The sequence below is a fragment of the Dicentrarchus labrax genome, unplaced genomic scaffold (assembly GCF_905237075.1).
Source record: "Dicentrarchus labrax unplaced genomic scaffold, dlabrax2021, whole genome shotgun sequence".
NCBI lineage: Eukaryota > Metazoa > Chordata > Actinopteri > Moronidae > Dicentrarchus > Dicentrarchus labrax.
The window spans coordinates 5,737,283-5,803,899 of NW_026136719.1; the positions used below are offsets into that span (position 1 = coordinate 5,737,283).

General features: G+C 40.5%; 4 protein-coding genes across 8 annotated transcripts in view; 1 reads left to right on the forward strand and 3 right to left on the reverse strand.

The window, feature by feature from the left end:
- The window catches only part of samd4a (sterile alpha motif domain containing 4A), a 63,662-nt gene extending 53,586 nt beyond the window's left edge, over positions 1 to 10,076 (forward strand). For all 3 annotated transcript variants that reach the window (XM_051379223.1, XM_051379224.1, XM_051379225.1), the window contains one exon: positions 2,767 to 10,076. In XM_051379223.1, the coding sequence (XP_051235183.1) occupies positions 2,767 to 2,795 (29 nt within the window). In that variant the 3' untranslated portion in view covers positions 2,796 to 10,076. The remainder of the gene's footprint in view (positions 1 to 2,766) is intronic.
- Positions 10,077 to 13,310: 3,234 nt separating this feature from the next.
- On the reverse strand, positions 13,311 to 33,034 carry gch1 (GTP cyclohydrolase 1). Its single transcript, XM_051379874.1, has 6 exons — positions 32,545 to 33,034; positions 24,328 to 24,437; positions 18,800 to 18,855; positions 15,948 to 15,979; positions 15,776 to 15,860; positions 13,311 to 15,250 (listed from the first exon to the last, which is right to left on the reverse strand). Exons 1-6 carry the CDS (start codon positions 32,921 to 32,923, stop codon positions 15,124 to 15,126), a joined length of 789 nt encoding a protein of 262 aa, XP_051235834.1. The 5' UTR covers positions 32,924 to 33,034; the 3' UTR covers positions 13,311 to 15,123.
- A 1,736-nt stretch (positions 33,035 to 34,770) lies between these two features.
- Positions 34,771 to 53,370, reverse strand: wdhd1 (WD repeat and HMG-box DNA binding protein 1). 3 transcript variants are annotated; one of them, XM_051379946.1, is made up of 26 exons: positions 53,281 to 53,370; positions 52,922 to 53,017; positions 51,855 to 51,966; positions 51,529 to 51,680; positions 49,938 to 50,049; positions 48,703 to 48,753; positions 48,496 to 48,591; positions 48,282 to 48,374; positions 47,680 to 47,786; positions 47,144 to 47,285; positions 45,759 to 45,966; positions 44,098 to 44,285; positions 43,773 to 43,957; positions 43,445 to 43,686; positions 42,951 to 43,088; positions 42,693 to 42,849; positions 42,148 to 42,262; positions 41,750 to 41,881; positions 41,457 to 41,674; positions 40,978 to 41,117; positions 40,823 to 40,879; positions 40,680 to 40,711; positions 40,309 to 40,470; positions 40,046 to 40,188; positions 39,821 to 39,956; positions 34,771 to 35,175 (listed from the first exon to the last, which is right to left on the reverse strand). In XM_051379946.1, exons 2-26 carry the CDS (start codon positions 52,996 to 52,998, stop codon positions 34,972 to 34,974), a joined length of 3,399 nt encoding a protein of 1,132 aa, XP_051235906.1. In that variant the 5' UTR covers positions 52,999 to 53,017; positions 53,281 to 53,370; the 3' UTR covers positions 34,771 to 34,971. The 3 variants fall into 3 exon arrangements, with proteins under 3 accessions (XP_051235906.1, XP_051235904.1, XP_051235905.1); XM_051379944.1 differs by having other exon boundaries at positions 45,759 to 45,969; XM_051379945.1 differs by having other exon boundaries at positions 45,759 to 45,969; positions 52,922 to 53,025; positions 53,280 to 53,356.
- Positions 53,371 to 56,755: 3,385 nt separating this feature from the next.
- On the reverse strand, positions 56,756 to 60,213 carry socs4 (suppressor of cytokine signaling 4). Its single transcript, XM_051379241.1, has 2 exons — positions 60,119 to 60,213; positions 56,756 to 59,298 (listed from the first exon to the last, which is right to left on the reverse strand). Exon 2 carries the CDS (start codon positions 59,276 to 59,278, stop codon positions 58,100 to 58,102), a length of 1,179 nt encoding a protein of 392 aa, XP_051235201.1. The 5' UTR covers positions 59,279 to 59,298; positions 60,119 to 60,213; the 3' UTR covers positions 56,756 to 58,099.
- Between the last annotated feature and the right edge of the window lie 6,404 nt (positions 60,214 to 66,617).

Genomic DNA, 66,617 nt, shown 5'->3' on the forward strand with positions numbered 1-66,617 from the left:
CAAGCTCTGGCTCAATTGTAATTCACGTAAACAAAAGACAACATAGATGCATCAATCCAATTTGATGAAGGACAAACAGCGTTATAATGAAGTTATATAATGTATGTAGTTCTCCATAGATGCTCTGGACTACAAATCGTGTTCTCCAGATGTAAGAAAACATATTAGCTTGGTGAAGACCCCAACAAATCTAATTTTCAATAGATGTGTTTTTATAAGTGTACAATCACCTTAATATAAGAATAGTTTCTGTTAACTTAAAAAGAAACATTATTATCTACAGCCGCTGCAGGTCGCCTTCCATGGAGACTGTCATGTTGAACCACCATGTTTCTACAGTAGCTCAGAACGGACAAACCAAACACTGGCTGTGCTTGTTTGTTTTTCTTCACAGCCACCATAGTTTCTCCTCCACACGGCCCGTTCTCATCCCTAAGTCTTCAAATACAGACGCGATCCCACACACTGGTCCTTTAAAATTGTGACTCAAAAGTGATGATTCCCATTATTTGTGATCGATGTCACAATATCTGTCAGAATAATGATTGCAATATTCTTTGCAATTCTTTGTGGACACTAAAGAAGTGGCCACACTCAAAGATGTAAGGTTCAGAGTATCTTAGTCCTCTTGTATTACCATCATCTGGAACTAAGTTGTTTTTTGTGTTTGTGTTATCCTCCAAATTTTCAATGAATATGTATTTGTCACAGCGTCTGACATGTTTTATAGTTAAATAGTTGCTTCATCAATGTTTCCAGCCTGAGTTACATTCAGATCCACACAGTCAGGGCTCCCACGCGTCCTGGAAAAAGTGGAAAACCTGAACATTTTAAAGACTAGTCTTCCAGTCATGGAAACACCTACAAACAGATAAAAATGCCTGGATATAATCTATGTTGTCCTGGAAAAGTTTAGTTGTATTTTAGCCTGTGCTGTGGCCAAATTAATGTTAACGTTAGAGGAAATGTAGTCAGTAGACCTTTTTCACAGCAGCCATTTTGACATGAAATAAAAGGGTAAATAAAAGGTGTTACCTATGATACCAGTTAAGGTTACGTTTAGGAAGTCAGTACTTCATACAAAAAGTACAAAAGATCAAAACAAACCACTGAGTTTCTTTTGAGTTACACAGTAAGTGTATTAAATTGAAATTCAATGTGAATTAATCACCAGGAAGGTGTCAGGACATCAAACTGCACAAAAAAGAACAGGCAGATCTTTTTGTTAATGTGCCAGGAGACTCTTTTGGGAGAATGACCAATCAAACCAATCAATTTTACCATCAAACTAAAACACATTCAGCTACTCTAAACAGCTTTACAACAGTCTGATTGCACTTGATGTTATTGTGTGCATTGCTACCCTATTCAACAACAGCTCACAATGACATTAACCTGCCCTTTCAGTATCTTGATAGAGGCTTTATTTTTGTGGAATCAAAATGTCCACCAGTGCGTAGCTTGATAACATTTTCCTCTTCAGCCACACCAGAGGCAACAGCTGTCAGACTGTTGTTTTCCTCTGAAAGGCTCTATCAGTATTTTGACAGATGTGTTGTTCTCTCACTATGACAGTGTGGGCTCGGGGCCCCTCACTGTTCACCATGTCAGAAAAGCTTCAGGCCTTCACTGAAAGTTCATGGCAATCAGATTAAATTTTATTCATACGCCTCTCGTAATAAATACTCCAGGGTTACAAACATGGTTAGGAAGAATGAGTCATTACAAAGAAAGCCTGGAACAGGACGACCGGCATCATAAAGGGACCCAAGAATGGGAGAGAATTACATTTAATAATGTACGAGGTAAAATAAATGAGAACTGTGGGTGAAATTAGTTTTTATCAAATTCTGGAGAACTGTTCCAAAGGCAGAAAGCCAGAACAGGGTCTGAAGCATCTGTTTGACTCACAAGGGACAAATAAATCCAAGATTAAGTTGGTGCTTGACTTCTACAAGATCTGAAATCCATCTTCTTCTTCTTTTAAAGCCTTTTTTGGGGCTTTTTATAGACTTTATTAGATAGTAGCAGCTGGAGAAAGGCAGGAAAGTGGGGAGAGAGAGAGAGAGATTGGGGATGACATGCAGCAAGGATCCAGCCTCCACATGTGGGGCGCACGCTCCACAAGGCGAGTCACCGGGGCGCCACTCTATACCTGTGCTCTCCAACCTGGGTGCTTCATGGGGTGTCACAAGGCCTTCTTGATTTTTAAGGCGATATGTTCAACTTCTGTGAAGAAAAGTGAACGTAAAGTGTTAAAGAAATTGTCTAATAGAGCAATGGTCAAGCATCAGGGATAGGAAAACACTGAATTTGACAAGATTAAGTCTGTTAAAAATACATAATACAGACAGAGAATTGTATAAAAAGTTCCCTAAACAGCAAATAATCTGCTCAAAATTCATCCAAGTCTCTCGTTTTACACAAACTTCCTGCAGTTACTGAGTTCACTGTTTGGGTTCATTGTACAGTTTTGAATTTAATATGAAATATCCATAAAATATGTCACTGAATCAGTTTACTAAATGATAGAAAAGGGGTCCATTAAAGGAAAAGGTTAGGCACCAGTGCTCTGTACCATCTTTCACCTATTCAGGAAGGCTGGAGCCTGTCCCAGCACGCTCTGGGAGGAAGACGAGGAAACAGGGAGGGTGTTAGGAGCCCAAGGACTCATGGCTGCCAGTTTTATCTTTGTGTGATAACACTAACAACTTCTCACTCAGTTTAACTCTAACGCCGTTTCTTCTCTCTGCTGTTCCTCCTCAGACGGTGCTGATCGCACATCAACAATATGAAACGAGGACCTGAGTGAGAGCAGTAGGACAGCGCAGGTTCACGAGGCTCTCTCACGATAAGTCACCTCGAGGTCACCAGCCCTCCTGTCCCCCTCTTCCTGTAGCCAATGGTAGAGCTCAACCAAAGGATCGGGCGGGATCCAAGAAACACAAGAGCGCCGATCATCACACGGCTGACACAAGCTATCACATTGGCACCGTCCATCTGGTCGGAAAAAACACACTTCCTGCTCCGCCAGCACGCTCACAGTCACCTGCGTCTGGGTGAGGAGAGAGAAAAGCATTGAACACGGCCTGGACAGTGCGTAAACAGCGCCCCCCTTCACTGGGGATGCCAGAAGCAGTACTGCAGTCCAGTCAGCCCCAGCAGAAGGGAGACGCTGGCCTGTGGATCAGGGCCCAGTGAGACTAAAGGCCCCTAAACGCTCTCCGACACCCTCTGGTCCCCGCACATCGACCGCAGCTCGTGGCATCTTTCAAATCCATAACAGTACCTCAGACCCGAAAACCAGACGAGACAAGCAGAGCTAGAAGGACCGCAGAAGGAGGTTTGGGATTTCCTTGACTGTTTTCACTGAGGACCGAGTGTCCGGCGAGGACGCTTGTAGAGCTCGGGAAAGCCTTTTGCTCAGCATTGGGTTGGCATAAAAAAAACATCATTTATTTGTGTTTGTATGTATTTATTGTTTACATAATGATGCTACTTTCAAAGGGTACAGAAACATGTATGAATTTCAGGTATGAATCGTGTAATATTCTGTAAAGCCTTGGCTGTCTACCAGCTTTACGTCCCACGAGTAGCCATCACGCTAGTTTACAACCAACGTGCTTATTCTTTATTTTTAGCAGCCAACGACAAAGACGTGTAGGCTAGAGCATTTACCAAGAGAGAACATAGTGAGAGAGAGAGAGAGAGCAGAAGTGTGAAGAGGGCGATAAGAGGAAGAAGGAGATGAGGAGAAAAGACACAGAAAGTAGTAGAAGAAAGAATGAAGCTGAAGTGATACTGGAATGGGAAGCGGATGTTTAAAGGAGAAAGAGATCCGAGGCAGGACCTTTGATCGGCTGAAGACCGAGGAAGATGATGTCATGTCTAATCGTGTTGTGAGTAAGTGTAGGAGGAAGTGAATTTGGCACCGGTTAGTTACATATTGTTTATCTATAGCATGTACTGTATGAACTCTTTGAATTCAGAGCCTCCGTAGGCACAAAACATTGAACATCTTTACACGTAAATGGGAGATTTAATGCGGCCGTTAATCGTCAGTGGGATCTGTCTGCGTGTTCAGATACCGGGTTTAAGTTGTTTTTCTAAAGCAGGGTGATATGCTTAAGCTGCATGTTACAACTAAAATATCTTTTTCTTGGAGGAAAGGAGGATTGTGAAATGTGGAGTGGCCGAAAAAGAAAAACAGGAGGTCGATTCGGTTTCCACTCGGACCGTGTTGCTGAGAGGATTGCGACATCGGAGAGATCACACACTGTCAATCCATGAAGGGTAGTTTTCCCCGAGATTGTCTCATTAGTGCTTACCTCCACCTGCTGGCCAAACGCAGTCACGACGAGGCAGACGTCTGAAGTCCGTGCACACACACAGGCACTCTGCACAGCGTTGTAAAGTCACTGAAGAGCAACGTGTGGGGAGTCAGTTACTGCAGGGGGGATGTGTAACGTTGGTCTTCTGTCTGCTCTGTCAGCTCAGGCCTACATGGAATTTATTTTCTTTTGTTCATTCTGAATCTCATGGTTATTCTGTGTCTTAATATTTATCCTCAGTTTATTGCGTCTGGAATACAGACTTTATAAGAATAGGTTTATATCGAGAATAAGCTGGTTAGGAAGCTCCCCTCTGTGCCGCTTTCAACTGAGCGTGTGTGCTGACCCTGAATGGTCATCATTGAGGGTCACTGATTATTATTATTATTATTATTATTATTATTATTGTTTAGTTTCTTCATTAGTTTGTTGCAATTCTTTAGTACTTTCCTTTGTATCCTGCACTTGATATGATAATGTGATACACTAAAAAATCCAAATGTTCAAGGCTCAAAAGCAGCAGTTTGGTGTTTTGGAGTCGGATTGGAGCAGATTGAGGAGATGAGATTGAAGCTCCTGACGCGCCCTCGTTGACTTTAAAGGATTTCTGTTTGTCTGATGGTGGATGTTGGAGGTGAAAATACTCATCAGCCACACAGTTAAAGGACCATACCAGTGTTTGTGCATGTTTTAGCCCATTTATTTGACTTTACTATCAACTATTTTTAGGTTTTTTTATGTTCGTCCACAGTTTCCACTCATTTTATTATGGTATTCAATAGGTATGCACCGATTGGGAAATTCTGGGCCGATAGCTGATGTTTTTTTTGTTATTTATTCGCCCTGTTGTTCAGAGCATTTAGGCCTTGTTGCAGCTCAGACTATTTCTCTGTGAGACGCAGACACTCTCTGTCTCATCGGTATCTGTGTGCAATCTGTATCAGTGCTGGAGAAACACAGGAGATTATTTCTCCAATATCAAAGTTTCGAATTAACCAACACAACAGTTAACCAGCGCAAAACTGAGGCAACACAACACATAAACATCGGTGAAAGCCATATTATTTTGCCCATAAGGCCGGATGTCAGTCAACAAGGTACCTGTAGTATCAACTCACATACGTTCACACTGCAAGCCTTAGTGCTCAATTCTGATTGAGTGCTCAGATCAGAGTCTAGACTGAGGTCCTGAAGTGAGCTGCATGTTGAATGTTGATCTAGAGTGACGTGAAAAGCTCTGATTCAGATGTGAGTTGTGCCAGATTTGGTCCTGCAGTGTGAACGGAGCTCATGCTTCCCTGAGAGAGTGAATCCATCACAGGAAACGTCCTTGTTTACTTTTAGAAGTTCTTCCTGTTTGATGGCTTGTTTTTTTTTTTAAAAGATCTGCACCTAAAATAAATGCCGCTACGATGTCTGCTGTGATGAACGACCCTCTCAAGCAAGCTTCAGGACTATGAGTAGAAACCACTGGCGACCTAAAACGTAGAAAAACACTACAGTACAGCAGTGATACACGCAGTCAGTGTGTGAGCTGTATTAAAGGGGACGAAAACATGCAGAAATCCTGTTACGGTTCCTTATTCTGCCTCTGACAGGCCCGTTGAATCTGTACACACACACACACACACACACACACACACACACACACACACAAGATAGAAGTGTGTGTTGTTAGTTTTACTGCTGCACACTCAGTGTTTCAAGTGTGCGTGTGTGTTTTCTGCTCTTATACTTTGAGTCTATAAGAGCCAATCAGACGTCATCCGTGCGTTTGTGAACGAAGATGAAGACTCCACCAAAGCATGAATGTGACATGAATTGATCCTGAATGGAGAATCTGATGTTACACCTTTTTTTTTTGTTTTTTATTTCTGCAGCTCCTCACTGAGAGTCGGACTGTGTCACTGCCATATGAATCAGTACTTAAAGTAGATACAATTATTTATTCTTTTTTTTTTTTTTTTCAGAGGTGATACTTTTACTCATTTAGGTGTATTATTATTTAAAGTACCATATGTATTAACATGTTATGGCTGGTGACCATACGTACATCTCAAATATTAACATAGTTATTGTTGACTTTGACTTATTTTTCTTTTCTTTTCTTTTTGTTGTTGTTTTTTTTTTTTTTTGTTGAACTATAATCTTGTTTGTATCTATCGGTGTCTTGTCGAGGTTTTTTTCATGTGAAGCTTCGCTGTCGGAGCGCAGCCGAGAGCCGGTCCATCACAGACGCAATCCCTTTTTTCACGCTTCGGTTACAAAATTCACGCCGGACGAGCTGTCGGCAAAACGAGGAAGAGGTGTGTTGTAGTAGTTGTTAGGCGGGGGCCAGGAAGTAGACTGGTCCATTCTGATCTGGAGTCTGAATTTGGTGCTGTGGGCGCGTAACTCGATGGTCCTGAGTGGGAGAGGTTTATACTGTAGTTTGTTTTTATAGGTATGTCGCTGTTGTTGTTCTGTATTTTTCTTTTTGTCAACAAAACCCATGAAAAGACCAACAACAACAACAACAACAACGTGTCCCTACGTCTCTCAGTACTGCCCCACTTCCCTACCAACATTGTTCCTGCTGAAGATGTAAACCTTTAAAAAAGGCTGGACATTGTAGTTTTTAGCAAACGTTACTCAAACAGGAAATAGTGCATTTATTTGGGACTATTTTCAGCTGCGGATGAATCCACGTTCTGCGCTGTGGTGAGTGTTTGTGGCAGGGGGACAGTGTGTGTGTTTGTTTTGGTCTTTTTCTTTAATGGGATTGGTTTATTTTAAGAAAAGTAGAGAATATCACCAGACGTATGCTTTGTTAGAATAACCTGCAGTCAGTAATGTAATCAAAGGGATTATTGAAACTAGTATTTTTACAGTATTTTTTATTTACTTTCATATCACGTTGCCATGTTTGAGTTATAAAGGTGTTGATACAAAGTTCAGGAGATTTATTTTACAGTTTTCTCGTCTGTGCCATGTCTTTTTTCTAGAAGTACAGACTGCCTGGCGTTTAAATAACACGAGTTCATGTGATTTGTTGTTTCTAGGCGACATTAACAGAGTAAAGTTACACGTTTTTTTGGATTTAAAGAGTTCAAAGCAGCAGCACAGGCCTCCAGTTTCTACTCAACCCCTGGTTTCCTGCAGCATCTCTGGGTCAAAGAGACGTCTGCGTGAACTCAGAACCAACCTGTGACGGGACACTGGAGGGTTTCAGCTCTGAGGTCTGGATCATTACACATCTCTTCAAACCAAATGCTCTATTCTTTTTTTGTTTTGTTTTTTTTCTAAATGCATATCAGCTCTGTGGGTGTTCAGGAGTGCTTCTAACGCTGTGCACACTGCAGTATTAACAGTTAGATAACGCCTTGATATTCCAAAAAAAAAAACATTTAATGTACTTTTAAGACATATATGCTGTTTTGTATCTTTTATTTTTGTCATAGATTCTGCAGTTTAGTCAGTTTATGTTGTTTATGGGATGCCAAGACTTCTTTTTTTTTGTTTTTATTTTGTAAATTCAGCAGCATCCATACTGTAACAAAGTGTTGCCGCTTGACTGTGCTCCTTTATTGCATTTAGTTTTATTTTATCAAAGAGCCGATGTCCTGTATTGACTGCAGGCTTACGTATATATTTGACAAAAGAATATTGTATGTTTAATAATAAAAAAACACAAAAAAGACAAAAAATTGAAGAAAATGCAGAAAAAAGAAAAGGAGAAGATTGAAAAAAGTGTAATTTATATTTTAAAAACTGCATGCACAGGGCTGGGAAAGTCATATTTAGAATAACAAATGGCAGTGCCTTTTTTGTACTCGAGACATTCACCACAAATGTAAATGGTTTTTATATAGACTTTAAAAACTGTAAAGTTACAGGATGAAACTAGCGACAGCTGCGTCGGGTCGCGTTCACACTGCGGCTACAAGCGTCCCAGTTCAGGATGTTCCCCTCCGTTCCTGCATTATGTAACATAGACACAGTCCCAGGTAGGAAAAGACTGAATAATTCATCTGTTTTTCTAACTTTATAAATCAGAAATCTGATCCATATCTGACCCGTGGTCCTGTGATCATATCATTGATGCTTGTTTTATGTCTCATATCCACAGAACTGATCACTGTAAGGATCATTAATCAGTCATGCCTTTTATTTGAGATTGCTGCAGCCTAAAATGCCTGATTTCGTTGCAGCATTTATAAAAAGTTGCAATGTATTTAGGCTTTTTTTTGTGCAATAAAATTGCAGGAGAAAGTGAAAAGTTTGTTCCAGTGGGAATGAAACAGCTCGTAGTTCGGTGGCGTACGGCTCAACTGGCTGCAGATTTCACAGAGATTGGTTAAATTTATGTCGAGTGTTGCCATCGTGACTTTCCGGAGGGACTGATTTAGTTTCTGGATTTAGTTTGTATTTTACGGAGACTCCTCAAATTTGGCTGCAGCACCTTCAGAGTCCTCCAGAGTGATAATTAAAAGTCCTTGTCTGGGCTGATCAGCAACCAGTATCAAACTCTAACTAATGGTTAGTTTCAATGACAGGTAATATAGATGATTGCTTCGGCCTTTAAAAGGTCAGAAAATGGTGGAAAATGTCCATCAAGTGACTTCTTCAAACTGCCCCAACAGGCTGAAACCCAAAAAGATTTTTTTATCTGATTCACTGATTTCCAAACAACAACGTCACAAACATCTTCCTCCTTTTGAGCTGTAATTTAACTAATGCAGCTGTGAGGTGCATCAATTCTCCAAATTCTGACTGATTGATCGATTGATGCATTGATGATCAGTGTAACGTGTAAAAATAGTGACAACATGATACAGTAGCTCGACACTGGCGTCGATACTGACGTTATAAAGGCGATGGGGCGTCGGTCGGACATGAGAAACAGTTGATTTGTCACTATTGTTACAGCACTGAGTGGTTCCACCTTCATTCAGCAGAAATCCCTCACACACAACGTTTCCTTAATCACAGTTTTCTGTTCTGCTGCGATGAGCTGATGTCATAAATATTAACTCAGTTTCCACTTATAGTGACGGATTATTCGCAGTTAGACTCTCATGTACACATTACATATTAAATAGTTTGAATCAGTTCGGTGCTGTTGAGGTGTACAGATTTTGAACTGGCACTGGTGTTAGATCAGTGATCTGTTTGGACTTTATCACTGAATCTCTGTTTTTTTATCAAAATCTCATCAAATGAACTTATTTAGCAGCGACATAAATCAACATTAAATTCAATCGGTGATATTTGGTTTATCAGATGCATTTTACAACCTCACGGCCAAGTTTAAACATTAAAAATAAACTTGTGTAATGTATTTTTTGGTGTTAAAACGCCACTTTAGAGCAGCTTCATGTCGGATTGGTTCTGCTCTCAGAAGCTAAACGTGAGGACTGAAACAAACTCTGAGGCGAGCAGTGTGAACGCGTCCTGCGGCGGTGAGCTCGGTCTGTTGTGTCTGTACTCTGTAGGTACTTCTTAATGCTGATATGAAGTTATGAATTATTCTGGTCTGTACAAAAAAAATATGTGTGAATGGTTGTGTGACAGTGAGGATGTGTGTGTGTGTGTGTGTGTGTGTGTGTGTGTGTGTGTGTGTGTGTGTGTGTGTGTGTGTGTGTGTGTGTGTGTGAATACATTCAAGTGTTTTTCATTGTGTCTTGCTGTAATTTTGTCGCGACGTACCAGAATGCTGTGACTTGGCATGCCCCCGTTATACATAAAAACAAAAGTTGTAACTCCTCCAGTGTGTCTTTGTATGTGTGTATTTGTGTGTCTGTGTGTGACTGAGTCTGGACTGTAGGTTTTTATTTTAATTTTGTAGGTTTTTATTTTAATTTTACTCCTTTGAATGAAGTCCAGATATGCTGGATCTGCTCTCTTAAAGGGAAACTCCACTGATTTATACATAAAACTACTTACTTACTAAAGACAGTGGTTACCAACCTGGGGATCGGGACCCCCACTAGGGGTCGCCAAAGACACAATATAATAAAACGTATCCATAAAATAATATGTAATTGAGGCAGAGAGTTTAATAAATGATAGAAAAGTGGTCCCTGAAGGATAAAGTTAGGGAACCACTGACTTAAGAAACAAGTTTGAGATAGTTGAGGAAGATTTTTACATACAAAACAAAACAAAAATAATAATCAAGACAGAGAAAGAGATTGAAGTTTGCTGTTGTTCAGATTTATCGTGAGAATAAAATAAATGAGTTACTATGATAAAAGTATTAAGATAGAGCAGAGCCAGTTTTCCCCTTTAAAAATGTACTCAGATGTTCCCAAAAGTACTTATTTCTCCTCTTTGTTTTCTCTTCAGTTATAAATCTTTGCACACACTTGAATTCCTCACACAGACCACAGACTTTATATCTGAACATCATTTCACAAGATCAGAAAGTTTTTGACATTATTTGTGCAGAGTATAAAAAGCTTAAGGAAGGAAGTGCTGAGGATGGATATGCAGTATAATATACGACCACTGGGGGGCGCCAGAGCGACTCTAATGGTAAAAAAGAACTATTTTTGTTCTAACTGATCAAAATCTAACAAGGAACCATCCCTGTTAATCAGTGTGGGGTTTGATGGGGGGACTTTTCTCCCCTTTTCAGTGCGATCTGTAACGTTTTACAGGTTCAAACTGCAGTTAAGGTGACGCAGCAGGATGTGATCAGCTGACAAAGTAACACGAGTGCAGATATTTAACTGAAGCGTGTCGGGCAAACGGCGGAGAACACAAACTGTATGTTTATTGTGGAGAGCTGTGAACAGTCCAGAGCCCCTCGCTGCTGTGAGGTTTAAATTAAATGCATCAATGTGATGTTATAAAACTCTGAAGCTGCTGAGTCATTCCTCTCTGTCAGACATCCAGATCAGCTCCATGTCTCTGCTGTTCACTCTGGGCTCGGGGCCAGATTAACCCTCCAAGTGGCCCCGGGGCTCAAAAATGAGCTGTGGGCCCCCCCTTTTTTTTTTTTTTTAATTCTTGGGTCTAGTTCCACTTTATTTCATAATTTTCTACATTTTATGAGCTTATTGCATTCAGCTGTGGAGGTTCGAGCAGCGGTGTAGTTCCAGAGATATACACAGATATATGGAGTATACCCACTCCTACTGAATGATGTTCTTGGAGCTGAGTTTTTCCTCCTAGGATGGCAGATATCATATGAAACAAGATGACCTGACGCATCCATCGGTACCAACCACTTCATGCTGACATGTCGGGAAGGAGGCTAAATGACGCTCTAAACTTAGGCTACGTTTTGGCAATGGACCTTGACCTCGGACCTCAATATATCTGAATGAAAATGGGCTCTATGGGTAACAGCAAGACTCCCCTTTACAAACATGCCCACTTTATGCTGAGCACATACAGTTTGGGGCAAAAAACATGCTTTTTTGTAATGTTATTTTAGTGTATTTGAATGTTTCTGCAGACTTTGGTTCATAAACAGTGTTGTATAAAATGGGAATAACTGGAAACTTTCTGACCCCACTGCATAAGTCAGTGCTCCAAAAGTCTCTAATTTTTCTGACTAGATGGAATAAGAAGTAAGGGCTCCTTCACTCAAAGTGCATTTCATTTCATAATGATCAGAGCAGCAAACGTTAAGTGTCAATGTGTGAATGATACTGGGTGAGTAAGACTAGTCTTACATGTCACTGTTTCAACACAGGCTGTTTATTCTTTGTTGGCTTGGTCGCTTTAAAAAGAAATTGGGAGCATAAATTAAGAGTATAGACACTTTTCCAGGCACCACTACACCACTGCAGGCCAGCAGGTACTTCTCCTTAAAGGCCAGGTTCACCTTTTTCAACATGAACTCAACAGGAAGCTCCTCGTTTGCTGAAAGACGAAGCTCAGGGACTGTGGATGAGTTTCCAGCAATGATTTTCTATCATTTAGTAAACTGACTCAGTGATTTGGGTGAATTTTGAGCAGATTATTTCCTGTTTAGGGAACTTTTTATACAATTCACTGTCTGAATTCTGTATTTTTATAATTTATAACAATCATACAGACTTAATATTCTTCTTTTTTTGACAGATTCAGTGTCCCTGGTGCCATTGTTCTATTATAAAATTAACTTTTTATAAGTTATAAGTTTCTTCACAGAAGTGAACAGATGCTGAGATTTTAGCCCTACTAAGTTTCCTTGCATGCATTAAAACCAAGAAGGCCTTACAACCCCCCCATGAAGCTCTGGCGACCCCCCCCCATGAAGGTTGTGAACCACTGATTCAAACTGTAACTACGGGTGAAATCTCCTCGTAGCTGTAACAGTGAGCCAGAGATCTCAGGAATAAACTACGATATCTTCCACATGGCGGAAATAACTTCTGCAGAGTCAACAAACTACAGCTGGTGCAATGTAACTAAGTACATTTACTCAAGTACTGTACTCCAATACATTTCAGAGGGAATGTTTTACTCCATTACATTTGTCTGACAGCTTTAGTTACTTTACAGATTTTCATTATAACAAAATTGTTGCAGTATATAAAATAAAAATATATAAATTAAAACTAGCTGCAACATTAATGCATCAATAATTATAATCTAATTACACTATTAGATATATAGAGTATATATACTAATATTATATATATTTTATTTATATCTGCATAATGAGAACTTTTGGTACTTTAGGTATATCTTAACAGTAATACTTTAGTACTTTTAAGTTTGCAGGACTTTTACACTGCAGTATTGACACTTTTACTTCATACTTAATACTTCTTCCACCTTTAGCAAAGACAGTGTCACATTGAAATGAAATCTTATATTAAAACTAATGATTAAATTAGTTTTGTGTTTGTTTTTATTTGTTTTTGTTTGTTAATTAACGGCTATAAATTTGTAAAATATCGTATTATAACAAAAAAAAAAGCTACCTTTGGCTATTAGAGGGTTCCTAATGACAGTTTCTCTGTGTTTGTGTGTCAGTTGTGTAAAGAAACAACGCAGCCGTCGATGTCACATAGAGATTTATTTTCTTTGATTAAAAAGTATTTGAACTGAACACAGTACATAAAGTGACAATGATGGTGAAGGGGCCAAAGAACAGGCCGTCCTTCTCAACAAGGCCACAAAAAAACAACATCAGAGCCGTTTGTTAGCGCTCATCTTCCCCCCAACACACACACACACACACACACACACACACACACACACACACACACACACACACACACCACTCCTGTCACCACATGACACAAATTAAAACCTCCCAAAATGTGTCTGGGGACATAATGATGCATTGAAATGCAAAAATATGCTACACGAGTAAACACAAAGGTACTAAACAACACACACACACACACACACACACACACACACACACACACACACACTTGTCTCCACACTGTTCATCTGCTGGGATGAAAACACACACACACACACACACACACACTCTAACATACACACATTTCATTCGCCCCTCGTGGGAATTAAAATGTTTCAGACGGTCAGCAGCTCCCCGTCGGCTGCCTCGTCGTCACCGTGAAGTCATTTTTTAAATTTTTTTTGAATGGAGAGGCGAGTTGGCACATACAGGCGGATCCTTCCACAGGATCGTAATAATCAACATAATAAGACGTTGAGAAATTAAAATTAAAAAAGGAGAATACGTTCCATCGTGTTTGACATTTAAATTGTTGGTTTTTTGTGTGTTTTTGTTTAGAACACAAACTGCATCAGTTCTGCTGTTAAATCCACTGATAGCTGACACAAAAGTGAAAATGAGTTTGTAAACTGAGGTTTTCTGAGGTGTGACAGAGTGTTAAAAGTGTCTTTCATCACCAAAAAACAGCAGCAACCACGTTCAAAGAGATTCTCTGTGGAGGAAAACCTTTAAAGCCATACGTAGAACAATTATTTTCATTATCGGTTCATCTTTCAGTTCTTTACTCAGTTGATCGATTAGATGTTTAGTCTGAAATGTCAGAAATTAAATCTTTAAATCTAAATATATTTAATTCAAAACAATATAAAAGAAGAAATCCTCACATTTCAGAAGCTAGAGTGTGAAAACGTTTTGGCATTTTGACTTAATTAATTTTCTGTCAATCAGATAATCAATTAAAAAGTGAATTATTCATCATTCTGTGTTTTAGAAATCAGAGGCCGTACTAACTCGGGCACTTCGGAGATACTTTTAAACTTTTGTATTGTGAATGTGGCTCCAGTTAATTTAAGTCTCAGAGTTACAGGATTGTTAAGTTCTGATATTAAACGTCACCCGAGCTCAAAAACAAAAACATTTGCATACCGACGTATTTACATCTATAACATTAAAACTGATTTCTGACTCGTATCAGTAAATCTTTACACCCCTAATAAAAAATAAAGACTTTCCTGTCTGGGCTTCCCTACATTTCTGATTTTACCTGCAAATTTCTACATTTTTGTTGTTATTTGAGACACAATCTGCTTAAAGAGCGTTTAAACTCGACTGTAGCTGCTGATTGATATTTTATTCTGGTGATTGAAGTTTTAAACTCTCCTTCTGTATCTGAGGCCAATAACTGATATTTGATTAATGAGCACGCACGACACACGTGGACAAAAAGGGGGGTTAAAGTCTGTCCCGCCGTCTGAGAGTAAACAACACGTCGCCATGGTAACGCTAAAACCCAGAAAACACTCTGTCACTGCCTTTGGTTGAGATGAAAACACACACTCGTAGACACACACACACACACACACACACACACACACACACACACACAGGTGGAGGTAACCTCAGGCAACAGGAGGAGGAAGAGGAGGAGCTTCATCCTCCTCAGCTCCTGATCAGCGTCAGGAACTCGTCCCGGGTTTTTGGATCTTCCCTGAAAACTCCCAACATGGTGCTGGTGACGGTTTTACTGTTCATCTTCTGAACGCCTCGCATCACCATACACATGTGACTGCGGAGGGGAAGAGAGAGGAAGAGAGAGGAAGAGGGGGAGGGGGTGGGGGGGTTAAAACCGACGGCGAAGGAGGGAAGAGATTAAATCGATAAAGAAATTAAAAGGAGAGGGAGGAAGAATCAAAGTAATGCCAGATGGCAGCAGAAAAGAGGAAGGAAGGAAATTAAAGAAATTGAGTAAGTTAAATTATTGAACATGTTAAAGAATATTTAACTTAAATATTATTAAATCAAGTTATTTTTTTAAGAAAGCAGCCTTCTGGGTACCTTTGTGTCGTCATGTTAGTAAAAAATCGGTCTAATTTCATTTAAACAATTCACTATATCGGTGATCAGTGAATCTTTTCTCCTCCAAAATCAGCATCAGTCCCAAACAAACACTCCAGAAGTGATGCAATGAGAGTAATTAAAATAAACTGAAGTATTTAAAATGAGAGTGGAGTAGGAAGAAAGAGGAAGTGAGAGAGGGAAAGGAAAGAGGAAAGATGAAAACATTTCACTCTGTGTGTGTTTTTTTACGTACGTTGCCTCGATGACTACGCCGACCCCGGTGGGCTGCAGGGCCTCGGTGATCGCCACGGCAATTTGTTTGGTCAACCTCTCCTGAACTGTGGACAAACACGGACCAGGTCAGACAGAACAAACAACATCCAGGCTGACAGTAAAAAGAAAAACACTGAAAGTTCCCTGGGTACCTTGTAGTCGACGGCTGTAGATTTCAACAATCCTGAGAGGAGACAAAGAACAGCTCAGTAATCCATCATCAGTGCAACAACTAAACACTGCTGAGAGGAATTGAATTTAACGGGCCAATAACAGAGACAAAAACAACTTTTCCAATCCCTAAAATGTATCTACTAACAAGAACTGTGTGTATGTGAACGCCTCATGTATCTTCTGCCTTCATTGTCGTCCTGCTACAGCACCAAATGTGGAGTAATCTGCCGCTGAAAATAGTCCCCGACGAATGCACTTTCCTCCTGTTTTAGTGACTTTTACTTAAAACTAGCTTTTTTGTGAATATTAATAAGTTTAAAGTTAAGTAGGAACTGGCGGTAACTGATAATTACCTTCTTTTACTAACATTATCCCAAAGGTTTCCAACAATGTTAAAAACTCTGTCATTTAATTCAGGTAACGCTGCGTCTCACCGGTCGCCTGTCAATGGCGTCATATCCCCTTTGTGCCTGCGTCAGCGTTGTGGTCGTCATCAATCGACTTTTTTAACTCTAGATTTGAACCGGATGAAGGATTTTAGTCATCGGACGTCTGGATCTTAAGTTATCAGAGAAACAAGCTGAGCTAACGTTAGCAGCAGCTCGGCTCGCAGCCCCTCCGGGACGTCCTCTGTCTGTCCAACAGCGTGGGAGAAGCAGAGGTTTTTAAGGTGGAACTGCTTTATTCAGTGTGTTTAGTGGTTTTAATCAGCTGGTCTGTTAGTTTTGGAGAGGAGGAGACCTCTGTGGACAACTGGGCTCCTGGTAGAAACCTTCTGAACCATGAACACTGAAGGAATCCTAACTGGAAGAAACTGACTGCAATGCTGGTGAACACAACAACTCCCATGATCCCACGCTACCTCACAATGTCTTTTGTTCTGGTTTTGATGTGAGAGACCTCCTAGCGGCAGAAGTTATGGACTGTACGTTCATAATCTGTATTTTGTGCTACCTAAGGGTAAGAACGGAGGATGTAGTGAGCAAAGATTTGATATTCCAACCGAATCTGACATCCCTATTGTTGACACAAACAAAAAAAGCTGAGCTCTACCATCTTTTTTTAAAATGTCAACTTATGTCACGTCTCATAAACTGAGGTTATTTATGGACATTTCTCATGAACTTCATCTGAAGGCACCAAAATAATCATTAGAAACAAAAAAAAGAGACAACGAGGAGTCACTTTAAAGCTATTTGAGGGAACAGATCTGCAGAAACGACCCCGGTCTTCACCTTCAACCTGTTGCTCTTCTCTCTGAGCAAAACCACTTTGGACAAATACGACCTCATCCACCTCGGAGAAAATGTCACAAGGCTGAACGGGCAGCACGAGGAGTATCAGGACATACTGTACGTACATAAAGGAATGACTCTCCAGGGGGAGAGAAGAGAAACAGCAGAAGCTGCATCAGATGTGACAGTCGAGGAAAGGTGAATTTTGTCTCGCATGTAAATCATTCCCTGGAAAGCGGGGTCGTCTCCAAAGTCGAGACTCGATTCTTCTTAATGAGCTGCTGGTCTGGGAAATCTACTCGTAATCTTATTCCTGTTTCTCATTTTAAAGCCGGATTTGTTGACTTAATCAACATTACGAGGACAGGAGTGTGAAGTACAGGAGGTCTTGTTGGACAAGCCTTAAAGCCTCTGTAGCAAAGTTTGGGGTGGGGAAAAACTTAAAAATATTAAAACTAAAAATCGTTGCTTTAATTTGTCGATTACATTACCCAAAAAGCATTGGATTTTTATTTTCATCGTTACATTATGGGTACACTAGGTTAGAAATACGGACTAGAGCATTGGTGGACCTCCACTAGGGGTCGCCAGAGCTTCACAGGGGGTTGTGAGGCCTTCTTGATTTTTAGGAGTGTAAGAAAACTTAAAAAATATACACAGTAGGCTTATATCTCAGCATTATGTTAATTTCCTGTAATTTTTAAAGCTTATTCACTCACAAAATCTGTATTGTGTGGGCGTGAATGGTCAGATGAATTAAAGTTAATTAAACCAGGAGTCTGTAAACTGTGACGATGTTCACAGACAGACCGTTTGGTAATAATTATATCATTTACCTGCATTTTCTCTTCCAAATACTTGTGGTTTATTTGAAAGAGTACAAATAATTGTGGTCTTACAAAAATAAGAACCAAGTTGCGTGAAACCAAGCTCATTATTTTAAAGGTTTTTAAAGTCCAGGTGAAATGAAAAATGTAATTTTAACCCTTTAAGATCACATCCTCCGGTTATATTGTTCCTCTATTTAACAATGTATAGCTATTGGAGCTCACTGACAAAAACACAACTTTATTAGTGATTTGGGTGAAACCGAATCATATTTTATAGAGAGATTATTATCTGTCGCCAACAGTAACGTCAGACGCCGTTAGAGCCCCTCCCCAGCTGGAAATACATAAATATGCGAAAGCAAACAGCGCTCTGTTTTCTGTTCAATGCGGACTTTAAGTAGTGCCACCCAGTGTGCAGCAGAAGCTACAACGCACCACAACGTACGCCGGCCCGAAAGCTTCGTTCCTGCCTTAAAAATGTGAATGGTTTGGCTGTTTCTAATCTCTGTGTGAGTGTGTATGTCCAGTACTGCGTTAGTAAGGGGTGTTAGTGCGATAAGCCCGAAGGTATTGGGGTCAGTGGGATCAGATTCTACGCTAGTACACATACAAACACACACACACACACGTTTTAATAATCAGCTTAAATACACACTAGCTCTCACACACATACGCACACACATCTACAGTAAGTTGGCTAATTAAACACTGGGAAAACACACACACACACACACACACACACACACACACAGTAAATGTACTCACCTGGCCAGCTTGCTGAGACCCAGAACTCTCTTGTTGGGGAGGTAGCCGATGTGAACCTGCACAAAGTGACACATTAAACATCAGATGTTTCATTCTTCAGTTAACCCTGATCTCTCTAAATGATAGAGGGCTCATTGTGTAAAGGTATTATAAATTCCCAAGCTCAGTTAGACTGTTAACCAGTAACACTGCTTGAGGCGAGAGCGGTTGTGCCGCGGACATCGGTAACGTTGAACACAGGCTACTCTCCTTTATGTGGTTGTTTTTGTAAAAGAAAAGTGGTTTTTGTGGCCAAGAAGTAACATCAGAGAGCCGATGGGGACATCATGTTCTGGAACATCCAGGGTTCCCACTCTTTTTAAGAAATGGTTTTCCAAGGACCTTTCCAGGACCTTTCCAGGGTTTTTTCATTTGGCCACAGTTTAGACTAACGTAAAATTAAGATTTTCCATGATAACATTGATTATTTCGAAGATATTTTGTCATTTTTTAATCAATTTCCAGGTGTTTCCATGAGTGGAAAACTGCTGTCTAAATTTTTTTTTATTGCTCAAATTAAAAACATGCATTAAACAGATGGATGGAAACAAACAAATTGTCTCTTCCAACCAGCCTCCAGGCAGGTGCATACTGGGAATCTTTACTGGGAGATAGGGACGTGTCCTGGAAAACCTTGAAATTTAGACAGCAGTTTTCCATTTATTATCAAGGTGCAGACAGAGTAAATGTCCATACCACCTATGGAGACAAACATCAGCGATGTTAGAAATGTCAGAAATGTCCATTTCCAAGAGAAAATAGCGACAACCGCACTACGTTGATGCCTCTCTGTCGCTCTCTCTCTCTCAGGTGCTCCTCACTGGGGATGACTGGCCCCATATTTAAGGGAGGAGCAGGAGCTTTCTCCCAGACAAAGCAGCCTGTTGATCTCATCAGTGTTAGCTTTCTTATTGTTGTGTTTTATTCTTTGAGGATGGAGATCTTGTGGTCTGGTTTGGTTACAATGGTTTTGATACTCTGGCTAACCCCAGACTTCCTTTTGTTCTTTTTGGCCAGACCTCCACACTCCCACAGCTTCTGTTATATTTACTGGCATTATTTGTTAATAAAATCAATTTTGTTTTAAACACGGTTCAGCCTGGAAAACCTGGAAAACCTGAAATGTAGAAACTAGTTTTCCACTTATGGAAACACCTGGATATTCATGGAAATGACTAAATATCCTGGAAATAATCTAAATTGCAATCTAATTGTATTTGCTTTGCTAAGCTCAAACCTCAGAGTGTTTTAACTTAACCTTTTCATTTGTTCTCCCGTGTCAGTCAATAGCTGTTCACACCGCTTGCAGCAAACCTATTTTGGAAACGCTGTAGATGGTTATATCTACATACATACAGCCTATTAATGTATTAATTAAAAAGAGAATTGCGCAACTGTTTCTACCTTTCTTATTTTTATGAGTTAATAGTCCAGAAGATACATTTTGTATCAAATAAAACCAATTCTTCTTGATTTGAATGATTATTTATGGGCTGTGGCCAAATTAATGTTACGATTAGAGAAAAACTGGAGTCAATTCACCTGAGAACTTTCAAGCGCGGCGGTTGTGAGCAAGCATTGTTATCTTGTATTGTCAAGAAAAACTCCTGGAAAATGATTTCTTAAAGAGTGGGAACTACATGTCCACTTTATATGTTACTGGTCACAACTGGTTGAGCCAACATGTTTATTTTGTGGCCGTAAGGGTGGTAACAACAGTAAACTGTGCCCTGTTGTGATGGTGAGTTAAACTGTTATAAGCTTTTACTCTACTAAAATATATCAAGTGTTTGTCCTGAAACATATGTGAGATATTAGCTCTGAGGGGCAGTATATGACAGTTTAGAAATCAAAGAAACAAAAAGCTGAGAGCAGGGCAGGAGGATGAGCAACAGACGAGAGGAGGAAGAGACGGAGTAACCAGCTGGAGAATTGCTGCTGTGGATGTCTGGAGGCTCTAATTCTCTTACACACACACACACACACACACACACACACACACATGCACACACGCACACACACACACAGTGCGCTCCACTCAAATGTCAAATGCAATTTGTTGACAAGACGAGAGAAAGGGCAGCGGCAACAAGCGTGCAAAGATCTCTATTTCTCCTTTTTCTTCCAATCCCTCCCTCTGTGCAGCAGCGGCCTGACATATCGGCATCAAACACACCGACTGTGACGGCTGCTTTTTTTCACTTATCTGCTCACGTTATTCAGATTTACTGGCACATGCTGCAAGCGATGAAAATAATAATAATACAGAATGAGAGAAGCCTTACAGAGTCTGCTTTAGCCGCTTACAGCTTTGGTTTAATGGCACATTTTTACTGTTGTTGTCTCACTGCTCTCATCAACCTCTGTCTCCTAAATGTCCGACTATGTGGTGAAGATTTTTCTCAGGAGTAGGTGGGGACAGCTGAAAGGAGAGTGAATGTTGGATTTATGTTCCTCAGGTGGCGAGAAATATGACCGTATATGAACGTTGCTCTGTGTATTTTGGAACTATAAATAGGTAACTGTTTGTACAATAACAACTTTATAAGGTGATAATAGATCAGAGCTGTGTGCCTGTTACAGAGTCGTTTCCACCCTCTTGTGGCCCAAAGTTTTAAGTTTCTTTAAAGGTCATATAGCCTATATGAGATTTAAAACATTAATACTGCAGCCAGCTCCTTTTGCCTTTGTTGTTATTGCAGCCTCTGTGTGGTTTGTGAACAAATCCTGTTTGGCTGAGCAGGTGAGTCCCTCGTTTCCATTTGAGTAGAGCGACTGAAACAGCTGTTTTTATCATCTACGTTAATGAATTACCGATATATTTCAACCAAACCAGAGCTGCCGATTGTTAGAACAGAGGAAAGATTAACTAAAGATGGTTTTTGGTGAGTTTTATTTTGTTTCTGTTTACTTTGAATGAAGTTACGATGATATGCTCAGTAAAATTAGTATTTTTGTCTATGGGGTCATGGTGGTGCATGGAGCTGCAACAAGCACTCTGCCTTGGTACATGGGGCACCAGCTCTACCGGGTGAGCTACCAGGGCTCCTGTTTCTTATTCTTTGTGTATATTATTTAGGGGTAGGATATTAGGGGAGAAGTTGGAGACAACATCAAACTAGGGACACTGTGAACACACAGGAAGTGTCCTAACCCACTAATCCCGCCTTTCTTCCCATTCTATAAAATCAAATTGTCTTCATAACTTGAATCCCTTCAGATTCAATAACAATGGCCATGTAGTGTATTACAATGGATGGACACTGAGTTGTAATCAGGTAAATGGTGCCTCTGTCATTCCCACTCTGCACCCCATACGCTCGTTCTCGCAGTATGTAACTGAAGTTGTGTAACGCTCTGCAGGAGAACTCACACACCAACAACCATGTCGCTGATTTTGTTCAAACTGTAAATCATGTAAATCATATTTTATGGAGGAAATGTTTTCTGGTTTTCCCTCAGATGTCCTCCGGCTGCTCCGCCTTTTCCTGGACAGTAAAGTAACTGCTGCCAAATGTAGCTGCTGTTAACTAGTTATCTCAGCTGTACTGCTCTGGGTGTTGATGTTTATAGCACCGGAGCTTTGACTGCTAGGAAAAGGGCGTTTTTTGAGGCCTGAGAGAGGGGAACGCTGATGCAGAGCGGCGCTGGCGTTGTGCAGGGCGAGCGGGCGATGTATCCGAGCTCAGCAGCTTCTATGGACATCGCTATTGGCAGAAGTGAAGAGACCTAAGAGGACGGTAACGGAGGAAGCTAAGAGCTAAGTTGTTGTTGAGAGCTTTGTGAAATAAAAGGCTGCAGACAGACGGCGAGCTGGTGTTATTGCTGATGGACTAGTCAGTAATTTTAGCTGTTTGCTGTCGTCCTTTGTTGCACTTGTTTGATGTTTGACTGAGCTGTCAACTCGCTATATTCCTATCATAAGTAATGTAATTATAACGTTTACAGCTGTCCATATTTACGTCAAATGTATTGCAACCAAATCTCACATAATGTTGCTTTAAGGGTTGAATATGAGACCAAATGAGGTTTTTCTGCAACGTATTTTCTCTTCAAAAGTTCTCCAAACAGTTGATGTGACAGCCTGCAATAAACTGCTCCTGTGTGGCAGACAAACAGTTTATCAGACAGCCAGCGGCTACCTGCACGCCATGCGGCCAACAATAGAGGAGGAGAAGGAAGAAGAGGAGGAGGAGGAGGCCTCTCTCTGTGTGGTGACTCACTGAGACACACAACAGACAGACGGACAGATGAGAGAGGCTTGATAAGAGACAACGCTGCTGACGATGACGAGGGGAGGGAGGAGGTAAACAACCACCTGATGGCCACCAGACACACACACACACACACACACACACACACACACACACACAGGAGGTGTGGTAAGTGTTTGTGTGATTCACTGCTGTCATCAGAGCCCATTTACACCGGTGGAAAAGGATCAGCTGCCAGCCCCTATTGTCTTAAACGAGGTGCACCTGCAGGCGAAGATGGAGGGATAAAGGAAGCAGAGGAAGAAGAATCAGAAAGAGGGACGAGGCCAATCGGGTTTTAGTGGAGAGTAATGATGTCAAAGGAGCGGCGAGGAGGCAAGAAAAACAACAAAAGAGAGGCAGGATAAACAGATCTCAGCTAATCTGATTGTTTCTCATGTTCTCTGTCTCATACTGTCTCTGTTGTTCAGACCGGCGGCCTCCAGATAAACGTCAGAGAGAAACTGTCTTTAAGATACACATCTGTGCATGTTTTTTAATGTTTGTGACTTTTTCTTGTATTAAATTATGAATATTTTTAGCTTTCTCTGAGGCTACTCTACACAAGCTCGGCTGCAGCTACTGTAAGCGGTGTATATTTATTGATGTGCCGCTCTCGAGCGCAGCTTTACGGAAACCTTTTGATTCATGGGCCATTTGTGTGTTGTAACATGTTTAAATTAAACTTCATTCTTCATCTTTTTTCTATTTAAAATGTGTAATTGTCAATTTCAGGCCATTTAATGTATTTTTTTACATGGTTCCTACGTGGAAGATTGTAAATTTTTTGGTAGTTTTTAGCATCTTTCTTTAGCAAATACATGAAATGTAGCCACCTGGCATCAATGCTAAAAACACAGTTTACCAAAACTATCTTTGTTGTTTCTTGTTTGTGGTTTTGTTTTATTTTGTTATAAAAGTAAAATACATATATATATATATATATATCAGTTGCTGACATACAGTAGTTGAGCGTCCTGTCTGTGTCTGTAGTTAGAGTTCGGGGTTTTGAAGGTTAAAGGAAGACAGTTTGTAGGATTTAGTGGCATCTAGTTGCAGATTGCAACCAACTGAATAACCTGGTCCCTCTACAGCCAGTGTTTGGTTTGTTTGTCCTCCACTGCTGTAGAAACATGACGGTTTAAAATGGCAGACGGTCTGGTTTTCCTGCCATCATATGTGTGTGTGTGTGTGTGTGTGTGTGTGTGTGTGTGTGTGTGTGTGTTCTCCTCTCACCCTGCCGAAGATGGGCACCAGGTGATGTTCACACATGGAGAACATGTCGATGTCTTTGACGATCACCATCTCGTCGTGGTCTTCGTCAAAGATGGCGTCGTTCAGCACGTCTGCGGAGAAAGAAAAAAACGGAGGAGAGATGAAACGAAAGGGGATAATCTCCTAAAAACAGCAACAAGTTCTCCTTTTAAACTTTAATTTACAGATTTACATACTTGACTACAACCCTAACTGATCTGCTGTACACTCATTCAACCATTAGTCCATCTACATTAAACACTTTCTGCTCCTGATTTAATTGAATGATTTAATGATATCTAACCCAGTTACGTGTTATATATCTTTATTTTATGTCCATCGCCAGCGTTTAGCTCTGGATGCGTCGAGGACAGACAGATGGAAACCACCAGGGACGCCCTGTTCACCTCCGTCTCTCTTTATCGTCAACTTTTGGTGTTTCTCTCTGGCAAACATCGCCGTCTAATTATAGCTCTGCTTCCATACACTCCTTCCTGTTGTTGCTTTATTGCATTTTTCAGTTGCCGGGGGTTCAATAAACTGCTTTATCTGTTTGTGACAACGCAGGCGCCTCTCGCTCTCACCGCGGCACTTTTTAATTTCCTGACTGGCTATCTGTTAAAGGGAGAGAGGAGGAGCGAGGTCACTGAAACAATAGAGAGCAGACTGACTTGTTGCTTCAGGCTTATTGTATGAGAGTGTGTGTGTGTGTGTGTGTGTGTGTGAACAGGGTAACAGGTAGATGAGAACAGACACATTCAGACACTCTTAAAGTCTCCTTTTTTTTTTATTATGACGTTTGAGTGATAATGCCATGACACCCTTCATCATGAAGATTTTCCCACCGCCTCACACACGTTGGTGTTTTCGCTTATTTGAGACTTTTGAAAGCTTTTTCTCTGCAGATGAGGCGTTCTGCTTTGGGGCAGTTAGATTCTCCTCTGCACGAGAAACCGTGAGTCCAATCGCTTTGTTTTGTTTGTCTGATTAGATTTTTTTATGATGCTGCGATTCATCAGTGTTCATTTTAGGTCCATTTACTGTGATCAATCTTTCTACTGATGGTTCTGATAGTCGCTGTTCCTCACCGCCGTGCAGCTGAACACTCATACTGGTGGAAACTGTTGTTTTACCCTGGCGAACAATAAATGTACAGTTGCAGCACATTTTAACATTGAACACGCTTTAAATTACGGCTGCACAATTAATCGAAATATTATCAAAAGCGCAATATGGCCAAGTGCAATGTGCAAAATCACAACAGCTGCAATGATAAAGGTGAAATGTGACAATACAGCATTATAATGAAGTACTGTAGTGCTGCAGAGATGTCCTGGCCTACGAATCTTGTTCTCCACATGTAAGTAAACATGTTTTTGTTTGGCACAGACCCCCAAAACAATTTCACATCATTATAATCTTAATATTTTTTGGGGGTGAAAATTACATTTGTAATAAAAAGATCATCATTCCCACATTAATCGCAAATCATATCCCGATATCTGTGGAAATGATGGCTCTATGATGTTTTTACCATATTGTGCAGCTCTACTTTAAATTAAAGCATAAACCTGTAATTAATGCACGTTTACCCTGGTTCTTTAAATGTAATCATATGTTATTAAACAGTTCTGTGAAGCTGCAGACACAGTGGTGTTTTGAGACATTTTCACCATCTTTATTTAGCAAGAGTAGCCTATGGCTGATGGGAAATGTCAAATGTCCATATTAGGTTATTAAGTGATCACCAAAGTTGTTGTAGTTTATCCTGAGGGGAACATGAATGTCTGTAGCAACTTCAACAACAATCCATCCAATAGTTGTTTAAGGATTCAAAGGCTTCATATGCAAAAATAACAAGTGGTCAGTGCGGTGAAGTTCTTAGTTCACAATGTAGCCATCAGATATTCGATTGAAATTATACTTACAACTAATTTTAATAAATAAAAAAGGATAAAAATGAATAGAAAGTATGTGTAGGCAAATAAAAACAGACATACACACACTGATATCCCCCCACCACTTACATATAAACATACATAATGCAAAAAGCAGTATGAAGTATAAAACAAAACGAGAGTGGCTTCTATCTGAAATCTGTGTGATCTACACCAGAGTTTAACCAGCTCCTGGACACACTTTATTGATCCACAAACAAAGAAGAACTGATTCTGGATGCAGTCTGCCTTCAGCTTGACACTGTAATAAAGTGGTAATCCTGTTTTGGAGAGTTTAGGAACAAAGTGGGAGCAAGACTTTGCTGCTGATAACACTGAAACCAAGTTAACTGCTGAAGATCTGGGAATGAAGTCCAACGGGTAAGAAACATGAGCGGTCAGACAATCAGACTTTTTATAATATTTAATATTTTTTATAGCCTTTTATACATAAATAAGTAAATAAGTTTGACTGACCTGGAGGTTTGTTTAAAATCTGATCTTCTGACTGCAATGTTCTCTAAATCCAGCTTCTCAACTGTGGAGATTTGCAGCTTTTCTTCATCTTATTGGACAATGAACTTATAGTTGATATTTTGGGGTTATCATTATGATACATTTTGAGTTGTGTTGGTTTCAACCTCATGAATAAAGTCCAATAGAAGTCCAATATTCACGCTCTTTTAGCTTTGTTTTTGGTCTCTAGCGATCCCTTGAAGGAAATATCTGGATCTTTATCTGCTTAATGCTCCACTATGTTCACCAGATAGACTTAGTGCTAAGCAGATCACAGAGGATTTATAGATCCTTTTCTCTGAAAATGAAGCTATGAATGAACCAGAACAGTAAAGTTTTGAGCCTTACAGCTAAACAATAAGCTGAAATTCGCTATAAAGCTGATGGGAGCAGGTTCACCACTGTGAGGGGGGTTCTTCGCAATACAGGACAGACAGTTACGGTTTTAATGGGCGTTAAAAAGATCGCTATACAAGACTGCTACAAACCAGCACTGCACACAGTTTATCCTACCAACAGTCCAGTTTTAAACATAATACGCACCCAGGTTGATCTGTGTGAGAGGCTAAAAACAATACAAATTTCTAGAGAACAGAGATTATTTTGAGGATATTTGATCATTTTAATCAATTTCCATCACCCGGAAACTAGTCTCTACATTCCCAGGTATTCCAGGTTTTCCAGGGTGTGTGGGAAACCTGATTGTTATTTAAAAAAATTTCAACACTTAACTTGTACAACTGTCATGATAGAAAATACAAAAATAAGACAACAACAAATTAATTGACAATAACACTTAATTGCACAAACACTCTGCCCACCTCCACATTGTAGCTTCTTACACCATCAGTTACAGTGAAAACACACACACACACACACACACACACACACACACACACACACACACACACACACACCCTGAAGGAAAATAACCTTAAGTCAACCTTAACTTAATAAATAGCAGCTGGTTCAGACGCCCTGGGTATCACTTAATGACAGTGCCACTCATCATCAGCTCGCCATTCAATAGTGTTGCCTCCAATATGTGTGTGTGTGTGTGTGTGTGTGTGTGTGTGTGTGTGTGTGTGTGTATGAAGAGGCCACATGTTGACACACTCTGAATGAAGCAGGAAACGTTGAAGTGAATGACTAAATAAACACGGTTATTCATTTATTGTTCAGACAGCCAGTGTGTGTGTGTGTGTGTGTGTGTGTGTGTGTGTGTGTGTGTGTGTGTGTGTGTGTGTGTGTGTGTGTGAGTGTGGCACAAACACACACTCTTCCTATACATAGTCGTAACCCTGGGCGTGTACTCATGAGTCACCGCTGTACATCCCTGCCTTTCGAATACACACAGACAGTTTGTGAGCTTTACGTTCATCATGATGTTCTCAGATCTGCGCAAACTCAGGAAATTGTGTTTCTGTTTATTTAAAAATACATTTATTGACGAAAGCTGAAGACTTGGTTGGGTTTTTTTTTTTCTGTGTGTGTGTGTGTGTTTGTTGCTAGGTAACCACACAATCAGCTGTCAGTCCTTCAAAAACAGGTGTTGGGTAGCGTGCTAGCCAGTTAGTGGGAAACAGCGTAGCTGATGTTTTAAGTGTGTTTGAATAGTGGAACCTGGTTTTAAAGGATCACTCTGTTTAATTAATTTAATTAACTAAACACGTCGTTAAAAATTAGACGGGCGGGTCGAGAAATGACGTTACACCGACGAACCTGGAGGAGAAAATGGAGGTAAAGAGTAAAATCCTCCCCCGTCGTAAACACATCGTACTGCAGTCGCACACAAACAGTTTGATTGTCCATTGAGGGATTATTGTTTGAGTTTTAAAGTTGTTTAGATCTGTAGTTCTCAAACTATGGTATGAAACAAACAAATAAAATACAGCACAGGAAGGGCGTGTGTCACCCCGGTACATCGCTGGCTTTAAATACACTGTTTGTGTTTGTTTACCTCCGAAATTGTTTGTTTGAAAAGCTAAACGTCGATTTATACAGACTGCAGCAGAGTTTTCGTTTCATTAAAATTTTAATTTCGGGACCTGATTACAATTTCATTTTCTTTCAATACATTCGGACATTTGGACTTTTGAAACTGGAGTAGGAAATCATCCCACGCTGCCGCCACTGGAATCTAACTCGTGGTACAAGAGCTGCCTCTAGTGGCACACGGTGGAATCTCTAAAATATATCGTTTTAAATGAAATAAATTTATATAAAAACACATAAAACTATCAAAACACTACAAAATGTCAAATTGAAACACTTACTATGAGATCGCTGACATGCAATTTAAAATATTTTTTGCGTTTCCGGTAATATTTTGTTTCAATATCTCGTTCATGAATGTTACAACGATGAACGTCAAAAAAAATACTGCAATTGTGGCTCCAAACGGGAGCTATTGGGAAGAGAAGTGTGCACCAGGAGGATTAATTAAACTTAATTAAATGTCCAGTGTGTAACATTTAGGATGTATTGGTGGAAATGGAGTATAACATTCATATAGGGATGTTTTTATTACCTTAGAAACCTCCTCCAGTGACTTTTACCACCATATTTCTTTTGTGTTGTATCTCCTACACACTTGGAACCAGGAGGGTGGTGAGGCGAGGGGGTTGTAATCTGCCACTACATCCTCCACACTGGACCTTTAAAAGTGTAAATGCAGTACTTTTACCTGCAACCAAGTATTTTTACAGTGTAGTATTAGTACTTTTACTTAAAGGACCAGTGTGCAGGTTTTAGTGGCATTCAGCAGCGTAGTCGCTGATTGCAGCACCCTTGCCACACCCTCCTATTCAGGGTGTGTAGGAGGAACTGAAAAGGCGCCCAGTGAGTATGTAGATAAAAACTCATTCTAAGGTAACAAAAACATGACAATTCCTATATCCAGGTGTTTATAGACTAGTGAAAACATAGTTATTAATATTATTATATTCCATTTCTGCCAATAGATCCTCCTAAATGTGACACACTGGACCTTTAAAGGTAAAAACGTGTTTCCTAAACAGAGGAATGCTTTAATCTGAAATGAGGCTCCTGTAACAAGCTCAGAATTCCTGCTTAATCTCTGCATAACTTTTCCCTCATTACAGTTTCGTTGGTCATGTGTGCCACAACAAGAGGATTTCAGGCTCAGGTCGTGATGAAAGCTGAACCTGTGACCCCCCCCCCACACACACACACACACGTGAACACACACACGTGAACACACTGATCAAACAGTGTGACACTCACTAAAAATGCTTCTTCTCTCCACAAACATCCAGTGCTCTGAGAACTACATGTGTTTTTTGTGTTCTCTGTTTTCCAACAAGTCAAAGGGGAGTCTCCAGTAACAGCCAATCAGCAGGCAGACAGAGCACCACTGCCGCCACAGCCGCCGTCGCCTGACGAACAACACATGTGCGTCATCGTTATCTTCAGCACTGTCCATCCTTTGCAGTTCAGAGGTGAGAAGAAGGTGGTGGTGGTGGTGGTGGTGGTGGTGGAGGGGGAAGTGAAGACTCTCACTGGGAGTATTTTCTCTGCATTCCTTCTTTGAGCGTTTCGGCTTCATAACACACAAAACGACCCCCACAACAGCCAAACTGCCTCCAGATGGGAGTTCTGGAGGAGGCTGAGGCGGAGAACAGAGAAGGGGGCAGATCCCCGACTCCAGCTGGCCAATGTGGACCTGACACTGAGTATCAACCCCTCTCCAGGTGCCTTCGCCCCCCCCCCCCCAAGGCCTGCCCCGCCCACCTGCTTGTGACTCAGCAAATCCTCTCTGGAAGTAACTCTGGAGCAGCAGGATCAAACATCAAGCAGGCAGATCTGAAGGGTTTCTGTCGGCTGCGATCGGGCAAATCGATCTTATTTTAATATCAGTGACTCTCTCAGCTTATAAAAAAACAACCTTTTTTAGCTTTGACAGCAACAGGTTGGAGGAGTAATGGATTACATGTAACACAGTGTTACAGACTATAGTTACATTTAGTATAAATGGGGATTATAAACAGGATTACGATTTTAAAGCACATTTTAAAATAAAGAATTAGATACTACCATACACAAGAGTCCTTTCTGGTCATTATCACAGCCTCTAGTGTAGGAAACACCTTCACTGGGTGGAAGTTTCACCATTATTTTGTCTTTAAAGGTCCAGTTTGTGACATTTAGGAGGATCTATTGGCAGAAATAGAATATAATAATAATCACAGGTATGTTTTCATTAGTGTATAATCACCTGAATACAGGAAGCGTTGTGTTTTTGTTACCTTACAATGAGCTGTGTTTATCTACAGATGTGAGTCGCCTTCTGTGGAGGTCGCCAATGTTTCTACAGTAGGACGCGAGCGGTGTTCAGTTAGCTGCAATCTGCAACTTCACCACTAGATGTCACTAAATCCGACTCGTCCTTTAAAGCAGGAAGAAGAACAGTGAAGTTCTGCCTCCCAGCTGCTCTATAAGTTACTGCCTGAATTTAACAGAAATGAATCACCCTAACCCCAACTCAAGATCTTTGATTCATTATTTAGTTTATAAAATGCAAGAAAACACTGAAAAAGACAAATTTATTTCTCCTGAAAGTAAAAAAAAATACCTTGTTTTGACCGACCAACAGTTAAAAACCCCAAAATAACCTCACAGTTATAAAATCTTGACCATTAACTAATAATTATTTTCATTTTTATTCATCAATGATTATTTTTCTGATTGAATATTTGATGTTAACCTATTTAAAATCTTGAGTAAAAATACGAGCAAACATTAAAGTATCAAAAGTATTTACAGGCATCAGAAAGGCTCCACTCAACTGTAAATGAATATATAATTATAATATTGACTTATTATTACTTATTGATTAGTGTCCTTTATATTCTATTAACTGATCGGCTGTTCTGTGGCAGTGGTGTAATGTAACTAAGTACTTTACTTTACAGATTCTTGCATACGAAACATACAAAGAGTTTATAAAATATGATGTTTTGTTCTAAATTAAACAACAGTTTATAAATATACAACTGAAACTGTTATTGATTGACAGAAAATCGATCAGGTTTCTCAACTGTGACAATTTGCTGCTTTTCTTTTTAATAACTTTAATTTATTTGTAATAATTTTGAAGGTTTGGACAAAACAAGTCATGTGAAGGTGTCACTTTGGGTATTTCTCACTTTTTTTTTAGACTTTTTACAAACCAAACTTGTAATAAAAAATAAAAATTATAATGAAAATATAAACATTAGTTGCAGTTCTTATTAATGCCTGAGTCATAATAATCTAATGATATCATAAAACAGTATAACAGCAGCACAGGAGACATTTTACACTTTTAATACTTTAAGTACAATTTTCTTGATTACATACTTTTACTCAAGTAACATTTCCAAACTTGTAACAGAGTATTTGCACAGTGTGGTATTTGTACTGTCACTCAACTAAAGGATCTGAATACTTCCTCTAACACTGGAACAATACAGCTATTATAAAGTACAATATCTCCCTATGAAAGGCAGTGAAAGTACTAAACAAGTACCTGAGTAAAAGTACTTAGTTACATTCCACCACTTGCCTCTGATCAGTTAAAAAAAAGTATTATTTTAATATAATCTACACTCCTCAGGCTGTAAACTGACCCCAGAACGGATGTGAAGTGAGTTTTGTTGTCTGTCCTGTGTCGGACCTGCCACCTGTTGAACCGCAGGACAAATCCCAGCAGCCTCTGAGCGGCTTTGTGGATTTAAAAACTCACCGATAATTTTCTCCTGGTAGCCCTTGGTGAAGAACTGCATGGCGGTGGCGGCTCTCCAGGGGGTTTTGAGGAGCCCCTGCCGCTGCGGGTCCTCCCCGAGCCCCCGCAGGATGGTGGTGTAAGCGGCGGCCAGGGACGGCAGGCTCATCTCGTTGTCCTCCACGCTCCTGGTGCGCTCCTCCCTCCAGCTCTCCATCACCGAGGCGGCCGACCGGTGCGAGCCGCACTCCGCGCCAAGAGGCTGGGGAGCGGATGCGCGCACGGTGCCGCCGGCTGGCCGCTTCACCATCCCGTCAAAGTGTCCGTTGAGCACGGAGCCGCCGTCCCCGGTGTCTTTCTTCTCGTTTGAGCTGTACTGAGTCTGTTTGGAGTGCTCCATCACTTCTTCTTCCTCTGTCTGCTGAGCCCTTGTTGGATCGGGTTTTCTCCTCCACTGTTTGCTTTGATGGACACTTTTTGGTTTTAAGTGCGCGCTCCTCCTCGCAGCCGCTGCATCCTCAGGCTTTATAACAGCAGGATTATCCAGGGAGAGCTCCTATTGGCTGGGCCGGCTCCAGGGGGCGGGGCCAAGAGGACCTCACATGGACCCTGAAGATGAGGGGCTGCAGGACCTACAATGTTCCCTTAAAGTCCTGGTTTTAGTGCAACCTGGATTAGGAGACTTTACTTTACTATGGAAGCTTATTTCTGCCAGTATGATGTAAGGAAAACAGATCCTGCACCTTAAAACAACAATTTAGTATCAGAAAGTCATTCATTTAGTCAAAATATTGACTCAGAATCCTTTTTTTCCATCACATTGGCAGAAATGGGCTTCCAAGTGTGGAAAGAAAGAGGAAACGATAATAAAACAAAAAATAAAGGGTGGAGGTCCTCTTAATCAGTGGCTCCCAACCTTTTTCCTTAAAGGAACCTCTTTTCTATCATTAAGTAACCTGACGATGAATTTTGAGATTATTTCCTGTGAATATCTCATCAGGGAGGAGTTTTCCTGATATTTTTAGTAACTTTTTATACTTTCATCTGTCTGTACTCGTCTCTGGAGGCTGTTTATCGGAGCGTGAACGCTCTGTGAATCTAACTTAAGGTAAACTTTAGATCTTGAATAATAACTTTAAAACATAAATTAACTAAATGCTGAGATATAGTCCTACTGTGTATATCATTATTAAGCTTTCTTACACCCCTTAAAAATCAAAAAGGACTCGCGACCCCTCTGTGAAGCCTTGGCGACCCCTAGTGGGGGCCCCGACCCCCAAGTTGGGAACCACTGCTGCTCTATAATACTACACAGGCAGCAAAAGTCAACTTAAAAGAAATATTTTGACTTTTTAGACGAGAAGTCTGACCGAGATCAAAAGACGAGGATATATTTAATATATTTTCTACTGTATAATGCAGGAGACAGAGTGCCACACACCGAGTGTGGATTCATCCGCCGCTGAAAATAGTCCCAAACTAATTTCTTTCTCCTTTCCTTCATGTTTGAGTAACGGTTTATAAAAACTACAGTGAGCAGCTGTTTCAGGGTATTATGAAGCCTTATTAAATAAATGAAGATGTATATTTGTGATCAGTTTTAAACATCTTCAGTAGACCGACAGACAGACAGACAGACCGACCGACAGACACAGACAGACAGGGAAGTCATGAAGTATCTTTTCAGATGATTTGTTGACAGCAGATCTTTCACAGCAGCCATTTTGACACAAAGCCTTTCCAGTGAAGCAAACATGAACAAAAGGAGCCGGACTCTGTTTGACCTGAATGGGAACGAAACCTTAATTAGTGTCATTAGTAACACCTGTGTTTACCCTACCGTTTCATGCCAAAATGGCTGCTGTGAAATAAGAAAATCAAAGAATATTTATCTTCTAGCTTTATCCTTAAAACAGGGTTTCTGCAGGACTTTTTACGACCATTATAAACACAATTAAAGACCTATTTTACATCCATACTGGCAAAAGAATGTCAAATTCTTAATATTTGATTAATACAAATTTTCCCAAAAACACATTTAAAAGCAAGACGGAAAATGTTAAATATGATTTTTAATTAAATTAAAGACATTTTAAGGCCTAAAATTCTGATTAGTTAATACCAGACTTCTTCAGCAGCTGCACACGGCCTGTATAAAGATCTGATTCTGTACCGAATTCTCCCTTTTTACTTGTTTCATGTGAAGAACAGCGACACCACAAAAAGGAAAACAAGGACTAAAAAACGTTAACTAACAAACATTTACATTTATTCCATTGTTAAAATACAGTTTTGGAAACGTTACACACGTAAAAAGAAGGATCCATTAATGATGAACGTCACTGATCCATCACCAACTTCTGGAGGCATTTTAAGGGCTTTAAATGTTTCTGATTAAGTGCCTCAAAGAACCTGATGATCAACACAGTTTTAACTCTATTAAAACGTTTAGCTTTTGTTGAAAGCGAATGCCGAAAGCTTGGAGGTCGGATCCAAAGATTTCTTCTTCTTGGCACTATTTTCATCCGCTTCTGCTCGTCCATTTTCATTTTCCACATCCCTTCCTCCTCCTCCTTCTTCTCCTTCTGCTCTTTTCCTCTTCTTCAGATCTGCTGCGTCTCCAGTCTGCCCTTTCGCTCTTTCCGTCCACGACTGCACCGGGGAAAGAAAAAAAAAAAAGAGGACATGAAATGCACATGTTAATTACCGAACAGGACAAAAAAAAAAAAAACTAAATTGCATTGTTCTGTTTCTATCCAGGCTCCAAACACCTACATGATGACGACTAAACACACGCGGTGGACACTCAGGCGTGCAGTTGAAATTGCATCCTGTCATGTATAATCACTATTGACAGGCTGCATCTCTTTGGCCTGCTGGCTCTTCTCCTCCTCGTGCTTTTATTTATTTATTTGTTTGTTTGTTTCCCTCCCCTCTCTGAGCCGAGACAAAAAGAAAGCGCTTTCCCTGGACGTAATGGAGCCGGGATGAATCATCGGGGGCCTGGTGAGTGGACTGGCAGCACACACACACACACACACACACACACACAAACACTCTTTCACCTCCAGCGCCCGATGAAGCGCTGCCATTAACCCCATACATATTACACACACACACACACACAAGCTGGTAGATGGTACAAGCTGTGACGTCTCGCTATTGAATTGTCATTTTATTGTATTTGGACGGAATAATGTAATTAGGAGCAACTCACACACACGTTAACGCGGTTTCAGGCTAAACGTCCCCCTGCAGGGTCGTTGACCACGAGGCTCAACGCTGTAAACTGCGAATGAAAGCCTCAACCATTAGTGAATTTTAATTTGAATTATTAAAATAATTAGCAAGAGGCTGCTGTGTGTATGTGGGCGTGTTGCTACGGATTAGAAGATGGAAATCAAGTCCGGTTTGATCAGAGAGTCAGTATCAGTGACGAACTCAATTAACAGACAAAGACAGACATTTTGATGATTGATTCATTAAGCAAAAGAAAAATTACAAATATTCCCGCGCTCCAGCGTCTCTAATGTGAGGATTTGCTGTTTTTGTTCCCCGTTTTATAGAATTATGAATGGAAAGTCTTTTAGTTTTGGACTGTTGATCAAATAAAAGAAGCGATTTTAGGGAGTCAACTAATAGGCAACCTGTGGAGTTAGTTATTATTACACTGAGCCACTGTTTTCCCAACATTTACCTACAGGATCCTCTTTTTTTTTTATCATTTAGTAAACTGACCAAGTGACATATTTTATGAATATTTCATATTATATTCAAAACTGAACAATTACTCCAAATAGTGAACTCAGCAACAGCCGGACGTTTGTTTAAAAAAAAAAAACAATATTTCCTTTTAGGGAACTTTTGAAAGTATTCCTTTTTTGGATTTTTTATTTTTTATCATTTTAACAATCATACATACTTAATAGGCTTTTTTTTTTAAATAAAAACACATTAGCATCCCCTGTAAAATTTCTTTTCAGAATCTTCAAATAAAGATGTTAAAAAAAAAATCTAAACTCTAGAAAACCATTTATCTATGTGTTCACAGAAATAACTGGGGGCCTGACCCTCAGTGGGAACCACTGCACTGACTTGTGGGGTAACGTGCAAAGAGAAACCAACAAAGCAGAAATTAAAAAAATTAAAATACTTAATATTTCCAGTTATTTTGCTTGGTTCGAACACATTGATTACAACTTGTTCTTGCTGACTTTCTAGAAATGATTCAGTGGAACATGACGCAGGATAAAGTGTTGCACCAACAATAAATCTGAAAATCTGACAAATTTATGTTTACAGAAAGCAAAAAACAAATGTTGTTGGTACAAACTGTTAATTTACAAATGTACAATGAAACTGTAATGAGCAATACCGGTTACACTAGCCCCCAAAAGACCAGAATTCTCTTAAAAATCCCAAAAACAAGACAAAGAAATGTCCCAAATTACATTTATCTTGTGTTCAGTTTGTCGAGATTTGAATATTTCTAAACTTTTGAAAGTATTTTGATAGAAAATCTTTCAGAATGCAAATAAAGTGTTAAAAAAAAAAATCAGCAAACCCCGCTGGAAGAAATAACTGAAACTGCCCCAGGTTCCACCAGCTCACGCCCACACAGTATTATCATAAGATCAATGCTTTGTGCCCTCACTGCCACAACACGCTCGACAGGGTTCCCAGGCAACAGGCTCCCCTCCCCCCCTCACATCCACTTCCTTTTTTTCCCTTTCCGTCTGTCGAGTGTCATCCAGCTTTCTGTTGAGAGTCACGATGTATGCAGGGTCACGACCCGGCTACTACACAAGCGCACAGATTGACGTCTATTAGCACTCGGGTGGATGAAAGGATGAGGTGTGTCATTATTCATCATTCTCCCATTGACTGACCGCAGCCAGTTGAGTGGGGGGTTTAAAAAAAAAAAAATATGGTTATTTTTTTACAGTGGAAATCTGTGAGAGATCCTGTGACGGAGGTTAAGGGTGCTGCAGGTGCTCCTATATGCAGGCATCATTCAAATCAGCGTACAGCTCCAGTTTTCACTACTTATAGCTACAGTAGAATCTCACAATATGTAAGTGGCCATTTTAGCAAAAGGTTTAATCGATCAGTTCGTCTATTTTATGTCGTTCAGATCGAGTTCATGTAATTAATCATCAGTTGGACTTATTGTCACATACTGCTAGGAAGCACGGCCACATCGTTCCTACTGGTTTTACATTATACGTTGGCTGCTGTGATTATGAAACAGGGTTAGGAGTTAAATTGTATTCTATTCGCTGTTTTAAAAAAAAAAAAGGTCTTAAAATGTCTTAAATTTAACTTTATGAACCCTGCACAAACTCTGCAGTATCACTGGAGTGCTACTGCCCACGTATTTATTAGGGCTTTGGTTAGAGATGGCTCTAAAGTTTTCTTGCTTGTGTAAATTGGTCAAAACACTGTTAATACCAATTATTATTATTAACAAGTTTCTCTCAGCAGCCCCAGACTCGACTTACGACCATAAAAAGAGTTATATATATATATATATATATATATATATATATATATATATATATATATATATGTGTATATTTTTTAAATTCTAAATAATACTGCAACTTATATATTGTAAAATATCAGCAGTGTGCTCGTTAGTGGACGATAACAACGTAAAAAACAGGATAATTAAAAGGTTTTTACATTTCTGGCTCATTCAGGCTCGTGAGTGCAGTTACACAATGACAGTCACAGGGTTGTGAAGTGGTACAATGTGCTGGTATTCCACTAATTAGGTGACCAGTCATTTTTTTATGAGTGTTTTATAGGAAATGAGGTATTTGTCAGCAGTCATTCAGTACGCTCACATGCTCACAGTAAACCGATATGGACAGGAAACTGGATTAGGCATTTAGACGCACTGAAGTAACCTGGTTAGAGCCTGGATCCAGTGAAATTTGTCTTTGTCAGGCACAAGCAAACATGAAAAACTCTGGTTAGAAACCCAGTTACAAACATGAGTGAGAGAACTGGGATTCTCATATTCGTGACATTTAAGAAATAATACTTCTACAGAAAATCCTTTTTAAAAGCAGCATATGAACACAGAAAGTGTTTTATAGCCCATTTCTAAGGGTTAATATTAATTATTTTGTCAACAACTATGTCTCCTATTAAGCAATATATAAAAATATCATTTTTTAAAGAGATGTAAGAGGATTTGACCCGACGTCTGAGTGCAGAGGCGAGTGTTCGGGTAGCACAGTGAGGAAGGGGATCTGCAGCTGATAATCACCACTGTCTTACAGACTCTAATTGATGGGTTTCTCTGGGTTTTTGCTCTCAGTTCTCTCTTCAGGGAGAACGAGATCCGGGCGGGATGCACTGAAAACAGATAAACAGACACCTAAATCTCTTCTGAGGGAGAAGACACGAAGGAATCGGGTGATATCGTATGCTACCACTTCACTCTGTATAGTTTCCTGGTAGGTTTGTGGTTTCTGTTAGCTGACTGAAACAATTCTAAGGGTACATTTATCCATCTACTTATCCATGACAACTGTAAATCTAGGAAGAAAAGTCCCTGTGCTAGCATTTGACACCAAATAGCAGACGTGATGAACAAATGATGGAAGTGGAATCAGCAGCAGAAGATGTTTGTGGATTTGCAGACAGTGTGAATATGAAGGTTTAAAGAGTCCAATCAGTGTTAAATGCAGTCAGTTCTTCAGTGTGACCAAGAAATAGCTTGAATTTACCATTAATGCTGATTGTACATCCCTACACATCTTTAAGTTATAGAGAGGGACTAATATTACAACATATTACCACTCTGAGACATCATAAGCTTTAAAAACAAATAAAAACTATCCATGTCTTTTACTCCAGGTGTGTCTGAAAAACCTGTTTTAACATATTTTTATACTTTGTTTTAAGGGTAATGCCAATAATATCTTAGAAAGATCTAACTGTAATTTTAACAAAACATTTCCAAGATTTGTTCCCTGCTCTCTTTATGTCCACCATACTCAGTGTACAACAATACAACCTTATTAGCTGCCTTCTTTTTCACTCTTCCCTCTCACGGGTTTTTAACGAGGTGCAATAAAAACAGTTATCGTTGCAACAATGTAGGATTACATTAATAGAATATTCATTTTATACATTTCTCTAACCAAGTAGAGAGGGTAGCAACGATTGAAGGTCTATTCACACACATCTCTAGTGTATTCTGGATTTATTAGTTACTTTTGAGCTCAACTATACCTTTAATATCACCCACACCCTCCTCTATGAACCCCTCAGTGTTTCATACCAGTCTATCCTCTGCCGACAGCGTCCTGAAGCGACCCATGGCCTCTTTGATGACGTCTGTCTCCTCCAGGTCTGGGTGATCAGCTATAATAGTCTTCCTGTTCTCCTCCAGCCAGAGCTGGAATCCTGTCTTCGGCCTGAACGGACACAGTCAATAACAACGCGTCAGTCTGCCTTTTAGGCTTCCAGCAGAGTCATTTCAGGGTTAGACAAATACATCATTCACCTCTTATTTTCGGTGTTATCTGCAGGTGAGGCTGGAGGCGGGACGTCGGGTTGTTTCTGCTGCTCTGCAGCCGGCTCCGCGTTGGCTTGAGTCTTCTTACTGGACGCCTTAGTGCCAGTCATCTGCAGCAGAGTGGACTGAGTCTGGAGAGAAAGGAGGGAAAGAATAAGCAGAGAACCACAAGGAGTAAACACTAACCTCCAAACTTATCTTACTTACAACCATTTGTTGGTATGTTTTGAGTATTTCTGAGTTGATGATACCTTTGTCTTGGTTCTGGGGGCCAGCGGTTTGAGGACGGGGTCCTTGTTTGGTTTCCCCGCTGATCTGAGTGGTGCAGACTTCTTGCTGGACGTCATGTTGTCCAGGATGTTTGTCACTCGAGGCTGACCGGACGAAGCCGAGGGTTTCCCTGCGCCGAGCATCTGCAGGTATTCCACCATAACTTTTACCATCCTTCCACTAAAACATGTCCGTCTCTCTGGACTCTTTTTGGATGTTCACTTCTAAATAACTAGAAATCTATGGAGCCCCCAAAGTCCGGTCTTCTCTTTAGACAATAAAAGCATCAAATATCTAAAAATACTTTTAAATACTGGTCATAACTTTGTATTATAATATTTTTAGTTCTTACCTTGAAAGGATTTGCACGTCCAACTCTGCCAACTGCAACAAATAAAAAAAAAAAAAGCGTGACATAAATAATGTCAATAAATAAATAAATAAATGCTTATTTAAATATACTAAATCATGCCCCTAACTTTGGCGTTTACTCACTCGGTGTGAGAGACGGCTTCACAGGTGAACCTGCTTCTTTAGCAAACGGATTTACTCCTTCAAAATAAGAGACGCACACATTAGACATGTTAGTTATTATTGACATCTTGTTCCTAAATGTGCGAATACAGCTGAAGAAAAAAGGTGGAACTGACGTTTTCTGGTTTCTGCTGCCTCCTCTGTGTCCATCTCCTGCCCATCATCTTCCTCCCCGAGCTCTTCCACTTGCTCCTCCTCCTCCTCCTGATAACGTCTGTTGCTGCAGCGTCCTCCTGTGACCTCACTCTGGCCATACCTGTCCACATAATGAACTGAGGAATCACACTCGACTCACCTCATATCAGGTTTTTCTAGCCCTGAATCCCAATCAGAGCACTTTAATATTGAATATCTGCCAATACAGAGTCTAATCTGATACTAATAATTACTTAAATTTTATTAAACCATGTATCTGACACTTTTCACAAGCTACTTAATCCAAATGCTGGAGGTCCTAGTTTAAAACTATCAAGGGTTCAACAGGTTCAACGCAGTGAAATGTGTTGGATGAGAAGAGACAGGTCAGCACTAGTTGTATAAAGATAAAAACATTTCTACAACAGTTAAAAAAGGGACAGATGCAGTTTGGCATTACCCAGAGGTCCGTCTGGAGTATTCTGGCTCCTCTTCCGGTTCCTCTGGTTCTTCTTCCTGGACCTGGTTGGCTTTCTCCAGGGCGATCTCACTGAGCCGCTGGGCGAGGGCCATGCGTCTGGATCGGGACGCGTATCGAATGGCCAGAGTCACCACGTTCTGAGTCATTAGCTCGGCCAGCTCCACACAGCGAAACTCTCTCTCCAGCTTACAGGACAACTGGAGGAAAACATCGGCTTTATTAATCTGAACACATGAAGTAAAGGAAGCTTGAGTAAGCGTTCTCTTACTCACTGCAAACATCTTCATGAGCAGCTCCTGCTGCTCCTTCTGGGACCGACTCTGTCCTTCCTCGTCTATCTCGTAGCCGCTGGAGGACAGGAAGCTGTAGTGGTTGTGGAAGAGGACTGAACGCCATAACTGCTCCTGGAGGACGACAGAGGACGGCAGGCTGAATGGAAACTGTACTAGTGGTCAGTCGAAATGGGCTTTTCAATGGCTGATACCGATATTTAGAGAACGGGGCCGCTACATTCATTGTATTTAACATTCATTTCCCTTTCCAACCATACTGGTCAGACAGTTATTGTTAATATTTAAGATGTTCTCAGTAACTACTAGCAAGTTTTGAACTAGTGAAGTATTAAGTCAGGTTACATCGTGTCAAAGAACGTCATCCCAGGTGTGTTTACCTCCATCTGTCCTTTCTCTGTGGTGGTCTGACACAGGGGCAGCTTGAAGGGCAGGATGGCCACAGCAGGTCTGGGCAGGGTGGGAGGGTATCTGGAGCCTTTACATGGAATACATCTGATGGGACAAGAACAGACTGGGTTTAAGAGATGAAGAAACCTCTGATACATAATGATTTACCAGCAACACAGAGAGAGAGAGATCAGATTTTCAAAGCATACTGTCAGTTTTTAGATTTACACCAAAACTTCCAGGCAGCAAGCTTCAGTTCAAGCTCACTGCAAGTTGATTCTTAAAGCATAAAGAGAACCAACGACTACCTAGAAGGTGGCAATTTCATTTAAAAACAAATCTACTCCTGGTATGCTCCTTTAAAACCTATTTTATTAGTAATTTAAATCATTTCTTAAGTGCTTATAAAACCTTATTTCCTACCATACAATTCAATATCATGTCATATCAATATTTCAAAGAGGAGACAACATAACTACAACAACAACTACTACTACTCTCAGTCTCAGCCGACAGGGAGAGACAGACAGTTCACCTGAGCTGCTGAGGGTTCTCATGCACTCCGACCACCCAGTAGTGATCTGATTTGCTTTTGCACGTCTCTCTGGTGTTACACACTGGTGTCCATGTGTTTCCCAGGGAGCGGTTCAGCATCCGGACTACGCCCTCCGAATCCACATAGCATGGGGTGCCTGAAAGCGGAAGAGATGAGGGTTTAGTCTGAAGAAGATGTTACTTCCGTTACAGTTTTCTTCCACTGATTTAATGTGTATAAACAAAGTTCTTGACAGACCCTCTGCAGTGAATCCAAGCCAGGACAGGTAGGATTTGAGAGACAGTGGGAAGGGTTCGCCGTTGATGAGCTGCCTCTTCCTTCGACCGAACTGCAGCAGCTGGACTCCCAGAGCCTGTTCCCCATCAAAACCTGTAGCTGATGACGGAAAATAAGACACACGCACCAATGAAAGGCCTCTTCAAAGCTCGGAGGAGTGATGCTTCAATACAGTCTGCAGTGTCTATGAGGATTAGGTAATTTATTATAATGTATTTAGAGCTCTACATCTTTTAGTGCAGTTGGTGGAGACTGGTTGGATGTGTCTTTTCTGGTGTGCATTAAAGGAAAAGTATCCAATAAATACAAATTTAAATATAAGAGCTTTTGTTGTAATTCAGTAAAATTAAATTTGATGTAAGAACCTTTATTCTGCATATTAATAATAAAAAAAACCCTCAACACAGCAATACAGAGCATGTGTGTGAGTGTATATCAGTGTGTGTGTGTGTTACCCCGATGGTAGATGATCAGCAGCTGCTCTCCGTGTCCGACCATGCAGACCACGGGCCCCGGTAGGCTGAAGATTTCCCTCTGGAGTCCGCCGATGGAGAACAGTCTGAGCGTCAGCGTGCTGGTGGCGACCGCCACCCAGCCCTGACCCAGACACAGCGCCCTGGCGTCCTCGCCCTTCGGCAGGTCCACCATCCACTCCTTATTGGTGTCCCAGGACGAGAAGTGGAGGCACTGAAGCTTACTGGGAGGAGAAGAGGAGATGGGGTTAATGTTTACTGAAAGAATAAACAAAAACAATAAAATAAAAGAGGATAGAAGGAGGTTTACCTGGCGAGCTCGTCTGTGCTGGGGCAGGCCAGCAGCACGGCCTCCTGGGAAAGATCAGCCATGGTGTGACCCAGCGAGTTGGTGAGGTGCATGGCGTGGTGCACGGCCGTGTCGTGAAACTCCACGTCAATGGCGTTGTCCTGCTCATCATTGTAGCCTCGCACTATTCCCACCGAGTTCCACATCTGAGGCACAGTTAGGTCGTTACAACATGTGACTGGAAATCTTCAGTTCAAGATTAAATCCTCAAAATTAAGTTTAATCTGTTTTAGAGGTGATTTATCAAAATAAAAAAGATAAAATGATTCTAGTCTGCGAGTCCTACCATGAAGCGGTGTGTGAGGTGTGCCGGGGTGGAGCCGGGCTGGAAGGCTTTCTGGGGAGCAGACGGTAAAGGTCCCTCATAAACGGGACGCAGAGGAACCAGCGGGGCGGCTGCAGGCATTACAGCGCTACCCGTGTCGTCGTCATCGTCCCCGAATTTGTCCTGACCGAGCCGCAGCGATCCGGTGTCTGAATGGAGACACGCGTGAAGAGATGGAGTCATTTTTTGTGAATATAAAAACACAAAAATCCACTTATCCTCCATTTAATCTGAATCATGCAGTCAGACTGTGACATACGACGAGTCACGAGACATTTTAAGTTTTTGTTTCCTACAAAGAACAATTAATTAACTAACTAACAAGCTTGTCTACTGAGAAAAGTTCAACAGGAGAGAGGCCAGATTTTCCTTTTCCTCTGATGAGATTAACTTCATGAACAAAAGTGCTAAATCTATTAACAGAAAATTAATTTTGATAATCTGTTAATCATTTAAGCCATTTAACAAGCAGGGAAAAAAGCTAATATTCTCTGGTTTAAGCTTCTTGAATCTGAGGCACTAAATTTCACCCTTTTGGGGCTTTGGTTTTATTGGCATATTTCATTATTTTCTGATTTATCGATGAATAACAAATAATCCTGAGCTGCAGCGTTGAAAGAGTAAAAGGAGCATAAAATAGAGTGCAGTCACACAAACTTATCTACAGGTTTAATTTGAAAATGTAATGCTTGGAGTGCTGCTGTATCCACATCCAAACCATTAAGTCGTGTAATTATTTTTTAAATGTTCTACCAAAAAGTGGAAATATTGTTCAATAATATATAATAATCTTAATTTCCAGTTCAAAACTAGCACAACTAGAGCTTTTTATGTGCTGCTTACAACCAGAGCATAACAACAAAACACTGAACACATATCACTCGCTGAGAGAAGAGCTGCAGAGATTCATTAGTAAAAATACGAAATATGACCAATCTCCAGCTCATCATTTGTAAAGATTTTCTGAATTTGAATATCTTCAGTTGGTCGGACAACAAATAAAACATCTAAAAAGATGTCACCTAGGGTTTCCGGAGTATTGTGATGAGCATTTTTCAGGATTTTCTAAACAATTAAACCAGAAAATCCCTGTCAGATTGATCAATAATGAAAATAACTTGTTAGCTGCAGCTTGAACTGTAACAATCAGTTTAGATTCATAGAGAAAATTAACTGTCACATGTTTTGATAATCAATTAAAATGTCAAACATTTGCTGGTTTCAGCTTCTTAAATGTGAAGATTTGACTGTAAATAAAGAGTCTTTGTTGGTTAGAATACTTTGACTCTGAGAAATTGAGCATTTTTAACAATTCTTTTGCATTTTATAGACTAAACGATTAATCTCAACACAAATAGGCAGGTCGGTTACAATCTTTACCATTAAACTTGTTTATATTTTTGGCACTGTGTATATTTTGGTCATCTATTTACAGACATTTTACACTTGTACTGCAGCTGCTGCAGTGGTGTTCCTTCCTCCGGTGGACCTCCACAGAGCACCGACTGTCCTGGTAGTTTGTGGTGACCAAACACCGTAATAACAGACTTCATGTTGTTCTTTTTTTTTTTACTTTAATTAATCACCATCTGTATCAAACCATTCCCTCTCCCCTCACTCACCCAGAGAGTTCTCATCATCCAGGATTGCCCCTCTGTTCCTCACCCGCCCCGTTGCGGGCATGAGGAAATCATCATCATCGTCGTCGTCCCCGGCGACGGGTTTCTTAACGGGCGAGTTGGTGTCGCTCAGTCCTTCATCCATGAGTCTATCATCATCGTCGTCGTCAAACAGGGCGTCGTAGTCTTCTGCTGGCTTTTTTTCCGGTGCCTGCTGGAAAGTCCAGTGACGGAGTTATTTAACGGCGACGTGAAAACGCCGAGAATCAAATATCAACAGGATGACGTTGAAGAATTTAAAAGAGTGATAAGAGATGTCAGAGAACGACTGGACAATGGAGGCTAAACTAAAGTCATCAGCTGCTATCTGTTGATCTCTAACCTCCAGTATCACCATACTGCAGCTGGTACATTGGAGCTGGAAGTCTCTAAATCTTTTGTTTTTTTCATTCTTTTATTCTGAAAAAAAGCAGCCACGATATATAATATAATTTATAAGATATGAAGTAAACGCAGTGTAAAATGAGCAATATGAGATTCCCATTTTCAGCTAAAGTATGGAATTAAATGAATGAAGAAATTAAGGAAGTTGTCACAGTTGTACAGTAGACAACAAATGAAACTCTCACTGTTCTGGTTGCAGACAAAAAAAATGTTTTTAAACTTTATTTGTATTATAGGATGGTTTGTTCTTTATAGTATGACAGTTTTACTAAAATTAGTTTCTTTTAAATTGCAATATTTAAACTTCAATGTTAGAGTCACTGTGTATTAATGTGGATATACAGGGCCTTTATCTAATGTCTTTCCTGCCATAGTGTGTGTGTGTTTTTGCCAGCCTCAGGTGCATGGGTACAGCACACCAGCCATTTAAACTAAATAGCTGGTTTCAATGTACAGTCCAAACATGGCAGCGCGCCCTGTCTGTCTTCATCCAGCCCAACCCAGCTACAGCTGTGTGTGAGTGTAGGCTGTGGTGATGCCAGCGAGTATTTGCACATGGCTAAACTGCCCATGTTTGAGCAGACGGGACCGAACACGCTGCATTGCGAGATGGGAGATGCATATTTTTTTTCTGTTTTCCTGCTACTGCATTATGACCAGCGTTTCTTGTGATCATCTCTAGACATTTTGAGGCAGGAACCAGTATTGATTTTGAAGAATTTAAAAAAAAATCAGATACATTATTTGTTATTATTTCTAGAGAGCATCGGAGACACAGTTTCTGAATGACCTCAGACATATCTTTGGCATTTCTGTACTGCAACTGGCTCCTTATGGGCCACCATACATTGGCTAAATAGCTAAAATAGCCTAACAACAAACTAATTTACACATGAGGATTTACAACGCAGACACACACTAATGCTGTGTTATTGGAGCAGTACCTTGGTGGTGTTTGTGGTGGATGTGGAGGTGCTGAGTCCGTCCAACAGGCCCAGGCAGCCCTCCGTGTCCGTGTAGGCGATCTGGCTGCCCGACGGGTGCCAGGCCAAACTGCACACTGTGAAGCCCTTTTCGTGCTTCTGTCTGCAGCAGAGACGAGACAACTTCAGCTGCAGTGATCCCGAACATCAATGTCACTGTTTCTCTCTGTCATTTCTGCCCCTCTAGCACCGAAGCTCCAGTTAAGTATTATATCTAACTTTATTCAACAAGTGTCCTCACCAATGAACAATCCAGACGTCCCTTTAACCAGTTAGTAACAGGATGCTTTTTTAGGACACATTCTCATAATGATTTCATCAGTGATTCAGCAGTTATCAACTTTAAAGTTCACAATTTGCCCATTTGTTATATTTTGAAACAGTAGAACTCAAAAATCATAAAGCCTTTATCCTTCATGTTAAAGCCAGACGTGATGCACACAACACGCAAACAGCACAAAATATATGAGTTTGATTTTGTTGTACTTGTTGCATACCTTTCCACACACAGCTTGCTGTTCACGTCCCACACGTTCAGTGAACCACCCACGCTGCCAGCTGCCAGGAACTTCCCACACGGAGACCAGGCCACCACGTTGATGGGCTGCAGAGGAAACAGGGAGGAACAAGAATGTCAGAACAAAGAGAAAGCACAATCAGATCGTCTCAGTGCTTTCAGACCGTATCGAGATCAGATATTTGGTCACACGCAAATCTACGCATCTTATGTTTGAACGTCAGATAAAAAAGGACAATGAGGGAATAGAGAGCGGGAGCAAACACAGGAGGTAACAAGAAGTAAATGAATTAGGTGGAAAGTGTTACTTCACACTGAGCAGGCATTAACACTTAATGAGCTCTGGCACAATGAGTTTAATACAGCAACTACAGAAGGATGTGGTTCAGTGAGTTAATGATGCCTCAACCTCACCGCTTCCAGTAAACACACGGTGAGAACACTCCAGGGAGCTGCAGTAAAATTTTTTATTTTTATTTTTGTTAGGGTTGAAGGTGGACGTGTCTCACACTGTGACTCTTAACTGTCTTCTAAGATGATTTTGACCACAAACATGACCGTGTATCTTCACCTGGACCTCACCTGTGTCAGCAGATCATCGGACAGAGTGCTCACATGATCCCAGGACCCTCGCTCATACAGGTGCACCTTTGTCTCAACAGGAACTGCTAAAAACTGAGAGCGCACAGACAGTTTCTTGTTATTTTAGGATTCGTGTTCTGTCTCTCTTGCATTGGTTAGATCAAAATCACGTATGTGGAGATGGTTGACACCAGACGAGAGTTGTGTCACTGACCTTCGCCGTCCCGGGCTGCCAGGCGAGCCGACACAGAGACTTTGCATTACTGAAGTCGTTGGTCTTCTGCAGCAGAGGCCAGCTGATCACCTGAGTCTGAACGGACACACAGTAAATCAGCGTCTGACGCACAGATGGAGTGAAAATAAACCTTTTTATTTGTGTTTATGAAATATCTCAATGTGAGTTGCTGTAACACTGACGTACCTGCTCCTCAATATTCCACACCACGACGGAGCCATCGCAACTGGCAGAAGCCTGACGGAGAAAGCAGACAAAGACAAAACAGTTTGACATCCAGGTTGATGAAGGCGGCTTCGGTCAAATGTTATCCACCCAAACAGGACACCCTTTAAAGCAGAGCTGGGCAATAATGAATCATTTATAAGTCTCTGGGTGGAATTATGTCGAGGTGATCCCATATCAGGAGCCCGATAACAATGTTGCCTTTGAAACATTTTGGGCAAAAAGACAGAAAATGTCTCAGTGTGATCATATATTTTACATGCATCAGTCAAAAAGCTGAGACATACTTCTTCATGTAAGATAAAACCAGTGAATACAACCGTTCTGGTCAGTAAAACTTAAACATCTTGTCACTGATGATGATGGTTAGGGCTAGGTGACGTATATAATGCACAAAGGTAGAAATATATCCACTGGAAGAGATTGGGCCATACCATTTCCACAGTGGGAGCAACCCCTTAGCAAGGTGACATATTTTGGGCAGCAGTAATGCTCAGCACATTCCCAGGTGACATGAGAGTGAGTGGCAGTAATGCAGCAATAAGCTGGTTTGCCACAAAAGAGACACGACTGACAAGAAAACACGAAGGAGGAGAGTGAAACTGTAGAGCAGGAGGCATCCTAACCAACCCAAGCTGTGGGAGAAGAATGTATGGAAGTGGCAAATAAAAGAAAATAACTTGAAGTGAAAGTAAATCATTTATTTTATAATTTTATTTACAGAACAATTATTGTATTACAATATAAAATTCAATTCAATTCAATTTTATTTGTATAGCGTCAATTCATAACAGAAGTTATCTCAGGACACTTTTCAAATAGAGCAGGTCTAGACCGAATTATAGAGATCACATTGCTCTTAGCCTCTTCCTAAATGTTGAAAGGATAACCATAAATGTTCTTTATAGGCTCAGTCTATCTGAATAAAATACTCTACTGCTGTATGTACGGTACAATGGGGACTGAGACTGAGTCACACAACTGTTGATTTAACTCTCAGTCATTTCAAAAGCTGTGTGTTGTTTTGTGTTATACTGGATTATAGTCCAAGTGTTGATTTTGTTGTGCCGTATTTCATGAATAAACTTGTGCGCAGTGTTGCAATTTAAACTTGACACCAGGGATTATTTAAAAAAAAATCATAATCATCAGCACCCAAATATTTATCAGCCTCAGAAAAAAAAAGGTTTACCCACCAGGAAGTCATCTTTAGGGTCAAAGGTGACACTGAGGACAGGCGCTTCGTGGCCCCGGAGCGTTTTCTGCTGGCTGCTGTCCGACACCTCCACCACCTTAACCATGAAGTCGCTGAGGAAAACAGAGAAATTGAGAATAATGTGAGTACACGTGAGCGACAGCGAGCGAGCAGCAACAGAAGCGAAGGGAAAGGGCACATCAGCTGTGGACCGGCACGAGTGCAAATTGTCAAATCAATGAACAAGAGAAGCAAAATAATCCTGATTTCCTCCAAACGTCGGCCAGATTGCAGATGCCAAATCCGCCCTAACAGCCTCCGATGTCTGAAGTTTTACAATCAATATCAGAACAGAAATTACGAGGATGAAAATAGCAGCATCAATAAGGCGACATGCTTTGTGCTTCTATTGCTGTGATAAACCCGTTTAGGGCAAATCCATTCTGGCAGCAAACAGACGTTTATGTCCAATCAAGACTAATCATAAACCAATCTGAAGTGCTGCTGTGTCTGGAAATATCATTCAGGTAACACTGCTGTGTGCAGCTCGTTCTGTACTGGAACAACAATACTGAACCTAATGAGATCACAGTGTGGTTTAGTCATAGTTTACACGACGCTGAACACAACAGACACGTTACGCACGGCGGCCTCCAGCAGCCGCCACAGGAAGAGCCGGAGCGGAGTGAACGCGCGTGGTTTGACAGATTAAAAGTGACATTCGCTCGTCTTCCAGCTCTGGTTCCTCTCCGAGATCACGTCACCGGTGCGAAACGTCTGAGGATGAACCGGTGAAGCTGCCCACTCAGCTGAATATGTTCATAAAATGTCATTTGTTTACAGGATTATGGGCTTTTAGAACTAAGAAGTTTGACGTTTATTAAAATATTTTGAAGCAGTTTGTGCAAATTTCATTGACTAAAATTCTGCCAGCGATGACGTTAACCTGCAACTTGACACAATTTTATGATATATTGGGCAAATAAAAGGTTAGGGGTACATTGGGTGTCTAGAAACTCAGCTGGTAGACATTTTCAGCTGAGAACTTTTAATATTTAAAAGGAATAGTTTGACATTTTACAAAATGTATTTATTTGCTTTCTAGCTGTGAGTGAGACGACTCTGAAGCTACAGTCAGCCAGCAGCTGGTTAGCGAAGCTTGGATTGGAAACAGCTTAAAAAGCCTAAAAAAAAGAAAAATAATAACATTTAAAAACAATAATTTGTGATTGTACACATGTGTATTGATGTTAGACTCATCACACCTGACCAGGATATAGTTTACACAAATTTCTGAGATATTATCTGTTAATTAGAGACCTTAAGAGGCGCCAATAAGTGGACTTTTTTTTATGTTTTTCAGCCTACCAGAGGTGGGACAAAGTCTTTGTTTTGCAAGTCACAAGTAAGTCTCAAGTCCCAAGTCAAGACAGACAGTCTCAAGTCCTAATCTTTGAGTTCTTCAACATTTAAAAAAAACAACAAACAAAACTAAATTATCTTTGGGACATTTTTTTCCCCCAACCGTTGAGTCTAATGTCATCCCGTTTGTGACTCGAGTCCACCCCTCTGCGGTCTACGGTCTTCAGTACCTGGATCCTGCAGCCACTCTCGAGCCGCTGCTGTTGAAGGCGACGTGTGTGGCGTGGGTAGTGAACCGAGTCAGGATGCCATCTGGATCGCCGTCAGGAAACGTGTGGATCTGCACCGTGTTGTTGGAGCTTGCCGTCACCAGCTTGCCTTTCTGTGGAGAGAAGAAAACGTCTCAGTCTCACCACTGACAGCTGCACTGTTGATTCATTATTTTTAAAAAAAAAAAAGGCCTCAGTAGAAATCAATCACACATCAGCAGCCGGCGTATCGCAGAGCCCAAAAAAAAAAACATCTAAAACCTGCCAGAAGACGACAGGTGACCAACCTTGAGAGCGAGGGAATACGCCTTTTCCCCGACCGTGATGAACTTCGGATCATCGTCATCCAGACTCTCCCATATCCGAACATCTCCATCGTTTCCACATGTTACAATGAACCTGAGGAGAAATTCATCATGGTCAACTGTTGCCAGTGTGTATAAGAAGACCCACAGGAACTCATGTGACGTCATATCGAGGATTATTTTTGACAGATATGCAAAAAAAAAACTGCAGCATCTGTAATTTGGATATTACACATTTCTATTAACTGTGCAGCCCTACCAGATACTGTACGTACATAAATGGTTATAATGAATGAACATGACAAAGAAAAAGAGTTTGTCCTGTTGTCCAATCACATTTATCTCAAAATTAATTCCTCATTGATTAATAAGATAATATAAGAAGGGTTGGGAGGGTCAGTAACCTAATTTAAGTATCTCAATATTAAAGTAACGTAACTTTAATACGTTGTTATTAATATATAAATATAAAATAAAATATGCAAATAAAAACAAGAGAAAATAACAATCTGACCTTTGAGAAGAAAATAAAAAGATTTTTATTAAACTAAATAATCTCATTTTTTTACTAAATGTAACTGTAATGTGATTACATCTTCGATTAGATACAGACTTTATTGATCCCACACTGGGGAAATTCACTACCTACAGCAGCTACAAAAACAACACAACGGATAACAAAAATATTAAATAAAAATAGTGAATTACTACATTTTATTAAATACAAGATATAACAGAAATAGAAAAATAAGATTAGATTAGATGTCCCTTTATTGATCCCCAATGTGGGAAATGTATAAAATATATATTTATACTGTATACAATAAAGTGGAATAAGGTTAACTGTACATGTGTAATATTAAAAGGTATTAAAAGTTAAAGAGTCTCAGCTGTATTTACACTATATACAGCTTTTTAAATACAGATGTGATTAATATGGGAAGTGGAGAAATAAACATCATATATATAAATATATATGACATTGCACAGTAAAGGTATAAAACAGTGCAGATAGAAGCATAAGAGACTATTTATAATGTCTGACTTACTTCCCAGAGTCATCGAAGCAGACCTCGGTGTGTCCCTCGGAGTGGTCGTAGCGCATCGGCTTCCGTTCACAAGGCATTGTTCACAAAACCACCAGACTGACGAGCATGAAACATCAGTGATCAATACCTGAAGCTCAGACTGAACATTTACCCCTCAGGGACACCTCAGGGACACCTCCTCTGTCCTGTCTGTACCTCCTCTCCGAGCATCAACACAGCCAATGTGCGTTAGCTAGCCGCGCTATTTCAAACCCAACGGTCGGATTAATAACCGTTGACATTTTGTGTGTGTTTGAACTTAAATAATTTCTCTAACTGGTTTTTGAAATGAAATGAGACGAGACAATGTGACAACTTACCACTTTTCCCCCGGGCGACTCCACAAACTCGCTCCTCTTCTCCTGAATCTCCCGCGCTGCGTTGAAAACAAGGAAACGCAGCGTCGCAACTCCCGCCAGCTGCGTCATGACGCAACCGTCGAAACCACGCCCACGTTCGAGTCACGCAGCGTGGCCCCTTTCAGAATCCTGTATCAGTGGATAATCATCGATTATTGATGCATTATTGTGTCCCTCTTTAATGTTTGACGATTTCAGTGAAGTCTATAATAATATATACATGTTAATGATATTAAAATCCGGAAAGTAACTTAAGGTATCTTTTAAATAATGTGAAGTAAGTAACGTTTGTGCCTCTGAAATGCAGCGGAGTAGAGAGAGTGGGGTGAAAATAACCTCCAAACTTGAGTAAATGTAGCCTAATTACTTCATTTTGGTCACTGAGCCACTGCAAACTGAAACCAAAATCACAGAAGTTTAAAGCCTCTTCTTATGACTAATTATAACTATTATTATCACTTGCACGATATGTTTTTTTTTTCAGCCAATACGATAACCAATAATTACCAATAAGAGCACTGTTAATTTCATATTTCATTTTTACCCACCCGAGGGTAATAAAACATAGAACATTAAAGCTTCCTCTCTTCTTTCAAACACAACAAATGCCACAGAAAAGGCTCCTTTCCTTAAACACACCTGAAATGTTTTATAATCATCTGCCAGTCAAGTCAAAAGAGATTGACAATTTAATTAAAAAAAAAACAAGCATGTAGCCCTGAAATCACCACAAAAAGCCCCATCAAATAAACATTGTCTGCAGTCTTGTGTCATTCACATAAGAAATGAAGCCTTTCCTCAGTCAGGGACACCATTTACCTTCCTTTGACTTTTGAGCAAACACACAAGGAGCCGCTGTATTTCTACTGCACGTCATGAATATTATACAAGAACCTGTTTTGAGAAATTCAAAATAAATGAACACAGACGTGTCCTCAGTATTCAGTTTCAGGAATTCCCATATAAAATGTCCTTATATCTTTCTAGTGTATCTATTCACATCTCACATTTACGTTTGATATTACTTGTTATCTGCAGTTGTTTTTAATCGTCTTTAATCAACTTCTTCATTTTGTATTTCAGACCATATTTTTAACACCACAAAAAGTACCAAACTGAGACAAAGGTGAGGCTGAGAGGTCAAAGTCCGGCCCCGGAAACACATATTCACTCCCTGATGACGCTTTCATTTATTTAATTATTTATCAATTCAAGTAGCTATTAATATACAGCGTGTGCACCTCTCTGCTTTTATAGCCTGCTAAAGACAACCTGCCATTGGCTGCGTCTCCGCTCGCCTGTTTTGAGCGACGTCTCAGGGGAGAATTTGATTAGGGCAACAGGAAGTACTCTGTTTGCAGACAGCTGGGTGTCTAAATATTACATCAGTGAAATATAATAGTATTCACAAACCAGTCAGAATCAGAGCGTGAACACGTACAGCAGACCCCCCCATGCACATGGATCTGTCCTGGATGAACTCAAAACCTAAAAAAAAACAATGTTTCCTCTCTCAGATTTGGATATCAAATGTATCATGAATCTAGTGGAACTCTATATGTTGGCTTCGAGCAGCTGAAAAACGATGCTCGCTAACTGGATCATACAAGACAACATTAATATTTAATGTATGTGGTTCAGGACAATCGATGGATGTGGCTCCTGACTCTGTCCGCTGACTGTATGTCAAAGGGATCAAACACAAGAGATAAACTCTGTCTACAGCTGATGGGTGCGAGATCATCATCAGTTCATCGTTTCCTGAAGGTGTCTAGTTCTTGTTTTTTTTTTTTCACATATAGTTACAATTGAGGCAACAGAGACTGAAATGTTCTGATATAGTTTTGGGTGTATTAGAATAGGGTTTTTCTTTTTAACACCTTTTCCTCTATATTTAATAATATATTTAAGTCTTGAGTCTCCTTAGCTGGGCAGCTATAGATTTGTTTGCTTCCCCTACCAATGCTGCTTGCTTACTGGTATGCTTAATCTGTGGCAAGAAATTAACATTACAACACATGTTGTGGCTCCAGACAGCTTTTTTTAGGCCAAAAATGTCTCTTTTGATGTTCCTGCTCTAGGCCCTCTACCTGTCAAATCTGCATCACTTTTAAACTCCTCGCCTCTGGTTTGTATCCCAGGTTTTCTGTTTTAAATGTCTACTCTCCAAATCCAATCTACAGACCTTTATCTACTGTATTTAGGCTAAATTAAATCTCCTTTCACAATGTAAAACATGGCAGTCTGAGCTGCAGCTTGACGTTGATATCCTCTGTCCTCTCCAACAGAAAACCTTTATATTAAGGAAGAATTTAACAATTACAAGGATGGGAAAGACTGAGTTATGAGAACAAGACATTAAGGATAGCAGGAAAAGAACCACTAATAACATTAACAAAGGGTAGGAGCAGAAATAAGCAGAGAGAGAATCAGCTTGCGCAAAAACACATCCCGGAAACGGAAGCAGCTAAATGGAATTCAACCATCATTCATTTCATTAATCTTCACATGTGCTTTTCCTGTAGGGACATCTCATCGGATATCAGACTTAGAGCTATAGACTATCAAACTCAATGAAGAAAAGCATCCAAACACTGAAATCTGTGCAAAAATCTCCTCTTATTTACAGATTTTTGCCTCTAAGAAGGTCTCAAAATAAATAAAACCTTTGCACACATTAGAAGAGATTAGAGGGTGCAGATGCTTTTCTTCATTGAGCCCTACAGGGACATTTTAAGATGTCTTCCATCTTCTTTTAGTTGTCAGCAGATGTTGCAGATTATTTCTCTGCGGGATTTGCTGAAGTTTTAAGGTTTAACGTGAATCTATTTAAGGCTTAAATTACTCTCACATTTGTGCAACTACAAAAGTCTAAGAGTCAAACCAGCTCTAATTTCCTAAATCTAAAGTGAAACAGTAATAATTAAATAAGTAATAAAGAACTCTGATGAAAATGAAATGAAAGACACGGTATGTGGAAGTAAAATGCTGTCGTACTGAGGGGAAAAAACCTACCCGAAAAACTAATGGCCGTATGATTTCATGCCCTGTTTTATATTCATACAACTCACTCCAGGGCAGATATTTTACACTGCCAGTTGGAGAGAGAGAGAGAGAGAGAAGCTGAATGACACATGAGTCAATTGAAAAATCTGAATTCCACCCTTGTTATAGGGGAGGGAAACAGTCTTTTTCATGTCCTTATCTCTCCCTTTGCTCTGCTGAAGCGCTGGCATTTAGAGGTGTCCTTTACAGAGAGCAGGATGAATTGTTTTGAGAGGGATACTTCAAAAGCAGAATTTTCCATACCATTAGCTTGTCTAACTACGACACGACTGCAGCATGAACAGGCAGGCGTGAATAAGCGTGACTTAAGCTGCACCATTAAATCGCTCCAGAGATGAAAAAAAGAAAAAATCTTAGTCATACCACAAAAGCAATGTAAATGGCATTTATTGGTTTGTGTATCAGCGTGGTGAATACAATGTATGCCTCGAGGGTTATTCAAATACTTTGAGAATAGTGCTTGGTACTATACTAGTGTACTGTATTCCAGTCCATCATGTCCGCAGTCTTTCAAATACAATACTTGGGAAAGCTTCAGAGGCACATGTGATGTTAAAATACCAGTTTACAAAGAAGCTTTCAGCTAAGATTCAATGGGAAAGAAGCAGTTCAGTAGTGTACAGACAGACAGTGCAGCTGTGCCGCCATCTTGTGGCTGCAGAGAAGAATACAGTCCCATTGAATTGATCCTCTTCATAACAAGCTGTTCAGAGGCATACGTTTGTGACGTTTACAGCACTTGCACCGAGTTATTTGTCTCTTTTTCTGTCATTATGTGTCGCTCATTCTCTCACCCAAACTGATGGGATCCTTTTTTCATAGCAGATGAAAAGTGAAGCTGAAAAAGAGTCCCCTCGTCTTCAGTTCGCCCTCAACTTTCTCACAAGGAGGTAAATGTAATGAGTGATCAGTCAGGTGCAGTTCACAAACCTCTTCACACACAGTCTTTGGAGTGAGATGTGGTTTGAATTGTGTGATTAGTTCGACCACAACAGTGTTTTTCAGCACTACAGCAAAGTTAATGAAGAATGAATAATTTCTGGATATTACTAGATGCTGTTGGAGTCTCTATACCTCTAACCTTTGACAGCAGTGGTTGTGTGCAGGTCCACAGCAAATCGTTCACAATATTAAGGTACATGAAAGGAGGTTTGGTCTCAACCAGGAACCATAAAGGTGCACTTCCTCTAGTGGCCACGAGAGATACTGGATGCCCAAACAAGACAACTCTGATTGAACTGAAGTCAAGAGGAAAATACTTCAGCTTCAAGAGTCCATAAAAACTGAGGGTGAATGTCTTGGTCATTTTTGAGAATCCTTACTCCATTAAGGATATTAAGATAAATGTTTGGGTTCCTGTTTGCTTAATTAAGGTCTCAGTGTATCACAGCTGTGGTTGCTGCCTTGTTCCATCAGCTTGACCCTGGCTCCAGTAGCTATCAAGATAACTGGAAGCATAAAACCTAAATCAAACTGACATTACATCCATGTGTTCCTACAACATACAGATTCAGGCCTGTAAAGAAGACTGATGATCCTTTGTAGGTTTTGTTGTTCTCCAGTTCTTTAGTTCTGCAACTTTTAGACCTCAAAGATCTGCAAAAGCAAAGGTACTTGCAGTTTTAGCAACGCAGTATTCTTGCTTCTTTGCCAAGAGAACCTGCTTTTGTTGTCCCATCTTTTCTTTCCATTGTATGAGGCCTGCTTTGGACTGTCACACGGCGCAGGCCCCATCACACTTAATGTGGTACTGTCGGAGGTAGTCCCTGAGCTGAGGTGGCAGCGGCAGGATGTCTATGCCCTGGTACGTGGTGCAGCTACAGATCACAGTCCTGCACAAGTGCTGGAGGGAGAAAGGGAAGGTCCTCGATAGCGGCCGGGAAAGGAGGGGCTCAAAGAAGAGGCAGGTGGCTGGGTCACTGTAGTGTCTCAGTAGTCCTGTCACACTGGGATCCCGGTACATGCACGGGTCACGCACATCAAAGCTGAAACGCTTGTCGTTCTGCTCAATGCGTGCGTGCAGGGAGCGGCTGTAGCGACGAAAGCTGACTGAGAAGAGGAACTCATCCTGGGCAGAGTCCCGGAGCAGAAACGTTCCCTCTGGTTTGCCCTCCAGCAGCTCCTCCGCCTCGAAGCGGTTCAACACACCCCAGTAACAGGGGCTGTTGTTGATCTGGAGGAGATCTGGCACCAGAATGTAGTCAGTGTAGCCACACATGCCCTCTGCTCCCCTGTGAGGACAAGAAGGGTCCCAGTCCTCCAGACTGGTGCTTCCAGGCCCGGGAGAGCAGATGTCCTCCCAGGAGAGGGGGGTCTGTGGTGGGGAGGTAGAGGAACACGAGACATTTGGTTTGAGGGGAGCCTCCATGTCCTTGAGGGCACTTTGGTGGGTGGCATTATTTTTTATAAGGTGCCAACATCGGGCCAGTTCAGATTTGGGCGAGAAGGGACACTTGTCTTGCATGAGCTCGGAGACATGGATCTTGCGTTTGGACCAGAAGAGCACCGAAAAGGGTCGCGAGGAGCCCGATGTATGGTGATGATGATGATGGTGGTGAGACCGCAGAGGAAAACACTGACCCACAGCATCCTGAAACTTCTGCCGCAGAGAGCGTCGGGACAAGGCCTTTCGACACACCACATCAATGTCTGCAGAAGTCAGGGCATCCCCGAGAGTGCTGCAGCTACATTTTCTCTCTCTGCGCCGCCTCGGACAGGATGTCGACCGCACACCCAGCTCCTCCGTCCCCTCCGTCTCCAGTCCTCCGGGACTCGACCCATTGCGAGAGCTCCGGGAGCGTTTCTTCCCCCGCCAAACATAACTGTCTGCACTCCAACTGCGGAGCCCACATTTGGGACGCGTGTCTGAGCCTCGTGGCTTCTTCTCTGACATGGCTGCTTCCTCTTCTTACTCTGTGACACATTCAAAACGTCTGAGTCATAACAGGATTACAAGACCATGCCTTGTATCTTTAACACATTTATGGAACAACAATAAAAAACAAGAAATTAAAAATGTAGTCTCTTATGAAAACGTTGCTTTTTATAGAGTTGTGCACAAGGCGAAGGGAGGAGAAACAAATAGAGCCCCATTGATAAAAGGACAAACAGCTCCATTGTACCAGAACATGTCATTTAAGGCTGGAATGGAAAGTTTTCTTGTGGCAGAGAGATACATTTATGAATGGTGCCAAGCCTTCAGGACTTCTCCAACTCTTCAAATCAATGATATTGAAAATATTTTTTCGATTATTTACTTTTTAAATGTCTTTATCTGACTGATTATACCCTCTAATCTGTGTGTGCAATACTGCTATCTAATCATTTGGTACAAGACCAAAGGGCTGATGTGGTGTCCTACTGATTTTTTTCTGATCATCTCCAGTGGCAATAAATCAAATTAAGCCTGCAGAGTTCAGAAACAGCCTGCGGACGCAAATGGATCAGTTTCCGTAAAACCACAGTAAATTGGTTTAACGTCAACCCAAGCAAGAGGCTCTTCATGCTTCATTCAGAGAGAGGAAAGTTTTGTTAAACTGCTTCCAAAAGCTATCATTTAAACACCTCAGTTATGGTTTGTTATAGTAATATTTGTAAAGCAGTTTGCAGAGATGATCACTAACAACAATCTAATCAAACTGAACAGACTGAGAGCAGCAGGAGGTTTAACAGCACTGCATGGTAATCACTCTCTGTTGAACTCTTAGAAGATTAATAAAAGAGATTATCTTACCTTCCAAATAGTGTCAGAAAGACAGCTCCACATCCATGTTATGACCAGTTGCTCACTGCACATTAGCGGACATGTGTGACCAGCCGGCAGCCTCTCCAGCTCTAACAGAAGGCAGACTGTTCTGCTTCCTATATAATTATGATGCCCAATCCCCGAGGGGGCAGCAGTTTCCTCTCTGCCAGGGCCGGGTCTGAATGAATGAGAGGAGGTGGAGCGGGGTCGAGCCAGGAGAGGGTGGTGGAAGGGGAGGGTGGTCTCAGGTTAATGGCAGAGAGACTTCCTCCTCTCCCTCTTACATCTCCTTTACACATTCATTGACAGATTCCAACTCCCCCCCAAACAAAAGAAAAAAGGAAAAGATAGAAGATAAGCAGAGCAGCCGGAGAGTGCTTCTTCATTCACAAAGTGAATTATTCCGGCTTGTAATTCTATTTCTGCATGCTGATTTGAGTTGTTTTAATTTCATCAGAGGCCCAAAGCTTGACTTAAAGCATTAAAGCACACTTCATGGGAAGCTTTAAATCTGTTTAAGTCTGTCTGTGGAGGATGCCAAACTACAAACAGATTATTGCTCAGGTTTACAAGTAGCCTGTGTGGACTTACACACCACCCGCTTCGACATAAGGGGGGCTCTGTCTAATTAAAGATTCAGCCCAGTAGAGGAAACAACCAAGCATTTTAAAAAGCTTCATTTATTGATTGCCACCCTTTGAGTTTCCCAGTTAAAACTTCCAGCAAGTGCTGCTGAAAGGACTCATCTGTCAAGGTGATGTCATGCACACAGCGAGCGAGTCAGAGCAGGCATCTCGCTCTGGATGACATTTTGTAAGATCTATAATTCATGAAACAAATAGACTACATCTATCAGACAAATAATATTACTCCCAGCGGTTTTAGTATGTGTGTGTGTGTGTGTGTGTGTGTGTGTGTGTGTGTGTGTGTGTGTGTGTGTGTCCTTTCATCTCTAACAGATAAAGGATAGTCATCAATAAATGCCTGACATCTCAGATAATGTAGTGACACTCAACTTCCTCTTAACTGAATATTTAATGCTCTTCACATTATCACACAGCCCAGCAGGACGATAACGCCACATGTTCTGGCAAACAACCAGATCAATTTATCTGACTCCAAAAAAAAAAGAAAAGTAGTAAAGAAACTGAAACTAAACTGTCTGAATGAAGAACAGATTCAACAGCCCCAGGAAGAAACACAATTAGGCCAGATAAGTTAATGCAAATTGCAAATGCAAATTAAAACATTTTGGCTCCTTCAAAGTGATGTCAAAATGGAAATCAGAGAGCTCAAGCAAAAAGTGGTTTGAGTTACAAAAGTGACCCCTTTCTGCCATTTTAACATCTCAAAATCCATATGAATAATAATCCATTTGGATGTGGTCTCCAATCTCTAAAATGTGATATTTTTCTACAAGCTAGTGGCTCTGAGAGGCTGTACTTACATTGGGGCTTTGTGATAAATGCTACTGCCTGCTACTGCTATCATGTTCACAATACAAATGCTAACATGCTGATGTTATATCATTATGATATAATAATAATGATCAGTTTATATAGCGCCTTTCAAAAGATGGGATTAAAAACACTGTCAGGTCAAAACCTAAAATGTTTACGATAACGATGTACGATAAAACATCAAAAACAATGCCAGGAAAAACAGGAAGGAGGTATAAAATGAACAGGTGTTATGATTTGATGGTTTATAATGGAAGATTATTAAAATTGGATTACCCCCAATTTAAAGCCAGATTAAAAATGTCTTCTTTTTTTTTATTTTTTATTATCACATAAAGAACAGCCAGCATGGTCAATAAAAGAAGAAAACAACAGTATTGAGTGAACAAAACTCCCAAAAACTTTCGTTACTCTTTTATTTATATGCCAGATCTTCCAAGAGCCATCTGCTGCATCATTAGCTGCATTTATTATGTAATCTGACTACTTCAAAAGAGGACTACTGCTACAACACTTTCACCATGCCACTCACAGATTCTCAGAAACTCCCTGTTTACCGCACTCTCCATGAAACATTCAATGTCTTCATTGAACGACAGCACAAATTGATTTTGTAGAATAATGGATTGGACAAAAACACACACATACACGCACACACACACACACACACACACACACACACACACACACACACACACACACACACACACACACACAGAAACACATGTAAGAATTATTCAGATTTCATTGACTCTCTTTCTCCCTCTGAACAAATGAAAATACAAATATTGCTAATTCCTAATTTCAGAAGTTTTACTACTAAGAACAAGATGTCTCCTATGTCACTGTAAAGTCCTTTCACAGTTTATGCACTGGAGGCTTCAATCTTCAACATCTCACTTGTGTAAATTGCATATTGGACCAATGGTTGCTGCTCGTATGTCCATGTGTAATTTATGGTAAAAAAAAAAAAAAACATCCTTCTAGTGTCAAACTCTGCACATACATCATTCTGCACAGTGAAGCTCAAACATCCAACTGTAGGAACAATAATTTGTTTTACAGGAGTGGACAACAACAAGGACTATTACAACAACTGGATGGTTAAAATCCCTGGTAACATCAATGCATGCCTAAATACTTTTTGTATCCGGGGCGGATGTAGAGAAACAGTCATGGGGTGGCAAGAGGGAGTGGCAGAAATATATGCTGATTGAATCAAAAGCAATTACATATTTCAATATTTGATTAGAAAAGCATCCAAATGAAGATATTTGAACTCTAACATGACATTAATGTGGCACATTAGTAAAGCACTAAATAGAAGTATCTAAAGGTTGCATTAGAAATCAATAAGTTGTCCAAAGACATATTTCCAGATACATACATACATTTTTCAGTGAACTTAAGACCCTCACTTGGTCTAAAACGTGTCTATAATAGATCATTAAATAATCCAAACCCAAATATGTGTGTTTTCTGGCTCCAGAAACAGAAACGGTTTTACAGTCGACAGTATAAACACATATCTGCTGTACCTGCAGACTAACTGTGAGGTTATAAAGTGTGTTAGTGGGGTGTGGTCCAGAGTTTTGCCCAGGAAGTGCCTCCAGCAGTGGGTGAAATCAAGTCGGCCCATTAACCTGCTGCAGCCAGGACTCGACCAGGGGCTCGTATCAGTCCACATTACAGAGGCATCGATCCCAGGAGCAGCACAGCCGACAGGAGCATTTATGAATAATTGATGCTGCTCTGATTGAATGGAGACTCTGCTCCGCTTGTATTTTTATATGAAGGCTATTACAGTTTTTTATTGACATTTATGCAGTCAGAATCTTAAAAAAAAAAGCCAGTGTTACAGTTTCAGAGGTCAGTTTGTTTGCACTCGGCATTGGATGCATATACGCAAAAGGACATGTCTGTGTACAGCCATGTGTACAGAGGAGTTAGCAGAGACGAGGGCATTAGGCTCTCCAGACTGGAGGCAAAGACAGGAAAGAAATACTTCCTGACTCTTAGTGTTCCCTCATACAACGCTTCCTAAATGGAGACGTTGAAACTGCTTCTTGCATTGTTGGGACACAGCCCAGTATTCCTAAGAATTACATTCATATGGGACGATTCCACATCAATCAATGCCAATGTTCAATACGATGCAGGACGGGAGACCAGACTCCCAACAAATTTGGGACAAAGAGGAAAATTTTAACTCTGCTCCTTAGTTTAGACAGATAGAATATGCAGGTTACAGTTACAGGCATTTAGCATGTGAAAGATTTAACAAATATTTGTTATACGAATGCAATCCTGTCCAATATTGACATTGATGTCTGCTGATAGTTTTACCTTCCTACCTAGCACTGACTGAAAGGAACGGAGGAGGGATTTTCAGAGAGATGGGACACGCCCCTTGCTTCCAGACTCACCTGTTTGCAGGATCTCAGGTGGTTTGGATCCTGGTTGAATCCCTTAAGACACAATGGGACACAGACTAAATGGATATATTCTGGTTTACTTGTACTTCTGTTTAAGTCACGTGATCTAAATGACAGAGACGTTGCCATTTTTGTGAATGTGTTCGTCCTTGAAACATCCATTGCCTCTCTATGTGTGTGTGTGTGTGTGTGTGTGTGTGTGTGTGTGTGTGTGCGTGCGTGCGCTGGCTGAGAGGCGGTACAATCATGTGAATTACAGAGATGGTAAATTGAATCAGCAGGGAGTCTCTGGCTCCACTGGTCTCAGTTGTTTCCATTGATCTGTATCAGAAGACTCCTCTGACCAACAGCAGCGCTGCACCTCTCACTTCAGGGTCTCATTACATCTCACTTAAAGGAATATTCCACCATTCTTTTAACCATGCAGCAACCTGAGCTATCAGACATTTGCCTCAATGCAACGTGGACGTTAGAAATGTTCTCCTGTTGTTGTTTGCATTTTTATTCTTAATAAATGTATGTTATTACTTTATTACTACTTTAATACATTTAACTTGTGTCATTCTGCAGCTGGTAAAGGATTGTGCTACTGTGAGCCAATTTTTGATGATTAAACTATCTAACGCCTCTCTTTGATGTAATCACTTGCCATCTTCTTTCTTCTTGGTGTAGTAAGTTTTAAGTTGCATATTTGACATTCACTCTGGATCCAGCGGTGTCATCTTACCCAGTTTAACCTTGTGTTGGCAGCAGGAGGACGACGACCTACCTATTTATACTATTATTACTTCTTTGCACAATTGTTGGAATGAAGTACCCCGTGTGCCTCTTCCACATATTAAGAAGCCACATGTTTGTGTGCATATTATATGCACATTGTTTTGTAGCCATTAAGACGCAGACGGCCTGGGATATTCATCTGCTGCGGACATGTGAGCTGCTGTATCGACTTTCCTCAGGGGAGATTTATTTATGCCTGCAGCCGTTCTGCTTCCCGCAAGAGCAAGGTGCATCCAGAGAGGTTTCTCCTCTCTGTCATATTAGAAAGAGCGTAACCCAAGCCAGACTGGTCACTGGACGCAGCACACACACACACACACACACACACACACACAAACACACACACACAAACTTACACATGTGCATCTCCAGTATTTGTATGCATGTTCCTGCAGTGGCAGATTAGAAAAAGAGGTTGTGGTCCAAAGTGTTGACTGTGTTTTGTGTTTGCTGTTGTAGTTCAATCATCATGAGCATGAACACTGCCCTGCTCAGCTGAGGTTAACCCCCAATAACTATATTTAGCATATTAAGGAAAGGCACCACAGATTTGTTTTCCTGTTAGACATTAGAAACATTTATTGGTAGATAAAATTGATTTTTTTAAAGTTATTTTAAGTTTTAAGTTATATATTTATATTAAATATCAGATTTACACTGGATCAAAGAACAAAATATGGAAGTTGTTCTGAATCCAGATGTACAAATAATTTGATATAATTTCTTTTTTGTGATACAGCCATTTCTGTAACATACTATATAGTCGTTAATCAGTGTTAGTCACTGGGGTTACTATTACCGGACAACAAAAAAGCATCAGGCTATCATTTTCTTTTTTTAATCTATAGATAACACACAAGTCCAGAAAATAATACTGTTCTAGAAAAATAAGAAAAGCAACTCTGAGTGTCTAATGACTACAAAAGGGAGGGTTTTTTAAGAAACACTTGTGCTGAAGCCTCGTACTGTGATTTGAAAAATGTCTGTGGGTTTGTGCTTAGCTCAGCTTTGACCTACTTAAAGTAAGGCTGTAAATTAAGTTATAACATTTAATGGCTACAATAAAATAAAAACAATCTGAGCCGAGGCATTATGTCTATTAACAGAAACTTGTGTTTTGACATTTAAAGTTCTAATGTAGATTCAAAATATATCAGGCAGCAGAACATTTTGTCCTCAGAGTAGATGTGTTAGAAGCAGGAAAAATGGGCGGCATGACGATCTGAGCGACTTTGACAAGAGCCACATTGTGATGTGACGACTGGGTCCAAACCTACAGCTCTTGTGGGGTGTTCCCGGTCTGCAGTGGTGGTGTATATGTTGCATTTATTTTTTAATCTTCTTCATTAATCTGGTTGTTTTGTTTTTTTTTAACGTTATTATAAATGTACGCATCTTTGTCTCTTGTCCTCATCTATATCTTTTCTGTGATGTTGCAAATGGAGCTAAGAAATATTTATAGACTTTATATGACAATAAAATAACATCATCATTATCATAATATAGCTGAGCCTAGCACATAGTATATCTAAAAAAGGTAGAGGACATTTGTGTAACCCTTTACTGTCACTTTAATGTAAAGAACACATGGTTTTATGGTTTTCCCTGCGAGTTCAACAGATGGAAGCACACACATACACAGTGCTGTAATTACACTTCATACTGGCCTTGTTGTGCTGTTTGTCAGACTGGAAGCAGCAGCTTTTTTTCTTCCGTTCACTGGGGTTTTTTCAGCCAAGACAGCAGGATGTGAGTCAACACTATTTTACACTCCATCAGCTCATCATGTAAAAGACGTCCTGACAGGACGTC

What these genes read in the sequence shown, in the direction of transcription:
- socs4 (XM_051379241.1), bottom strand. Translation starts at nt 59,278, where the DNA reads ATGTCAGAGAAGAAGCCACGAGGCTCAGACACGCGTCCCAAATGTGGG.
- wdhd1 (XM_051379944.1), bottom strand. Translation starts at nt 52,998, where the DNA reads ATGCCTTGTGAACGGAAGCCGATGCGCTACGACCACTCCGAGGGACAC. An exon ending in TGCTTCGATGACTCTGGGAA is followed by an intron (nt 51,967 to 52,921) that starts GTAAGTCAGACA and finishes ATTTCTCCTCAG; the next exon opens with GTTCATTGTAACATGTGGAA. An exon ending in GAAGCCGTCTCTCACACCGA is followed by an intron (nt 40,712 to 40,822) that starts GTGAGTAAACGC and finishes TATTTGTTGCAG; the next exon opens with TTGGCAGAGTTGGACGTGCA.
- gch1 (XM_051379874.1), bottom strand. Translation starts at nt 32,923, where the DNA reads ATGGAGCACTCCAAACAGACTCAGTACAGCTCAAACGAGAAGAAAGAC. An exon ending in TGGTGCCCATCTTCGGCAGG is followed by an intron (nt 18,856 to 24,327) that starts GTGAGAGGAGAA and finishes CACTTTGTGCAG; the next exon opens with GTTCACATCGGCTACCTCCC. An exon ending in GGTCTCAGCAAGCTGGCCAG is followed by an intron (nt 15,980 to 18,799) that starts GTGAGTACATTT and finishes GTCTCCTCTCAG; the next exon opens with GATTGTTGAAATCTACAGCC.